The 72,089-nt window shown below is 43.6% G+C and overlaps 1 non-coding gene across 1 annotated transcript; it reads left to right on the forward strand.

The window, feature by feature from the left end:
- The first annotated feature begins 39,804 nt into the window (after window positions 1-39,804).
- On the forward strand, window positions 39,805-39,963 carry LOC120925656. The gene has a single exon (XR_005746874.1). It is a non-coding gene; the product is annotated as a U1 spliceosomal RNA (small nuclear RNA).
- The last annotated feature ends 32,126 nt before the right edge of the window (window positions 39,964-72,089 follow it).

Genomic DNA, 72,089 nt, shown 5'->3' on the forward strand with positions numbered 1-72,089 from the left:
GGGCACCAGATGTAAGGAGGGACTCCGCTGGGGACACCTGATGTAAGAAGGGACTCCTCTGGGGACACCTGATGTAAGGAGGGACTCTACTGCACTGGGGACACCAGATGTAAGGAGGGGCTCTACTGCACTGGGGACACCAGATGTAAGGAGGGACTCTACTGCACTGGGGACACCAGATGTAAGGAGGGACTCTACTGCACTGAGGACACCAGATGTAAGGAGGGACTCTACTGCACTGGGGACACCAGATGTAAGGAGGGACTCTACTGCACTGGGGACACCAGATGTAAGGAGGGACTCTACTTCACTGATGACACCAGATGTAAGGAGGGACTCCGCTGGGGACACCAGATGTAAGGAGGGACTCTACTGCACTGAGGACACCAGATGTAAGGAGGGACTATACTGCACTGGGGACACCAGATGTAAGGAGGGACTCTACTGCACTGGGGGCACCAGATGTAAGGAGGGACTCCGCTGGGGACACCTGATGTAAGAAGGGACTCCTCTGGGGACACCTGATGTAAGGAGGGACTCTACTGCACTGGGGACACCAGATGTAAATAGGGGCTGCATTTCTATTGTTTGACATTCCTATTTCAGCAGAAAAATATAAAAAATCTCTGCTGAGACATTTGCTTGTGGCAGCGAGAGCGTGTATCCCTGTCCTATGGAAAAGCGAAAGACCTCCATCAAGAGCTCAATGGTTTATGAGGATTGCAGAAATCCAACAAATGGAGAATGAAGGACCAAGACAATAGGCACCAGAAGACATGGGCTCCTTACATGACATATAGAGAAGAGACGAGAGTTGTTGAGTGAAGGAAAGTGGCGGTAGACGGCGGGGGGAGGGAGGGAGATCGGGGGCATGGTTGGAGAAGGGGGGTTTCCTTTTTTTTTGGGGTGGGAAATGGGTGGGAAAAAACGGAAAGAAGAGTTTGAAATAAGTTGAATGGTAAAAAAAATAACATGTATGGTTATATCTGTTTGAACCAATGAGGAGGAACTTATGAAAAAGGAATAAAGAATTTATAAAAAAAAAAAAAAGTAAAGAGGGACTCTACTGCACTGGGGGCACCAGATGTAAGGAGGGACTCTACTGCACTGGGGACACCAGATGTAAGGAGGGACTCTACTGCACTGGGGGCACCAGATGTAAGGAGGGACTCTACTGCACTGGGGGCACCAGATGTAAGGAGGGACTCTACTGCACTGGGGGCACCAGATGTAAGGAGGGACTCTACTGCACTGGGGGCACCAGATGTAATGAGGGACTCTACTGCACTGGGGGCACCAGATGTAAGGAGGGACTCTACTTCACTGATGACACCAGATGTAAGGAGGGACTCCGCTGGGGACACCAGATGTAAGGAGGGACTCCGCTGGGGACACCTGATGTAAGGAGGGACTCCGCTGGGGACACCTGATGTAAGGAGGGACTCCTCTGGGGATACCGGATTTAAGGAGGGACTCCTCTGGGGACACCTGATGTAAGGAGAGATTACGCTGGGGACACCAGATGTAAGGGGGGACTCTACTGCTCTGGGGACACCAATTTGTTAGTAACATACATGTCATGTCACTACTCTCTCCTGCAGTGACACCTAGCCAGAGGAAGGAACCAGGGAGAGGTGCAGGGGACCCAAAATGTGTCCTTCAAGTGTTGGTTCTCAGGGTCCTCAAGGGGATGAGAACTTGTGATGAAAGAAGTGTTCAGTGGCATAGGCACTGGAAAATGAAAGTTTTTACACTGTTCTTTTAAGGTATCAAAAGTTTTTCTTTTGTTTTTTTGTTTTTGCAAAATGGTCACTTTAAGGGTTTATTCAAAGATTTTGAAGTCAATGTCTGATGAAAAAAGAAAGTGTCAGGAGATTAGTCCAGCTGGCAGCAAAATATCAAGAACCAGTGTGCATAAACTAAACATTTGGACATAAAAGAAAATTTGTTTAAGGTGATATTGCTTATTAGGAACATAAATAAGGGAAAGATATGTTTAAAACTCTTAACTCCTCTAATATTCTAGTCTCATTTGTTTATTTATCTCTGTCAGTTGTCTTTGCCATGATCTGAATGGCCTATGACTAATGTAAACAGTTCCAGCAACAGTGTTTTTGGTAAACCTTCCACTAGGTGGTGCTATTGACCTTCCAAGCTATGTATCATTTATTTATATCATTTGTGTCCTTTGTAAATTACATTACATGCATATAAATAATAGATGTCTTATTTTTCAGAATTGTGTGAAATATGAACATATGCCACAGAAAAATGATAGTAAGAATATCTGTACCTATACACGTGAGAATAAAGTTAAAAAATACCCTTAATCTTTCAATATTGTAGAAAGAAAGTCAATTTTTTTTCGAAATAACATTTCACTGCTGGTGTAGTATACTTCATCTTAACAGCTACATTTTGCATGCTTGCTTTTGTTACCATAATAAATCAAGATATCATGAATCAGTTGTAACAGCTAAATTTAACATTCCCAAAAAATAAAACGGATGAGGCCTCGTACACACGTCCGTTTTCCTCGAGAGAATACTACCTAATTCTTTCAACAAATAAAAAAACATGGAGCTTTCCGTTTGCATGCATACATTTCTAACATAATATACATCCACGGCACCATTTTTCAAAAACAGTCAGCAGAAAGAATTTCCTTAGTCTTCACTCCCCCAGAGATCAGATTGCAATATTGTAATACCTGCTGCAATTCACAAGGTGAGACCTGTAGCACTTACACATTACTAAGGCTGGATTCACACCTATGCAGCTTTATAGACAGATTCAGAGCGAGTTACGCCGGCGTATCAGTAGATACGCCGGCGTAACTCTGAATCTGCGCCGTTGTAAATTTAAGCGTATTCTGGAAACCAGATACGCTTAAATTAGGCTAAGATACGAGCGGCGTAAGTCTCCTACGCCGTCGTATCTTAGGGTGCAATTTTTCCGCTGGCCGCTAGGTGGCGCTTCCGTTGAGTTTGGCGTAGAATATGTAAATGACTAGATACGCCGATTCACGAACGTACGTGCGCCCGTCGCAGTAAAGATACGCCGTTTCCGTAAGAGGTACGCCGTCATAAAGATAAAGCTGCCCCTAGTTGGCCTAGTCAATGTTAAGTATGGCCGTTGTTCCCGCGTCGAAATTTGAATTTTTTTTACGTCGTTTGCGTAAGTCGTCCGTGAATGGGTCTGGACGTAATTTACGTTCACGTCAAAACCAATACTTCCTTGCGGTGTACTTTGGAGCAATGCACACTGGGATATGTACACGGACGGCGCATGCGCCGTTCGTAAAAAACGTCAATCACGTCGGGTCACCAATCATTTACATAAAACACGCCCCCCTCATCCTCATTTGAATTACGCCGGCCCCATTTACGCTACACCGCTGTAAGTTAGGAGGCAAGTGCTTTGTGAATACAGCACTTGCCTCTCTGACTTACGGCGGCTTAGCGTAAATACATACGCTACGCCGCCGGAAAGATGCGCAGCCGTTCCTGAATCTAGGTATTAGTGCTTTTTGCATTTTGCAGATTTGCACTACATCCCATTTAAAGCGGATCTCCGCCGGAAAAAAATTATATTAAAAGGCAGCAGCTACAAATACAGCAGCTGCTGACTTTTAACCACCTCCATACTGGGCACTTATACACCTTCCTGCCCAGACCAATTTTCAGCTTTCAGCGCTGTTGCTCTTTGAATGACAGTCATGCTACACTGTACCCAAACTAAATTTTTATCATTTTGTTCCCACAAATAGAGATTTCTTTTGGTGGTATTTGATCACCTCTGGGATATTTATTTTCTGCAAAAAAAAAGAAAAAAGACTGAAAATTTAAAAAAACAAATGCTTTTTTTTTTGCTTCCGTTACAAAACTTTGTAAATAAGTATGTTTTCTCCTTTACTGATGGGCACTGATGGGGCTGCACTGACGGGTACCGATAAGGCGGCACTGATGGGCACCGATGAGGTGGCACCAATGAGGTGGCACTGATAAGGTGGAATTGATGGGCACTGATGATAGGCACTAATATGCAGCACTGATGGGCACAGATAGGCGGCACGGATGGGCACAGATAGGCAGCACGGATGGGCACAGATAGGCGACACGGATGGGCACAGATAGGCGCCATGGATGGGCACTGATAGGTGGCACAGATGGGCACTGATAGGTGGCATGGATGGGCATGGATGGGCACTGATAGGTTGCACAGATGTACTGTAATATATTGTACTAATGGATGCCAATCAGTGCCAAACAATGCCTGCCAATCAGTGATGCCCATTGTGGGCACTGATTGGCATCCATTGTGGGCACTGATTGGCATCCATTGTGGGCACTGATTGGCATCCATTGTGGGCACTGATTGCCATCCCTGTTGGTCTAGGGTGGCATTCCTGGTGGTGGGCATCCCTGGTGGTCTGGTGGCATCCCTGGTGGTCTGGTGACATCCCTGGTGGTCTGGTGACATCCCTGGTGGTCTAGTGTGGGCATCCTCGGGGGGGGCTGCGCTGATAATCGATCAGCACAAACCCCCCCTGTCAGAGGAGCAGCCGATCGGCTCTCCTCTACTTGCGTTTGACAGACGCGAGTGAGGAAAAGCCGATCATGGCTCTTCTTGTTTACATCGTGATCAGCCGTGATTGGACACGGCTGATCACGTGGTAAAGAGTCTCCTTCAGATCCTAGATCGGTGTTGCGGGGTATCAGACTGACACCCCGCAACAACTATCGCCGCGATAGGGTATTGAAACCACTTTGCCGCCGTCATTTTGCCACCGTCATTTTGTAACAGGGCGGGCGGCAAGTAGTTAATATTAGGGTACTTACCTGTCCTGGAGTCCAGCGCCGTTGGCAGCAGAGGATGAGCGATCGCTCGTCACTCTGCTGCCCCCACCGCCATCCTCGGTGAGGGAACCAGGGAGTGAAGCATTGCGGCTTCACTGCCCAGTTCCCTACGGCGCATGCGCGAGTCGCGCTGCGCCATGCTCACTGGTCCCCGCTGTGTTTTAGGAGCCGTGTGTTTCCCAGAACACAATGGGGGGGACGGGATCTGACGTCCTGCCCACAGACTACCCGCAGACTGTGTGGCCGGAAGTGGGTGCAAATACTTGTCTTAGACAGGTATCTGCACCCCCCCCCCGAAAGGTGTCAAATGTGACACCGGAGGGGGGAGGGTTCTGATGAGCGGAAGTTCTACTTTAGGGTGGAGCTCCGCTTTAACATTGTTTCCTATGAAACACATTCTGTAGTGCAAATCTGTAAAATGTAAACAAATGCATAGGTGTGAATTCAGCCTGGTTCACACCTATGCATTTTTTAGTGCGTTTTCAGTTTTTCAGGAACACACTACTGTCCAATTAACATGATTTTGTATGGGTCACATTCACATCCGTGCATTTTATGGAAAGGGCCAGGGATTTTTTGGGGGTTTTTGGTTCCATAGACTTCAATGGATCAAAAATGTGTATTGAAAAATGCAAAATGCACCTGAAATATGCAAACGGCAACCTGCATAGGTGTGAATCAGGCCTACATGCTTCTACTAGCAAGATATGATTTGGCCTCTGCCTTGGCTTTTGGCCACATGAAGTAACTTTGTATCTATTAAAGCAGAGTTCCACCCACTTCTGAGAGGTGGTCTTAAACGAATATCGTTTTTGGATATTTTTTTTTCTTTAGTACCTTTTTTTGAAGTACAGCCTGTACTTTTGTTCCATCCGGGCCACGGCGCAGGACGTCATGTCTTCTTGTACAGCGAGTCCCCCTCTGCTATCTTCTAGGACCTGTGTGTGTCCCAGAAGACAAGCTGACCAATCACAAAGCGCCACGCTCCACTCCCAGTTTCCCTTAGTTAGATTGGTAGAGCCTGCACCCGATTTGATGGACAGATCAGCTTTAGGGGGGCCAACATCGCGGGCCCCCTGGACAGGTAAGTCTCCTTATTAAAAGTCAGCAGCTCCAGATTAGTGTGCAGGACACTGTGCATAGTCTATAAGTGTCTATAGTGCAGGACTTAGGAGTGATGGACCGTTTTCATCAGACGAACCGATCGTGTGTGGGCCCCATCGGTTTTTATCCATCTGTGAAAAAACTAGGAACTTGTTTTACAATTATCTGATGGTTAAAAAAACGATAGAAAAAAAACGATCGTCTGTGGGCACGTCCATCGGTTAAAAATCCATGCATGCTCAGAATCAAGTCGACGCATGCTTGGAAGCATTGAACTTCATTTTTCTCAGCACGTCTTTTGTTTTACGTCACCGCGTTCTGACACAATCGTTTTTTTAACTGATGGTGTGTAGGCAAGACTGATGAAAATCAGCTTCATCGGATATCTGATGAAAAAATCCATCAGACCGTTTTCATCGGATGAAGCGATCGTGTGTACAGGGCATTAGAGTAAAAACAAACATACTCCCTCTTTCCAGTAAAAATCCCCCCCCCCCCAAATCACCCACAGGACAGATCTCCCCTAAGATCCCTGATTTCTCCTTCCCATTAATTATACACCCTTGGTACTGACCCCCACCCCCAACACAAACTCCTCAGTTCAGACTCCCCTCCCAGCACAGACCAACACCACCAACACAGGCTGACCCCTTCAGAAAACTCCTTGGAACAGGATAACCCCCCCCCCCCAGCAAAAAACCCTCAGTGCAGACTGACCCTAAAAAAAAAGAAGAAAATACATCTTGATGCAGTCATTTGGGACAGTGGGATATACCAGAATGACCTCCATACAAAAAGAACTTTGTACAATATATGGCTGACTTTAAATGTAGGGGCGTGGTTCTGCAGTTCTTAGAAATAGCTGACAACAATGTAGCTGATAACATCCCCATAGACACACTCCTAAACCTTGTGGACAGCCTTCCCAGAAGAGTTGAAGCTGTTATAGCTGCAAAGGGTGGGCCAACTCAATATTGAGCCCAACAGACTAAGACTGGGATGCCATTAACATTCATACCTAAAACCATCAAAACATGGTAACATGTGAACAATAAAGCATAACCCCTATGTACCCCATCACAAGTCCAAACACATTTCACCCGAAAGCTTCTTCAGGTGAAAGAAGGGGCAATATAATGAAAAGTTGCTTCAGATATAACAAAGCTAACTAGCCTGAGAACCACATTGCCCAAAAGAGCAAAGATGAATCCATTCAAATAATGAAAAAAAATAAGAAAATATATGTTGATGCAGTCATTGGGATATACCAAAATTACCTCCATACAAAAAGACCTTATGGTCTTGTATTACTCTATATAATGTCTCCCATATGATCTGTGATCAGATACACAGGCATCTTACTACCATAGGATGGATACACTCCTCCAATGATCTCGAAGAGGATCCCAAAAAGCCAACACAGATGTGTGGCGTGGTCCGAGCAGATAGTGTAGGGGGTATTCACCTCTCGTTGGGGGAGGTATTTTGAAATGGTTTTATTGTCTCTCGGATAAAGAGGGCTTGGTGGGGCATTGCAATTCAATGCACAGTCCACTTTAACAAGTATTTTCTTTGGCTATGGTACAATGCATACAGTGGAACCTCGGATTACGAGCATAATCCGTTCCAGGAGATCGCTCATAATCCAAAGTACTTGCATATCAAAGCGAGTTTCCCCATTGAAGTCAATGGAAACGAAAAAAAATTGTTCCGCATTGACTTCAATGGCATGCAATACTGCATGTGGCCAGAGGTGGGGGGGGGCACCAGAGAGCCTCGCCAAACCTCGGAAAGGCTCGGGAACGGAGTATTGCTGTGTCTTTCTGGGCATTTCCGAACGGCGCCGATCGGCTGGGATTGGCGCAGTTGGCCTCTGCTCGGCTACGGCGCCCCCTCACCTCAAGCCAAACGTGGTACTGCACACCGCTTTGGCCTGAATCCTGCTAGTTTTGTGAGACAACACTCGCAAACCGAGTTAGGATTTTTAGAAGCACTGTGCTCGTCTTGCGAAACGCTTGTTAACCGGGATACTCGCAATCCAAGGTACCACTGTATTTGAAATGTATTACATGTAAACAAAAAAGGCTTTCTGTCAAGCATAGGCCTTAGTCACACTTTCATTACTATATTATATTCAGTACATTATATGTAGATGCATATGATGATCAATAATTTGCAGCTCCTTCAATTTTTCAATAAAGGGGTGCCAGGGCCAGCCATCCACTGAATGAATTTCATCTGCTTCCTCAGCAACCAGCAGAAATTTGCACAATATATGGTTGACTTTATATTGTTGGACTGTATTCTAAGGCCCCTTTCACACTGAGGAACTATTTCAGGCGGTTTAGCGCTAAAAATAGCGCCTAAATACCGCCTGAAAAACTCCTGCCCTGCAGTCTCAGTGTGAAAGCCTGAAGGCTTTCACACTGAGGTGGTGCGCTAGCAGGGCTGCTCTAAAAGCTCTGCTAGCCACATCTTTGGAGGGGTGAAGGAGCGGTTTGTTTACCGCTCCTCCACCGCTCCTTCCCATTGAAAACAACGGGACACCGCGTCTACACCGCCGGCAATGCGCCTATGCCGGCGGTATTTACCCTTTTCCGGCCGCTAGCGGGGGTTAAAACGGCACTGCTAGTGGCCGAATACTGCTGCAATTCTGTGGCAATTTATACGGTGTAGCACCGCTAAAAATATCGATATTTTGGGCATCCTAATAGAACTGTGATGTTTCTTACAAATATGTTACAAGTTATATATTTCACAAGGTACACCTGTTTGTAAAGAACCTATTATGAGCAAAATGGTTGCCATTGAGTGATGAATGTGATTTAAACTATTTCTGAAAACTTGGTATATATATTTACAAATATTTGTTTAAAGTCAATAGCTTAGGATGTATTTTAAATTAGCATGACAGCCAGGCAACCAGATCAGCCATGGCAGCCTCTATGTTTCTCTCATGACAGGTATACCTTTGATTGCCAAAGGTGACCAGAACCTACTAGGCCCTGTACACGCGATCAGTCCATCCGATGAAAACAGACTGAAGGCTGAAGTCTGATGGTCTGATGGTCTGATGTGCCTACACACCATCAGTTCGAAAACCGGGTCAGAATGTGGTGACGTAAAACACACGACGTGCTGAAAAAAAACGAAGTTCAATGCTTCCAAGCATGCGCTGACTTGATTCTGAGCATGGGCGGGTTTTGAACCGATGCTTTTGTGTACTAACCATTGGTTTTGACCGACGGTCAGGCGTCCATCAGTCCGATTTTAAAGCAAGTTCTAAAACTTTGGTCTGAAGGACAAAAGTCTGATGGGGCATACACCTGGTAGGTTTGGACTGATGAAACTGGACTTCAGTCCGTTTTCATCAGTTTGGACTGATCGTGTGTACAGGGCCCTAGAGTGATCTCTGTCATGAGCTCACTTATGTTTGAAGAACCACTAATCATGCTGCTCTGTGACCCGAGAATCACTGCATAAACCTTATACCTCCTTGTGCAATATATTAAATCTACTCCACATCTTATTCCTGATAGTATTTCCTGTTATTTTATTTTGCAGACCTAAACTATAGAGCAGTAAAAAAAGGAGAGCCTGCTGTTTCTTTATGGTTTAGGCCAAGGCCTACAGGGCTGTGGAAAAAAGCAAGCTCCATCCATTTGATATAAATATAGCATATAAATATTCTATAATATTTAGTTACCATCCTAAAGTTATGCCTCTAACTATTTACGTTGGCCAAAAAATCAACAAGACTGACAACTACCAAAGTCCATCCTTGAGTCCACCTGCTACAATTGCTTTGGTAACTTACAATTAGATCCGGTTCACAATGGGGCAGCACGATTTACCGAGCGACTCGGCAAGGCGATCTGCACAAGACTTCAGAGGCGACTTGCAAAATGACTTCTGTATTGTAGTCAATGCAAGTCGCCCTGAAGTCGTCCCAAAGTCGTACAGGGACCTTTTTCTAAGTCGGAGCGACTTGAGTCGCTCCTATTACAATGGTTCCATAGTACAGAACGGAGCGCAACTTGTCAGGCGGCTAAGTCGCCTGACGAGTCGCCCCTGTGTGAACTGGCTCTCAGAGTTGAAAAATAACTGTCTCTAATTGTTACAAATAGTTTCTGGTGCTTATTATTAACTCCAATTCAATTCCTGCATGTCCCAATCAACAACCCCTGGTTTTATTACCTCTAAATATTAACCACTTCAATACTGGTCACTTTCACCCCCCTCCTTCCCAGACCAATTTTCAGATTTCAGCGCTGTCACACTTTGAATGAGAGTGTGCGGTCATGCAACACTGTACCCAAATTAAATTTTTATCATTTTTTTTCCCACACAAATAGAGTTTTTTTTTTTTTGGTGGTATTAATCACAGCTGGGGGTTTTATTAATTTTACGCTACAAATAAAGAAAGACTGATTAAAAAAAAAGTGCCCTTTTCTTAGTTTCTGTTATAAAATTTTGCAAATAAGTAATTTCTCTTGATCATTTTTGACCAAAAATTATGCTGCTACATTTGTTTGGTAAAAATAACCCAAATCAGTGTTTATTTGGTGTTGGCAGTGATGGGGGACAGCAGAGGTTTTATGGGGACACTGAAATGTGTATAGGGACAGTGGTATCAGTGGTGCTTGGTGTACTATTTGTGGGGTGATTTGTAACAGCTCTCTGTGTAACACAGAGAGCTGTCATTGATCATCAGATTCCCCCCTTCCCCAGGACTGAGCTCTCACTGAGCTCAGCGGGGAGAACTGTCACAGAGATATGCGTCTCCATTTACATTGTGGCGACTGTGACTGGACACAGCCGTCACGTGATCGGGAGGGCCAATCACAGCGCCCATATACCAATCTATGCTGGATTCTGTGATCATAATGATCACAGGATCGAGTCGCAGTGCGCCTCATGGCGAGCAATCATTCTGAAGGACGTTCCTGAACGTCCACTCAGAACAAGGAAAGAACCACCCCGGCCGTTTATGTGCAGTGGCCAGGTGGGAAGTGGTTAATATATCCCTGGTTTTATTACCTCTAAATATTAAAATCCAGCTACTGTATATTATGTGCATTTAGGAATGAATCCAGGCCATTTTTTTTTTAACAATCTCCTGAGCTGGCCAGAACCACTTAGGGAGTCTTTTCCACATTTACATAGCTCTTACCCCGAAGAAGCCTTTCCAGATGTGGAGGTTACATTTCTTTACCTCCAGATGTAAAGAGTGCCCCCTAGTCCTTTGTAATCCTCTTATGCCCTGTACACACGATCGGTCCATCCGATGAAAACGGTCTGATGGATTTTTCCATCAGTTATCCGATGAAGCTGACTGATGATCAGTCGTGCCTACACACCATCAGTTAAAAACCCCATCGCGTCAGAATGCGGTAACGTAAAACACGACGTGCTGAAAAAAATGAAGTTCAATGCTTCCAAGCATGCGTCGACTTCTGAGCATGGATTTTTAACCAATGGACGTGCCTACAGACGATCGTTTTTTATCTATCGGTTAGGTATCCATCAGATAATTTTGAAGCAGTCCTCCTTCACTTACCTCATCCTTTGATTTTGCTTTTAAATGTCCTTATTTCTTCTGAGAAATCCTCACTTCCTGTTCTTTTGTCTGTAACTTCACACAGTAATGCAAGGCTTTCTTCGTGGTGTGGAGTGTCGTGCTCGTCCCCTCCCCTGCACTACAGGAGAGTCAGGACGCTCTCTACGTTGCAGATAGAGAAAGAAGCTGTGTGTTTGTGGGCGTCCTGACTCTCCTGTAGTCCAAGGGAGGGGGCGAGCATGACACTCCACACCAAGGAGAAAGCCTCGCATTACTGTGTGGAGTTACAGACAGAAGAAAAGGAAGTAAGGATTTCTCAGAAGAAATAAGGACATTTAAAAGCAAAATCGAAGGATGAGGTAATTGAAGGAGGATTGCACTAAGGTAAAGGAAGCTATTTAGGGAAAAAAAATGTATCTTTACAACCCCTTTAAGTCAATGCAAGTCGCCCTGAAGTCATCCCAAAGTCGTACAGGAACCTTTTTCTAAGTCGGAGCGTCTTGAGTCGCTCCTATTAGAACGGTTCCATAGTACAGAGCGGAGCGTGACTTGTCAGGCAGCTAAGTCGCCTGACGAGTCGCCCCTGTGTGAACAGACTCTTAAGGTGAATAACTCTCTCTCTATACATGGTGATAATATCCCCCCTAATCTCCTCTTCTCAAGAGAGAATATATTCAGTTCATCTAATCTTTCCTCATGGCTGAGCGCTTCTTTGCCTCTTATAAATTGTGTTGCCCTTCTCTACACTTTCTCCAGTTTTCTGATATCCTTTTTGTGAAATGGTGCCCAAAGCTGAACTGTATATTGCAGATATGGTCTTACCAACAATTTGTACAGGGGTCACTGATTTAGTAAAGATTTATACCATGTATAGCTACTGTAAACTGGAAATATGGGGTCTGGCATTTTCAGTATGCAAATCAGCAGTGTTGCAGAAAAAGAAAATGTCCTCATCTACACTCTTGTTCTTGAGTATTTAACCATGAGGGTCAACACACTAATTATGGCCGTCAGACACCTAACATTTTGGGAGAGGTCAACAATGTTTCTCTCTTGACAGGTTATCTTCAAATTAGTATGATCTGAATGTTGATTGCCCTTCTGAACTTCTAGACTACAGGAAACAGTTGAACCAAGACCAGGAAATATGTGGTCAATGTGCCAAAAGGATTCATCCCAACCGTTTAATAGGTAAACAGATAGTAAGTCAGGTGAGGATCACAGTTTATAATCCTTCACAATGTGTAGTCTTGAATTAAAACTAAATTTTTTGGAGTTTGGCTCTTTTGTCAGTTTTTTTTGCTTTCCCTTCAGTTCCTGACCCACTGGAAACCAGCACGTTGCTTTCATTCAAACCTCCTGTTTTCCTTTTCTTGAATTAAAATGCAGAATCTACTTTGGATCTGTGACATTCTAATGTTGAGATTGGTTTCAACAGACCCCCTGGTGTATTCCTCAAAGCATCATCCTGTCATTATTGTGTCGCCAGCTCCCTAATGGCTTATTTACAGGAATATAAACAGTACATTCTTCTGGGAGAGAGGAAACAGGTAATTCAGCTTACACAACACCCTGGTTGTCATTGGAATAGGGGGTAAGCGGCATAGACAGCAACCCTTACTGTATTCAAAACTAAAGAAAAAATGAGTTGGATGGAGTTCCAGTTTAAACGGTATCATATGGCATGACAAACTCAGGAGCTGAATCGTAGTCAGTCATCACCTAGCAGAAACAAAATAATCATTATTCCATACTTTCATTTCAAAGAGTACCGCAATACATGCAGTATAGAAGGTAAGGCATCTGAGAGGATATAAGACCCAGAAGCATATGGTAAAATTGTGGAATCTCAAGAGCCATATGTGCAGACATACAAACCGCCGCGATGTTACACACTGCAGATAATATCCATGATAAATTATTCACTTAACCAAAATCTGTATATCAAACCTCAACAGCTGCTAAAAACTGGCTTTCTGCCCAGCACATTAAGGAAGTTTGCTTCCCCAAAGCTCTATTGTTCTTCTGGGGATTTAATTATGCATGTTACCATGAAAGCTAATGCTGTACATATGCATTCTGCGTTATTATTAACCTCATCAGGCAGAGTAGGGGGGTAAAGTGAAAGCAGCTGTTTTGAAAGTATTGTCTGAAGAATGCAGAAGCGTTTGGCAAAGGACACAACAAGATGACCAGATGGCTCAATATTTTAGTTTGTCTGCTACTTTACCAAAACATTTTGGGAATTGGGATAGGCCCTGTGATCAGGAAAATGTGATTGCATGTTCTAGAAGAGATGTTGACATCTCATTAAATCTCTGCAAACTAGAAAAGTAGAGAACTAAATATTGCAGACTTTAAATCGCTGTTAAAATGTTCAGGCATTCATGGAGCGCAAGATGTAACGTAAAAAAAGAAAGCGCTGGCAAATCAAATACAGAGACTGCTGCACCTGAGAATCCCTGAACACCGGGAGAAATGTCAATAAAGTGCGCTGTCCCAGTATATGACACTAACATACTATACAAAATATAAGGATGAGCTCTGGCGTGTTCGCATGGTACACGTGCAGAGCCTGCCAGGAAGTGTGCACGGCGCTGTGCTAATCAGAGCCAGGGAGACATTGTCCCGATGCTTGGCTGCAGAGATCGGGAAATGTCTCCCTGGCTCCCTATCACAAAATGATAAGAAAAAATTAGAAAAAAATTAAATATAAAGCGATTTGCACCTACATATGGAATACAACCATTAAATGTAGCATATCACAAAGTGTTACAAAAATAAAGTCAATTGTGAACACCACCTTGCTGAAACATATGTGACAAAATAACAATGATTCACACCTGTAGCAATCAGGTGTGCAATAAACAACAGCCAATAATAATAATACATAAAACACTTAAATGCACAGTCCCAAAAGTGAAAAATATAAGTGAGTAAAATGAAAAGATAAATAAAAAAAAAACAGTCCCAAAAAACAATGAATTTGTGCTGATATTATAGGATTCAGTAGCCTTCAAAGTGTTGCATGCATCACCACCGTGCACAAGTAATGAAATACAAGCACTCAAAGGTCAATGAGCATATACGCTGATCACGGTTTAGGCAGCATCAATCTGCATTACAGACTCTCTAGGACTCCAGATCATCATAGACTCCCAGCTTCATAATACCTTTGTAAGGAATGGAAGGAAGGTATTATGAAGCTGAGAGTCGGTGATGATCTGGGGTCCTACAGGGGCGGTAATCCAGATCGATGTTGCCTAAGCTGTGATCAGCATATATGCTCATTGAATTTTTAGGTGTGGTAATCGGCCATTTCATTACTTGTGCAGTGGTGACGCATGCAGCACTTTGAAGGCTACCAAATGCAATAATATCAGTACGAATTTGTTGTTTTTTTGGAAATGTTTTTATTTTTTTATTTTTTTTATTTTACTCACTTATATTTTTCACTTTTGGGACTGTGCGCTCAAGTGTTTTATTTATTATTGGCTGTTTATTGTACAACTGATTGCTACAGGTGCGAATTATTGTTATTTTGTCACATATGTTTCAGTAAGGTAGTGTGTGTTTTTGTAACACTTTGTGATATGCTACATTTAGGCTGGATTTACACTTGTGCGGTGCGAATTTCAGCTCTCGTATCTCTGCAGAGAGATAAGAGAGCTGTTCAGCAGATCATCTCTGTTTTTGCTGCGAATTTGGAGACCTGGGAGAGGGGAGGGGTCGGGGGGGGAAGTGTATTGAGGTGAATAAGAGAAATCCTGAATAGAAATGAACACATCTGCGAATCAGATGCGTACCCATAGGAGATAATGGGCCTGAATTCGCACCTGAGCCGCACTGCAATGTCTAGAAAACGCACACATTTTTTCGGCAATGAGCAATGCGAATGAATCGCACATATGTGAAAACTAAAAGGCGGGGAAAGGAGAGCATTAATCAGAGAATCAGTCAAGAGGCCTGTGTGAACTCTGCTGCAGAGATCCCAGATCAGGTGGAAAAAGCTGTCCGTAGGACAACTATTAGTCGTGCACTCCACAAATCTGGCCTTGGAAGAGTGGCAAGAAGAAAGCTATTGTTGAAAGAAAGACATAAGTAGTCCCATTTGCAGTTTGTAAGAAGCCATGTGGGGCACACCGCAAACATGTGGAAGAAGGTGGTCTGGTCAGATGAGACCAAAATTCTACTTTTTGGTCTAAAAGCAAAACGCTATGTGTGGCAGAAAACTAACAGTGCACATCACCCTGAACACACCATCCCCACCGTGAAACATGGTGGTGGCAGCATCATGTTGCGGGCATGCTTTTCTTCAGCAGGGACAGGGAAACTGGTCAGAGTTGATGGGAAGATGGATGGAGCCAAATAAAGGGCAATCTAAGAAGAAACCCTGTTAGGCCCCGTACACACGGCCGAGGAACTCGACGTGCCAAACACATCGAGTTCCTCGGCGAGTTCAGCCCTGAAGCCGCCGAGGAGCTCGGCGGGCCGAGTTCTCCCATAGAACAACGAGAAAATAGAGAACATGTTCTCTATTTTCTCGACGAGTTCCTCGGCGGCTCCATCGGGCCGAAAGTGTACACACGACAGAGTTTCTCGGCAGAATCCGGCTCTGACCGAGTTTCTCGCTGAATTCTGCCGAGAAACTCTGTCGTGTGTACGGGGCCTTAGAGTCTGCAAAAGACTTGAGACTGGGGCGGAGGTTCACATTGCAGCAGGACAATGACCCTAAACATACAACCAGAGCTACAATGGAATGGTTTAGATCAAAGCATATTCATGTGTTAGAATGACCCAGTGAAAAGCCAATCCTAAATCCAAATGAGAATCTGTGGCAGGACATGAAACTTGTTGTTCACAGATGCAGGGTGGCGTGATTGATGATGTACATCCCCGGACACTTCTTTTTTAATAAAGAAATTGGCAAAAACTGTCTGTAGTCGTTTTTACTTTTTGGTGTGGAGTGTCATGCTCGGCCCCTCCCTTGGACTACGGGAGAGTCAGGACGCCCACTAACACATAGCTCCTTTCTCTATCTGCAACGTAGAGAGCGTCCTGACTCTCCTGTAATCCAAGGGAGGGGGCAAGCACGACACTCCACACCAGGGAGAAAGCCTTGCATTTCTGCGTGGAGTTCCAGACAGAAGAACAGGAAGTGAGGATTTCTCAGAAGAAATAAGGACATTTAAAAGCAAAATTGAAGGACGAGGTAAGTGAAGGAGGACTGCACTAAGGTAAAGGAAGCTATTTAGGAAAATAAAATTGTACCTTTACAACCCCTTTAACCCCCCTGGCGGTATTTCCGAGTCTGGCTCGGGGTAAGATTTTTATACCAAGAGCGGTATCCCCGAGCCAGACTCGGGCTCGCTGCAGCCAGAGACAAAGTTACTTACCTTGTCCCTGGATCCGTCGTTGCCGCCGCGCTGTGTGAGCGAGCAGGTCCTCGCTCGATTCACACAGTGTCCCCGTGTGCCGCAGATCTCCGTTCCCTGCGACGTTACGACGCACAGGGGCGGAGAACGGCGCCAAATTCAAAAAAGTAAACAAACACATTACATACAGTATACTGTAATCTTATAGATTACAGTACTGTATGTAAAAAATACACCCCCCCCTTGTCCCTAGTGGTCTGCCCAGTGCCCTACATGTTCTTTTATATAATAAAAACTGTTCTTTCTGCCTGCAAACTGTAGATTGTCCATAGCAACCAAAAGTGTCCCTTTATGTCAAAAGGGGTTTTAGAGCAGCTAGAAAACAGCGATAATAAATTATAATCACTTGCAGAATTGTGCGATAGCGATTTGTGGGGAAATTCGTCATAAAAAAATAAAAGTAATGACAGCGACAATTCTGCAACTGAGTAAATTTCAGTGATTTTGAGTTGATTACAATATTGAATCATTTTTATTATAATTATATTATTATTTGTTATAATTATTTATTATATTTTAATTTATAATTTTTTTTCAAACTTTTTCATACCCGGGATGCCTACTAGACTCTTGTTTGGTCAGATTTAAATGAGTTATTCCTAAGAATTACAGGCCTACAGTATAAAACGCCAAATTTCCTTGCAAAATAATGGTACCGCTTTCAGCACCTAAAATCTGAAATAATCATACCGCCAGGAAGGTTAACAGGATGTGGGGGGAGGGGGGATATGGAGTCCAATATACAATGTATACAATATATGCTGGCATTTTCTTGTGAGAGTTATAATATTAAAATTATTGGAAATATTACATTTGGTATGATTTTAAAAATTGTACTTGGTTATGGTCATATAGCGGTGCTTATATAATAAATAGCATGTTGGTACCTAGGTGACAGGAAATATTACACCCATATAAATTACTGACAATTTTAAATAAAACTACACAAACTACTCAGTATAATAAAGGTATCATTTGCAAAAAATTACATAACTGTACTTGCCTGTCAGTAATAGAACAGAGGTGTTTTGAAAAGCAAGGAAAATAGGACCATTGCCATGGTAATAAATCAGGGAGATTTATCAAGATTAATTCACAGCGGATCTGGGTATAAACCTTTAGTGGGATAAAAGGATTAGATGGTAATTTCTGTTGTACACAGGAGAGGATTATTATGCAGCTGTATCATAAAGACAGGTGTAGATAATAAGTTTATGTTTTGGAATGAAATTATCGTTTCAGCAGATCTGTGTTTGTAATGCCCTTTACCCTTTTCTTAACCCATATTTTATTCCCTGTGATCCGCTGCAGCATCAATTATTTATATGCTTGATCATTTATATTGCTGTACTAGATACGTCTTCTCTATTGGCCTTTTCTACTCTCTTTATCACATAAAAGTACAAGTTCACGTTCATAACATTGTTTTACCTATAACGTATTTTATGTATGTACCTTTATTGTCTAATTATATTTAATTATGTTTCTTTTGCCTTTATTCCAGTTCCTCACTTTGTTGTGCCCACTTTTTTTATTTTTCTGGTTGCTTTAGGCGATTCCCTATGTGATCAAACAAAATGGCTGTTGGAATTACTCTAATTTTATTGTAGCTTTCAGTTATGCATAGAATCCTATAATACAAGCCAAATAAACTTCAAATGGTCAGTTATAAAGACAAAAAAACTTGCAGTGATAGCAGAGATGCCAGAAGCAGTTATATCTCTGCAAGTGAGCAAAAAGTGATATTGCTATATGCCAAACCAATGAGTATTACTAATAATTGTTTGAAGGTTGCATTTATGTAATTTTTTTACAGCACCAATGTCTCTTTAACACACAGTATTACCCCTGCATGTTAGACAAAAAGTTCAACCTACCCATTTGCTAGAGATACCAACACTAGTCTCCCATTGTTAGAAATGATAACACCTTCTGGTGTCACTCTATTCCATGGACCAGTTTTAGTGTCCAGGTCATGCACCCTGAACCTGCTCCAGAAGTCCAGCATCCTGACTGATTACACTGATTCACAACCTGCTACCCAGCCTGACTTTGCTGATTTTCTGCCTGATATCCAGGCCAATGTCGCTGTCTGTCCGCTGCTTCCCAGCCTGATTCCTGATTGTGAAGGTTTGAATATTTAAAAAAAACATGTCATCTTACCTCCACTGTGCAGCTTGTTTTGCACAGAGTGGCCCCAATTCTCATCTTCTGGGGTCCCTCGGCTCCTCCCTGCCTCAAATAACCCCCTCTGTGAAGCGCTTTCCCAAGGGGGGTACCTTGAGGGCACACTCCTGAGTCCTGCATTTGCGTCCATTGACATGAATGCCGGACTCTGCCCCGCTCCCAGCGCCCGTGTCATTGGATTTGATTGACAGCAGCGGGAGCCAATGGCTGCACTGCTATCAATCTATCAAATGAAGAGCTGAGAAGACCAGGCAGAGATCCAGCGCGTTCTCGGCTCAACAAACAGGAAGGTTTACAACCCCTTTAATGTTAAGCTTCCATCAGCTGACTGGTCTGGCACTTCCAAGTTTGCATTCTTGTCACATGCCTACTGTGAGTTGTTGCGTTTAGATTTTTTCAGAGGCCAACTTGAGTTCCTTTTGCCATCTGTTGCACTAAAGTCTGGTGATCCAGACACTGACTGGTAGTTGTGTGCACAAAGGTTCTAGCAATAGTGATACTCTGGGATATGGAAGGGTTCCATTTGAGCTTTTCTGTTACCCATATTGAATCTCTATGACTCCGGGTGTGTCGGGGACCAGGCTATGGGAACTACTGCCTTGAAAAGGCCTAAATGACTGTTAACACCCAGAGCAGGTTCTATTAATCAAGCAGTCTACCTGGGGTTTCTGTGTGGCTGATAGATCTCATTGACAATTCTTCAATTTTCGCATCTGCAACAAAAAGGATCATTGTCTCGGACTAGAGAAATGCCTTTCTTTGATAGAAAATTGGATGACAAAGAGTTACCTTAAACTCAATGGCTCAAAAACAGAACTTCTTCTATTTCAGGCCAATCGGAAGATTCATCCCGCAACAACATGGATGCCCCCGCCCATTCTGGGCCAATCCCTCACCCCCAGCACCAAAGTCAAAAGTCTCGGAGTCATCTTCGACACCTACATGACAATGGATGCACAAATAGGGTCAGTAGTCAGCGGATCGCACAATCTGCTGCGCCTTCTACGCAGACTCACTCCCTTTATCCCAAAAAAAGACATAGCAGTCGTGGTGGGGACACTTATCAACTCCAGACTTGACTATGCAAATGCCCTCTATCTTGCCCTCTATCTCGTTCAAAATACGGCCGCTCGACTTGTGACTGGGAAAAAAACATGGGAATCAATCTCACCTTCGTTGAGATCCCTTCATTGGTTGCCCGTAAAAGAATCTTTCAAAGCACTCTGTCTAACGCATAAGTGTATTCTGGGAAATGCCCCCCAATATCTATGCGAGAAACTAAAATCTCACAACACCAATCGCATTCTGCGATCCACCAACCAAAATCTACTCCAGATACCCAAAGCCAGATACAAGTCCAAAGGAGAACGAAGATTTTCGGTCCAAGGACCCAGACTATGGAATGCTCTACCAACCACCATCCGATTGGAGGTAAACCACCTGGCCTTCAGGAGAAAGATCAAGACCCATCTCTTCTGAGGGCCCAGGGAATGGATACCAAGCGCCCAGAGGCGATTCAGGTCGCATGTGTTGCGCTATATAAGTTTCTCACTCACTCACTCACTCACTCTAATGACTCATGGTACCTCAGTGTTCAGACATCCAGTCTGTCACCAAATATCAGCAGTAGGGGATTTAGACTTTCAACGCACCTTAAAGAAGGACACTTAGCCTGTTACCAGACCCCAGTGCCTGTTACCAGACCCTGGAAGTAAAGTACCTAGACTGTAACCCAACCCTGGCAGCATGGCATATTGCCTGTTTGCAGGCCCTGGCAGGGCACCTAACCTAAAACCAAAGGCAGCAAAGCACCTTGTCTAATTCAGAATCTGTGGCAGGGTTCCCTCTTGGCAAACATATTCAAGAACCCAGATGTCTCTGAAACTCCTACTATTACGTAAATACGGACTCCTCAAGTACTACATGGAAATGGACTATGAATTTGCTTTATGCAAATAAGTTCCAAAAGGCAGATTTTGTTTTGTAGATGTTGCTGTGCAGTAATGCCAGGGAGCCAATTTGGACTTTCTTAGTCAGGGCTTTTTGGTGCATCCTGAGGCCACATCTTAAAGAGAGGAGCACTGTTAGGAGCTAGAACACCTGCTGGTGGTACTGTGGTCCATGGACCTGATGGGTGCATATTCAATGTCCACCAGTGAACATCTCCCAGTAGTCAGCAGGTCCCAGGAATATGTCTTCAGATGATGCTGGCTGCTGGGAGGGTAAATAGCTAAATAGCTAAATAGGCTAAATAGCTCCTGCTCTGAAGTCTTACACTGCCTCAGTGTTTTACCTGTGTGCTTGTTTTCACTGATTGACTTCTCTTAAATTCTGCTTGTTCAGGAGATCAATTAAATGCCAGATATTCAACCAGTTTGGTGGGAGCCGAACATCATACATCATGGAGGGGTTTCCTCCAACTACTATATGACAGCTGTCAGTGATTGTTAATGAAATGGCAGGTGCCTGCAGTGTCTGCAGTGCAATGTCAGCAGTCAGCAGCTTTTTTATTTCAAGGGGTGTCGTGTTGTGGTTGACATGAATCTGCATTGCTAGATGACATGATTGACAATGGATGTACACTGCAAGACTTATTTGCTTTTTTTGCAACTTAAAGGATTTGTTACTTTTTTGTGAATGAGATGGGTTACTATGGTACTCCTTACTCATTCAAATGCCGGGGTGGTATCTAGGTGCGCTTTTATTTTTAATTGGGGCTTTCAAATTGCCCCACCCACAGACTCCCACAACCTCCGGGGCCAGGGTTTTGGGGAAGAGGACCTTGTCTTCATCAACATGGAGACATAGTGCTATTACAGGGGGGTCCCTCTGGGCAAAGTACACACCAAGTTGAGGGCAAGGGGCAATCCCCCAGGTCTGTTAATAAATGGAATATTGAATTTTAATGGTTTGCTTTGTAACATGTTCACCGGAGCAGTACCCCATCCTCATGCCATTTGTTTGACAATCCCTTTCCTATTAGCCTCGAAAAAGGCCATTACTACTGTTAAACATTCAGCTTCCAATTATTTCAAAGGGGTACAAATTCTGCACCCAAACTTTAGCAATGTTTGCTGAACCTGCACCGAACTGAACTCAGGTATGTAAGGCCTTTCACTAATCATGATTAATCAGCTGTAGCTTACAGGTGCTAACAATACTGATGCAATATGCAATTGAATGAAAACAAGAGACAAAGCAGGATGAACAGGTAATTATTAGGAAACAGCAAAAGCTAGGACATATAAGATAAGAATAGGGATGTTTTCTTGTCATTCCAAAACCATGCTATGCATAAAAGGAATGAAATATGGTAAACAAAAGTATAAAAAAAAAAGCTTGAACATAAATAATATTAAACTGACACCAATTTGTTCTATGTGAGCAACAACTACACATAAAAAACAGTGGGATACACCACGATATTGCAATATTATAAATCATAAAGTGCAGTATTATTGATCTCAAATGTAGTGGAGCCCAGAAAAGTAATAATATTAATAGCAGCAATAATTCAGTGATGCAGAATTTGTCACTCTCACAGCATCAGCAAAAGGCTGTTCTTTAGCTCGGTTCTAGCCCTAATGCTGCTTATACACACGATCGGTTCGTCTGATGAAAACGGACCGATGGATTTTTTCATCAGATATCCAATGAAGCTGACTTTCATCAGTCTTGCCTACACACCATCGGTTAAAAATCCGATCATGTCCAACGCGGTGACGTAAAACACAACGACGTGCTGAGAAAAATTAAGTTCAATGCTTCTGAACATGTGTCGACTTGATTCTGAGCATGCATGGATTTTTGACCGATGGATTTCCCCACAGGCGATCGTTTTTTTAATCATAAGAAAAATTGAAAACAGGTTCTATTTTTTAATAAGAAAATATTGTGTTGCGCTGATAATCAAGTAAAAAATTGCATACATATATATATACCATATACATAAATAAGAACCCCCTACACCTCAAATCAGGGAGGTATATGTGCAAAAGATAAACAAAAACCACTCAAAAACTATAATGTGAAAAAATTCAAATAGAACCAGCAAAAATAGTTCATGGAAAAAAACACAGTTCAGTACATAGGCTAATAGGAGACAGGTGTGAGATCCACAGTCCTCTGGTGTGCAGCTGTCATTATAGCAAAAAAAAAAAAAAAAAAAAACCTTTTCCTTCTGGACTCCCCGATTAACACAGGATATCAGCCGCTCATAAGGAGAAAAGAAAGATATATGGTGCAAATAACGTAATAAAATGGGAAATGAACCCTGCAATACAATGATTGCACTCACGGAACCTCGATGGTAAAAAGGCTCAACTGCAATCAGTCATTGAACGCCGCTCAGTGCTACGATCTCCTCAGAAGGACGGATTCGACCGTCGATCGCGTCACTCGGCTTCTCCCCCACGCGTATCGTCAATAGCCACTTGACTTATTGAATAAGTCAAGTAGCTATTGACGATACGCGTGGGGGAGAAGCCGAGTGACGCGATCGACGGTCGAATCCGTCCTTCTGAGGAGATCGTAGCACTGAGCGGCGTTCAATGACTGATTGCAGTTGAGCCTTTTTACCATCGAGGTTCCGTGAGTGCAATCATTGTATTGCAGGGTTCATTTCCCATTTTATTACGTTATTTGCACCATATATCTTTCTTTTCTCCTTATGAGCGGCTGATATCCTGTGTTAATCGGGGAGTCCAGAAGGAAAAGGTTTTTTTTTTTTTTTTTTGCTATAATGACAGCTGCACACCAGAGGACTGTGGATCTCACACCTGTCTCCTATTAGCCTATGTACTGAACTGTGTTTTTTTCCATGAACTATTTTTGCTGGTTCTATTTGAATTTTTTCACATTATAGTTTTTGAGTGGTTTTTGTTTATCTTTTGCACATATACCTCCCTGATTTGAGGTGTAGGGGGTTCTTATTTATGTATATGGTATATATATATGTATGCAATGTTTTACTTGATTATCAGCGCAACACAATATTTTCTTATTTATTCACTTTGATTTTGTGCACCTCACGTGTCTGCAGCTTATCTTTAGTATTTTATATGGTTTTAGTAATAGCGCTGTAGTACCTTTTTACATATTATTAGGTTCTATTTTTTTTCACCGATGGGAAAAAAAACGATGGGGCCCACACACGATCGGTTCGTCCGATGAAAATGGTCCATCGGTCTGTTTTCATCAGAGATACATTTTCATATTTTTTTTATACATTTTGCTATACATATACAATGCCTGTTTTTACAAATAAACATTTTATGCATCCCAAACGATTTCCAGAGCCCTATCAGTTATCTACAGAGGCAGCACAGCAGTAACAGCCATACAACCCTTGCTGGCTTTGTCTGAAGGAAGTTTCAGGCTGTGTGTAAATATCAGCCTGAACTACTGTGCTCTGTAAACAAGAGTATTTTTACAACAGAATGCCAAGCAGCCCCTGCAACAGATGTTAAAAGCAGCCTAGAGCTCCCTCTTTGGGCTAAAAAATGCAAAATGTTAAAGCCCAACTGGACCTTCTTAATATATTATTGCAATAAACTCAGCCTGCATATACAGTAATAAATATCTCACACACAAGCTCTACTGTAGTCTGGCACTCTACTGTAGTTTGACAGGCTCCACTGAACACTGGTCTAAACAGCATCACTTTGTAACAGCACTGGTGAACGGAGTGAACCACAACTGGGGTTAGCAAGGAATTCAATGCAATTCTCTATGCGACAACTCAGTATTGGGCCCCAGGCATCACTCCTCGCAACAGAAGTTTGGGGGATATATACATCATCTCTGTGTCACATAAAGAAAGGCGTTGAGCTACTAAGCATGGACGCATTACAACATGCGACCAAAGCTTAGCGTTTAAAATTATAGTTCAAGATCAATATTCAAATACACCTCAATATGCAAGTGATTATCAGTAAGGGACCTCAGGCGTCACTCCTCATAAACAGGAGTTTGGGAGTTCTCTACATCATATCACTTTAAGCATATAGGAATGTATTAGGCCACTAAGGGAGATGCTATAAAATAGCATCAAACCCTAGCATAGAAAAGTTAGAGCGAACATGTTCAGACTAATAGTTGCGTAGGAAAGACAATATAGCATAAGTACTTTGAGAGTACACGTAGTAGTGGCAACTAATAGTTACATATGGGAGGCAGTATAGCTCAGGTACTTTGAGAGTACATATAGTAATACAAAGGTTGTAGTGGCAACTAATAGTTACATATGAGAGGTGAATAAAGCTCAGGGTTTTTGAGTGTAGATGTCCCTTTAAGATATTCCTTATGAGACAGTCCTTTAGCACAACAGTATATCCTAAATGTGTTGATAGTTAGAAGACATGATAAACAATAGCAATTGTTTAGCTGGCACATTAGTAGCAGATCTTGCTATAGCACTACAAGTAATAGAATAGCTACTTATCCATTTTGCAGGCTTCAGTATAGGCAATAGGGATTCTGTGGTAAAGGATGTTCAGCAAGGAAGTCTCTAAAGGTTGTCCCCAGCAATGGCTCCCAGTTGCAATAACTGCAGATGGCACTAAAGGAGTAGTTGAGGCTGGAGCGATCTTCCGGCATGGGGAGTGATGACACCTTTCTCTGTAGCGTGGCCAAGCTACGGCTGACAATAATAGAACGAGGCTTGTGTCTAAGCTGAGTGGCTTTATAGGCCAGTAACCAGCTGTAGTGCTTCGCACTTAGTTTGAAAGAAGCGCCGTTCGCCGGCGCACTTCCGCGTTGCAAGGTGGAACGCATGAGGCGCCGCGCAATGATGTCATTGTGCGGACGCCGTAATGCGTTCCAGGCCTGTTACACACTTTTGCTCACAAAGCTGTTTATAAGAGTTTTTTTTTTTGGTGTGTGGGGGGGGGGGTAATCAGAGAGCTTGGTAGCTGTGACTTTCATAATGCTACCAGCACAGAGTTTTTACACCTACAATGTAATACTATAACCTACTAACCTAGGGGAGGAGGGGGAGATGGATCTCCTATTACAATTTGTATTAGCGGCAAAGGTGGGAAGTGTCATCATAATGGGGGATTTTAAATATTCAGACATAGACTGGGCAGAAGGAACCATGCATGCAACGGGAAACCTGCATTGCATCAGAGGGGGGCTGGGTCACCTGTACACGTCACTGGGTAACCCCGACGATTCCCCTTGTGCCTCTGGCCCGCCCTCAGCTATATAAGAGCTGTCCAGCTGGCGGCACGTCATTCGTCGGGTGCCTCCGGTGGAAGAAGGATCGTGTGCGTCGTATCCTCGCTGATGATCATCGCTGGAGATCAAAAATTGATTTTTTTTTTTTTTTAATAAAGGACTTGTCTCAAGCCGTCTCCTGTCGTTTTTAAAATGTTGACACTTTTTTTGTAAAATGGTAGGGGTACAATGTACCCCTTACCAATTCACATAGGGGGGGGGCGGGATCTGGGGGTCCCCTTTGTTAAAGGGGGCTTCCAGGTTCTGAAATGCCCCCCACCCGCAGACCCCCACAACCACGGGGCAAGGGTTGTAGGGATGAGGCCCTTGTCCCCATCAACATGGGGACATCCTCCCCATGTTGAGGGCATGTGGTATGGTACGGTTCAGGAGGGGGGTGCTCTCTCGTTCCCCCCTCTTTTCCTGCGGCCTGCAAGGTCGCGTGCTCGGATAAGGGTCTGGTATGGATTTTTGGGGGGACCCCACGCCATTTTCTTTAATTTTGGTGTGGAGTTCCCCTTAAAATCCATACCAGACCTGAAGGGTCTGGTATGGATTTTTGGGGGCAACCCCACACCGTTTTTTTTTTAATTTGGCGCAGGGTTCCCCCTAATATCCATACCAGACCTGAAGGGCCTGGTAATGGAATTTGGGGGAACCCCCACGCATTTTTATTTTTCAATGACTTTCAATTACTTTTATCTGTATTGCTGGGACCCGACAATTCATTATAGCCACGAGTAGTTTTAAGTTGGCCAGTTGGCCCAACATCAATTGTATGCAAGCTCTTGAACGGAGTGATAAGGGACTATATACAAGATTTTAGTAATGAAAACTGTATCATTAGCAGTAATCAGCATGGATTCATGAGGAATCATTCTTGCCAAACCAATCTATTAACCTTCTATGGTGAGCTGCCATTTAGATAAAGGAAGACCCATAGATGTGGGGTATCTGGATTTTGCAAAAGCCTTTGACACAGTTCGCCATAAACGTCTACAGTTCGCCCCCTCCTGCCACTCTCCCGCGCCCTCCGCCGCCTTTCCGGAGCCGTCTGCATCGGCTGAGACGATCGGGTCCTTCTTCCTGCTTGTAATGGATACGGATGAGGGCAAGATGGCCCCCACACGTCTCCATAGCATAGCAGGGCGGAAGCGGTGTCAAAACGTCACTTCCGCCCATATGTCTTAAAGGGCCAATTTGATTTTGTTATTTTTTCAAATGACAATTTTCTTTTTATTATTATTGCATTTTAGCCCAAATATGAGATCTGAGGTCTTTTTGAGCCCAGATCTCATATTTAAGAGGACCTGTCATTACTTTTTCTATTACAAGGGATGTTTACATTCCTTGTAATAGGAATAAAAGTGATCCAAATTGTATTTATTTTTTCAAAACAGTGTAAAATAAATAAAATCAAGTAAAATAAATAAGAAAAACATTTTTTAAGTGCCCCTGTCCCAACGAGCTTGCGCGCAGAATGCATACGTGAGTAGCGCCCACATATGAAAACCCTAGACCTCCTCTGTAACTTAAAACATGCAACCTGTAGAATTTTTACTTTCACAATATAAGTCTTATTTTTCATTAAAAAAGGTGATTTTTTTCCAAAAAAGTGCGCTTGTAAGACTGCTGCACAAATACGGTGTGACAAAAAGTATTGCAATGACCGCCATTTTATTCTCTAGGGTGTTAGAAAAAAATGTATAATATTTGGGGGTTTTAAGTAATTTTCTAACAATTTTTTTTTTTTTAAACTTGTAAATGCCAAGTCTTAAAAACAGGCAAGGTCCTTAAAGTGGTTAAAAAGAGGATTAACTCAATAGATAAAGCGATAATTCTCCCACTCTACAAGACACCTGGAGTATGCTGTCCAGTTCTGGGCACCAGTCCTCAGGAAGGATGTGCTGGAAATGGAGCGAGTACAGAGAAGTGCAACAAAACAAATAAAGGGACTGGAGGACAGTAGTTATGCGGAAAGGTTTCGAGCACTGAATTTATTCTCTCTGGAGAAGAGATGCTTAAAAGGGGATATGATTTCAATTCCCAAATACCATACTGGTGACCCCACAATAGGAATAACTTTTCCGTGGAAGGGAGTTGAATAAGACATGTGGCCACTCATTAAGATTAGAAGAAAATAAGTTTAACCTTAAACTGTGTAGAGGGTTCTTTATTGTAAAAGCGGCAAGGATGTGGAATTCCCTTCCACAGGCGGTGGTTTCAGCAGGGATCATTGATAGTTTCAAAAAACTATTAGATAAGCACCTGAACGACCACAACATACAGGGTTATACAATGTAATACTGACACACACAGGTTGGACTTGATGGACTTGTGTCTTTTTTTAACCTCACCTACTATGTAAATATGTAAGATAATAATGTAAAAATGAGGCAAGATTATTACTATATAAAGAAAACTGACTGACAAAGGATTCAAGGGGGCTTTGATATGCAATATTTCCATAGCTAAAAAAAAATTATTTGTATATTTTTTTTATTTTTTCACACTCTACTAGTTCTGATCACACATCTGATTTAGAAAACGAAGGAAAACTGTGTTTTGAGTACAAGATGGCATTTTGGCATTTAAAAAATCTTTTGATTGCCGCTCTACAGTTTTCTCGCCTGTCTCTAATTTGTAGACAGGCCATGCTCATTTTTTTCACTTTTTTTTCAGGACTCCCATTCATCAAATCAGGACACATTCAGCATTGGTGTTAATTAGCTGCTTGCGTTCTTCATGCGCAGCAGCTTGTGATACAGGGAGTGTCATTAGGAAGACTTCAGGAGGATTTATCTGCAGCATGCATAATAATCGCTTTCAACATTGCATCTGTGACTTTTCCCTATCTTTTTTTCCTGCAAAACATCTGCCAGGTCTGAGGTGACATACAATACATTTTTGGCAGCCAGTCTGTGCCAGATGTCGGAGACCTGATTAAGTAGAATCAGGCATTGCATGTGATTTTATAAAGAAGTCATACATGTTTACTGACTTTAAAAAAAATGTACCAATAGGATTTCATCATTATACATGCTATTTTGCTAAGGCCACAATTATTATTTCAGTTATGCATTGCTCCTGATATTTATTCAGAAAATACAGCTTTATACAGCTGCAAGGCATTTGCAGTTTGCTTGACTACAGCTTTCAAATGAAGTGCCTAATTAATTGGAATGTAAAATGAAGGATATAGTTTATGTCCCTGAATGCAGAAAACTGAAGTAATGTTATCACAAAAGAAGCAAAGTTATTTCACGGTCTATAAAAGTCTTTAAAGGAAGCCATTGCCTAAATTTTAAACATAATTACATGATAGGAAGTAGTAAAAATGTAAATACCTAAGCCTCAAGAACAGATTGATGCAAGAAAACCATATTTACTGAGGATCCATGCACTAAACTATACTTTACATATTCTGTAGAATTTCTGACTAAAGTTACTGACTGACATTAGATCAGTCTAAAGTAACTGACTAAATTCTTGAGGCTTATTAATGACTCGAATAATTAAATAAAATTTTTAAAGCAGAAGTATAGCCAAAGCTCATTTGACTTTACTTCTGTGGATCACATGAGTTCAGTTTGTTCTTCACTCCTGTGACCCCTTTTCAGCAGACAGTGGGCTGAAGCCCGCTGTCGGCTGATAGCACAGAGCCAGTCCAGGCTGAGGAAAGATCACAACAATATGGGCGGGATCCAACCAGAATCCTGGACTGGCACCTGGAGCAGCCTCTCAGTGTAGCACTGACAGCCTGAGCCGGCAGCTCATGCTCCTCCACTGCTCAGCACTCCAGTAAACGCAGGGGAGGCAGAGCAGACAGCGGTGACTAAAGGCTCGTACACACGATAGGTTAAACCGATGAAAACGGTCTGATGGACCGTTTTCATCAGTCCAAACCGATCGTGTGTGGGCGCCATAGGTTATTTAACCTTCGGTTAAAAAAAAATCAGACTTGCTTTAAAATTTAACCGATGGATTGCTAACCGATAGGTCAAAACCGATCGTTAGTATGCAAAACCATTGGTTAAAAACCCGCTCATGCTCAGAATCAAGTCGACGCATGCTTGGAAGCATTGAACTTTTTTTTCAGCACATCGTTGTGTTTTATGTCACCGCGTTCTGACACAATTGTTTTTTTAACTGATGGTGTGTAGGCACGACGGACCATCAGTCGGCTTCATCGGTTAACCTAAGACAACTGCCCTTCAGACCGTTTTCATCGGATGGACTGATCGCGTGTACGAGGCTTGACAGACACTAGCTCTCTGCTCAAGGAGTTCTGAAAGCAAAGCAATCATCAGTGTTTGATCGCTCGGTTCTCAGTGTTAGAGCCAGCGGGGGACAGATGCACCATCAAACCTTGGTAAGTATGATTCTTGAAAAAAAAATCCTACTGATCTCTTTAAAATTTGGCAATTACAGTGAACCTGTGACCTGACCATAGACACTAAAACAATTACATATTCTTAACTGTGACTGGTCTATAGTCATTCAAAAATGTACACATACTTAACTGCATAAACTTTAAGAAAAAAACAGAGGATGACATTAGAAGCTGTACACACTGAAGAAAAGCATCAAGGCATCAAGAGAAAGAATAAAATTGTCTAAGTTATTTTTCTCTCTACCTTGCTCCTTTGCTGCTCTGCTGTGCTTAGATTAGAGATAAGAAAGCTAACAGGCTGCTAAATCACTGCTGGGGGGGGGGGGGGGGGGGGAATTATCTACTGTAAGAAAACAAATTGTGAATGTGAAGAGTCAGACCTTGGTCCCTAGTGTTGGAGTATTTTGGCTGTCCATGCTCTTGGATGGACCCATTTTGGGCTGTGGTTAAGATGTCTTAACTGCCCTCTTGATCTCTGCATTTACAGTTGTAACTTTTTCCTTTTTTGGGACCGTTTCACAATGGGGTTATTGTTTTTAACCTTCACCTATCTGTTTATTTCCAACCACTAAACTCTCTATGAGTTTGTATTTTATTCCCATGACGAATAGTGATACTTAAGAAGCATTGCGAAGCTCCTTCATCAAGACTGTTACACATAAAGCTATGGGAGTTATATATGAGGTTCTGTATTTTGCAGATTCAAACTGAAAGCTCAGTTTTTTAATATATGCATATGGGATGAGCTTTTATTACCAGGCTCCCAGTATGCTACAACTACCAGTACCTTCAGGCTCATGCAGGTAGATGTAAAGTCAAAATGTGGGGCTATTTTCTCACCCATGAGCCACAGATGCTGCATACAGCCACCCAATGGACATCAATGTCTGTATGTGGCTATACACCAGTACTTGCACTCTGAATTATAGTCTGGGCAGAATTAGTAGAGTTATGTTAACTCCTAGAGCAGAAGTCTCCAAACTTTCTAAACAAAGGGCCAGTTCACTGTCCTTCAGAGCTTAGGGGGGCCAGTGGGAGTAGAAAGTGCCCCAGGGTCAGATGCCCCATCATTGGGTTCAGTGGGAGCAATAGTGGTTCATTGTTGGTATCAGTGGAAAAAATAGTGTCATATTGTTGGTATCAGTGGGAGGAATAGTGCCCAGTCATTGGTGTCTGTGGAGGAAATGGTGCCCCATAATTGGCATCAGAGGAAGAAATGGTGCCCTATTATTAGTGTCAGCTGTGGATGGAATAGTGCTCCAAGGGCCGGAGAGAGGCAAGCAAATGGCCACATCCAGCCCCAGGGCCACAGTTTGGAGACCACTGCCCTAGAGGAATGGAAATCAGCTGAGGAATTTGTAGGAAGGAACTATTAAATGAAAAGAGTTAGCATGAAAAAGAAAAGAGTACATCAGTCACCAAAAAGTATGGCATGATAAACTATAAAAGCTTTCTTTACAAAGGGTCATATGACTTAAGGCTGAACTCAGGGAAACCTTAAAATTCTCCCTTGCAGTGGGGCTGCCCCTACAATGGTTAAATGCAAGGGTTAAATGCTTGTTTAGGTCTAGGGTATATGAAAGCAATTTAACTTACCCAATACTCTGCTCCCCCGACACACTGCGCTCCCCCATGTTCTGGAGGTAGACTGTTGAGTCCTCACTTCCAGTGGAGGGCTATGGACCCTGCCTAGATGATGTCAAAGGACCTAGACAGTAGGAGGATGGGAGAGAGGAGGCTTCTGGGACCAGTCCAGAAGCCTCCTGGAGTGGAGGTTTGGGTATGTAAATCTATTTTTCCAGGCCCCTGGACCAAAACAAGCAGTTAACATTTATATTGTGGGCACAGCCCCACTGCAGCCGAGAATTTTCAAGTTTCCTGGAGTTCTGCTTTAATGCATATAGTATGCACTAATTATAAATAACTGCTTATTACAGACAAGTAAAGAGTGCAGGAAACTTGCATGGGACCCAGTAGCATTATTCTCTCTAGTGAGCACAAACCTCTCTGCTCATCCATGAAAGGAACACTGATAAAAAGCAATCTGCCTGCTCTTCAGAACACTGCGATGCAATGCTTCCTCCATTCTGTGACTTATCAGGTTCATCTGCCCAAGTGTAATATTGACCTGCACTTCACCCCTGTAAATCTGGAAGACTGACTGAAAGCAATAGTTAATATCTCCAGAACATGACCGGGACCATTGAACTACAAGTGACCTCCTCCCATTATCCAGTGCCGGCAAATCAAATAGAACCTGTGTAATGTTGTTATCCTACTGCAAGGGAAACAGCTGTGGAACATTTGTTAATATGTGGTGTATTAAAACGTGCACTCAGCGGTGCTGACAATGCAATACTAAAAATATCATATCTGGAGGAAGAAGAATAATGCTTTGTATCTTCAATTTATATTAATTAATGAAAAATTTGCGAGATACAGGTGAAATTTGACACAGTTCATCATGGTATAGTAAGGTATAATATTTGGTAGTACATTTATACATTTTCCATCCAGTACTTCAATTCAAGCAAATAACAGGTATCATGTTTTCACCACTTTAATTCTGCATCAGGATTCATAAATAATTCAGGCACAACAAGCTGCAATGCAAGTGTTTGATCAACCGTTCTTTAAACTTTTAAAGGAAAAGTTCTTGGCAATCGTATTGTCACAGACCTCTACATGAAGCCCAACAATTCCTACCATTCTCAAGTAATCCTCAAGCACTGTCAGATAAATTTATGCTACATTTGTGTGTGCAGAGTCAGTAGGCCTAATGCTTCAAATTTATTGGTATTTCTGATGTAATTATTACTTTACCTTTACATGTTTACAGATCAGTAAATGAAAAAAAAGTATGAGATAAGAGTTATAGAGTTAAAGAGTTTACCTTCATTTTAAAGTTTAATGGTGGCCATACACGCTCCAATATATGATTGATTTTGCTTCCAAATGGTCACGTCTTACTGGAATAATCAATCTCTAGTAGACAATCCATTTGATCAATATGCCACACAGAGAAGTGGATTTTGATTTGTAGTTAAGATATAATCGTGACTTATGATTGTAAGTTATGAATTGTATCTCAGTTTCCACCATGTAATCTCATAATCTGATTGTTCGTATACACCAAAATTATGAAGCATTTGTGTCAATGTTCTAGTTTGAAAACAGCTCTAAAACATACAACATTATGAGAGTGATGTAAATACTATAGAGATAAGGGGTGCACAGTGCCAATTAGCAATGATCAGCACTGCACCAAGGGGGGGAGAGGGAGATGCGCATGAACTGCCAGGAGAGGGCAGCAATGCAGGAAGGAGAAAATGTATGATGATGTCAGTGAAAGATGATTTCAGATTTGGGCCAAAAGCACATTCAAATCTGGTGCACCCCCACCACCGTGACACAAATAGACAAATTTGTGTGTGTCATCTATAATAATTTGTTAAAGGAAGATATAGAAATTTGCAATTTTTTAGTGTGCTGCAATCTTTGTTAATCCACCCAGGATTTTTTTTTCCTACTACTACTACTTTTACGTTATACTTTTTTTCACACTAACAGAAACATTTATTTCAGTGCTGGATGAAAGGTTAAGCATAGTTAAAACACATTTGAGAGTAAAAAAAAAAAATCTGAATGAATTATTTTTCATCACAAAAACAGGTACCTTCTGAAGACAACCCACTGAGGGGAATAACCATATAACGTTATGACTAGCAAGGTAAAAAATCTGCCACTGACTTGAAAGTCTTTAACTAATGCAACACCCGACCAAAGCCAACTTGCTTTCAAATGAGGAAAGGAGGCCAAAGTTAAAGATGCAAACCACCTGATCTCCCAGATTACACACAAATTTAAAAACCCTGGAATTTACCAACATCCTAACGCATTGTAGGAGGGAGCCTGGGACACAGTTTACTCAAACCGTGCGAGGGACAAATTAAGATCAGACTATAATGACCTTATTACAAAGTGCAACAGTGCTCAATGTCTTTCCTAATCGTATAAATCAGATTGCCAACACAACACCATCTGAGGTCATTACTTCCATTGTAGATAACTAATATCATATTACCTGAAGCAAATCTACCCAAAAGAGAACATTTGGAAAAAACATGAGACAAGTGCATTCCACTGGTACTTCATCAGCAGATCCTGGTTACCTCAACTGGTATGCTTAGACTACTTCTATAGTATCTACATTCGGCGCAAATATAGGTCTAGTGATTACAATTATTTCTGACAATTCCCATTGTCCCAAACAGCATAGTTCATCTTAATTAAAACCCATATTAGATGCATCAGCGGTCGCACCTATGCATAATTAATACATGCAGATGTTAGCTACTGGACAATCCAGTGAAGTTAGGCATAAAATGAAAACTCTAGACAATTGATTTGTTCACCTCACAGTTCTACAGCCATGATGATGGGAAACATTTCCAATGATGTAAAGTTATGTAGAAAAATCTGCTTTGGTCCAGTAGGCCAGCCTAGATTCCACAGATCATTCATCTTTGAAATAATCAAATCTCATATCCACAAAATCCCTCAGCATCAGGGTAAAGTTCAAACACAGAGCTGGGTACTGCCTCAACCTGCTTATATGTTTGACCATTCTAAAGCCGCATACACACGACCGTTTTTCATGACGTGAAAAATTACATTTTTTTAAATGGTCATTAAAAATGACCGTGTGTAGCCTCCAGAGTATTTTTCATGATGTGAAAAATGGGCATTAAAAATTTTGAACATGCTCTATTTTTTTCGTGTCGTTTTTCACGTTGTCGTTTTTCACGTCATGAAAAACAGTCGTGTGTAGGCTTTAACGACGTGAAAAAAACATGCATGCTCAGAAACAAGTTATGAGACGGGAGCGCTCGTTCTGGTAAAACTAGCGTTCGTAATGGAGATAGCACATTCGTCACGCTGTAACAGACTGAAAAGCAGGAAGACTGAAAAGCAGGAAGACTGAAAAGCGTGAATCGTCTCTCACCAAATTTTTACTAACACAAATTCAGCAAAAGCAGCCCCAAGGGTGGCGCTATCCGAACGGTACTTCCCCTTTATAGTGCCGTCGTACGCGTCGTGTGTAGGCAAGGCAGGCTTGATAAGAATCACGTCAAATTTTTTTTTTTTTTTTTAGACCATTAACAACAATCATGTGTATGCAGTATAATTCTCCAATAAAGATAAATAAACTGAAAAACTTTCCAGCATAGACAGTGATTCTGATGTAAATGTGATATGACCCCTTTAGTTGATCAACAAAATGCCTACAAAATACTCTTTCCGTATGAACAATCCCACAGGCAAAGGTCAAATGACCCAGTAAGTATTGGATGTGGTGTTTAAGTTTTTTATTTTTATTTATTTATTTCGATTTTAGCTCTCCAAGCAAGAATTGTGGGTTGTTCTTGAGATAGACGGATATGTGTCAGTTTCAATAACCAAAAAGAGAATTTCAGTGGATATTCTGCTTTGTCTGCCAGGGGAACTGAGAACTAATCACAAATCAACCCAATATATAATAGATGTTGACAAAGTACATTATCCTAAAGATCAAAATAATAATTAGTTGAGATATTCAAACACTAACCACAACATAAAGAGCAATTCACAACATTGCACCCAGCTACATCACCAACCTCATCTGCAGATATCTCCCAAATTGCTCTCTAGCTCCCTTGTTACCTCCGCCCATGCTTGCTTTCAGTTTAACTTCTCCAGAGCCGTCCCCATCCTCTGGAACTTCCTGCACCAGTATGTCCAGTCAGCTCCTACCCTGTCAGCCTATAGGCAATCCTTGAAAACTCATCAAATCAGTGAAGCCTACCCCACCTACACCTAAGAACTGTACTTGATTAACCTCCATCAGATCATCCCTTGCAGCTATTACCTTTTATACCACCCCCCCCCCCTCTCTTTAGATTGTTAGCTCCATGAGCAGGGTCCTCCTATTCCTTCTGTATTGAACTGTATTGTAATTGTACTTTCCCCCTTTATTTTGTAAAGAGCTGTGTAAACTGATGGCGCTATTTAAATCCTGTATAATAATAAAAAGTAATAATCGCGCAGAAGAGATTCTAATATGGGTTCTCCTTGTACTACCCTTTCTAAAAAACTACTGAACATTTTGAAATAGTAAAAAGATGTTAAGCATTCCATGAAGAGGCACACATCATCATATACAGTACAAATCCTGACATTCTGGGTGGACCAGGAGAAGATGAAAGGCCGATTTGATATCAGCCTTGCCATGAGGGCATCTGGTCCATAAGCTCTGACCAAGTTTTGTCAAAGATGCATATTGACTAATGAACTACTGGGGTTGGAAAGATGATGGTTTAGACCAAATTTTCTTTATCTTCTTCTCGTTTATTATTTTGGGATAATACCTAATGGGGAAATTCTTAAATTAATGTTAAGAGTAGAAGAAAATGTTCTTGCAGTATGGCCATATTCCAGCTTCTTTCTTTTTTTCAGTGAACCCCTATAGATGGAGTTTTCATGTTAAAATTTACATGTACTACCTAAAATGTACATGTACCACCTTGATACCTCTTTTAGGTAGTGCCGCCACTTGAGTCCAGCAGAAGCATTGGCTCTGAACTGAAAGCGGGAAGGTCTATGTGGACACATAATAGTGACTGCAAGCTTCCATCCTGAAAATTGAATCATAGCTCCTTTTGTAACAACATTTTTTGTCTGAACTTTATGTTATAGTTGTACCAGCACTGACCACTGTACACTTTGTAAGCACCCACATTAAATTTAGATAGCAAAATAGAGATGCACTCAAATCTGCAAACAGAATGCTAGCGTATGGACAAAAACCCTGCAGCCAGTTGCCAAATTTTCTTGGAGGCTGATTGCTTTTTTCAGTTATGGTTGCATGTCAATACACCTGGACTTATCAATAGCATTTATTTAGCGAAAGCAAGTCAACAATTTCATGTTTCCATATTTTATTGTTAATTTCCGATGAGATATGGAATCCCAAAAGAGTAATGAGCCTGTGTGTCAGGCTACCCTGTAATAACTGACGGATCCACATTATCAGTGGTCGAATGGGAATTGTGCAAAGCAGTTAACCTGAGAGTGGAGGGGTCTTTCCTCAGGCTTCTGGAGCATATTTCTCTGTGTCCAGACCGGCCTGATGGGGCATCTGACAAGGCAGGGAAGGATTCCAACATTTTATTACGGAATCCATTAATTTTCTTGTTTGATAGATTGCTCTGCCTTTTAACACATAGCTAAGAACCTCCTGACCTCCTGACTCTGATAGTCACTGCTCTCCTTTGCTGTAGACTGAGAGATGAGAAATCAGTGGTCATGTGACAGTTTAGTTCTTAATTTTAAGCTGGCCACAAAATTCAGCTGGTTTTGCAAGGACCAGACATATTTCGACCCATTTATGGCCGAATTCGTTCAAGTGGAGTTGATCTAATAATTGAATAGTACAGTTGTTATATTTTCACAGAGCGAATAAGTGTATTTTGCTGTCAACATACTATAGCACAGAGGGGAGGAATCCCCAATCCACTTTACATGTGTAGATGGGAAAATATGTTTATTTTTTATTTTTTTAACAGCCCACTGGCTGATTGAAAAAATCGATTCATCTATGGCCAACTCTCAAGCCAGCAGGGGACAGTTGCAGTGTCACACATAGGTGAGTATGCATGTTTTTCTGTACCCCAATCTTTTCTTTTAATGCAGGCTTTACACTTAAAACACAGTACATTTTCTAAATCACAGCAAAATATGTCAGCATTCTAAAATTAAAAGTAAGAAAACAAAAATCTTCACAATCATTTCAATTTCTTCTGCAAATATTTCTCTGTGTTTCACGAAATATGTCTAAGTAGGGCAATTTCTTTAGTTAAGGTGCTCAGACACCCCCTCCCTTTTCCTGTATATTAAACTCCCAACGTAGCTAGTGGCACATCACAGGTTCTCTAAGTTCTAGGCAGATAACTGAATATATCTAGCAAAGAAGAATGGTGAAACTTTCTATGCCACACACACACACATCTGTTAAAACTAGGACAAGCATTGTCAAACTAAAAACATAAAAAATATCTCTTTTATTATGCGTGCACAGAGAAATACTGTGGGTTCAATCGAGCTTTGTGATACTTTACATTCAGTACAATCGAGTGTAAATTATAAAGAATCAGGCCTCGTACACACGACAGAGTTTCTCGGCAGAATTCAGCGAGAAAGTCGGTCAGAGCCGGATTCTGCCGAGAAACTCTGTCATGTGTACACTTTCGGCCCGATGGAGCCGCCGAGGAACTCGTCGAGAAAATAGAGAACATGTTCTCTATTTTCTCGTTGTTCTATGGGAGAACTCGGCCCGCCAAGCTCCTCGGCGGCTTCAGGGCTGAACTCGCCGAGGAACTCGACGTGTTTGGCACGTCGAGTTCCTCGGCCGTGTGTACGAGGCCTCAGTGGTTCTTGGTTTTTCTTTGGCACAAAGGTCAGGTGGTTTTGGCTCCAATCTCAGACCAATATGGACCAGTAGTCAGCAGTGAGGGCAACTGTGGTTATAATGGCCCATGACCCAGACTGTTGACATTAAAGTATTCACAAGCAGTAAAAGAGTGTAGTTTAAGGAAAAGTGCACCGTTAATCCTGCAATCGTAATATTAAATTGAGCAGGCAAGAATCATCTAAATAATAACACACTGCTAGTTTCCCTCAGAAGCAAATAAATTGGATTGCTTGGAATGAATGGATAGGACCTTTACGATGTCTGCCGAGCAAACCCCTCAAAATGGGTGGGTGGAGCTGCATTAAGCTTAAAATGGAGCAGATCCAAGATGGAGTTCCTCTTTCAATAATGAGTCTATCAGTGGTAATGGTGATGATGGAGATGGGATAATGTGCCTCTGGAGATGAATTATATATCCCTCCCTCTCACTAAGATCTCTTATTTATCCTCCTAAAAACTATTTACATTGGGGATCCTCTCAGAGAGTGTAGTTAGCAATATTTACTCACTATTGATTGAAGGGCAATAATATCGATTCAATACTTACCTGGCAGGGGAGACACCATGATCATGAAGGTGGTTCTCCCAGGGCGAGGCACGGCTATTGCACACTCTAGGCTGTGCTGATCGTGGTTGTCTTCCCTGCCGCTTCTCGGCCTTTTGGCTAGGACTGGGTGTGGTATCTGTCCTTATCAGTTGTCAGCGGAGCGCTGAAGCACCTCCTACATGGGGAGGGTGGATGCAGTCCAATGACGTCATTGTACCTGGAAGGATGGTTTCAGCAGGGACTACGCTGTGCTGCCCGACAGATACTGGGGGCCGGCCCATGGTTGAGTCTGAGCCATCTGGAAGGGTGCTCCTGGTGAGGATGGGTGCTGCGCTTGGTCTTGGTCTTTTTGCCGAATTCTAGTCTGGCCTTCTGGCTGGCTGGTGTAAGTGCTATCTCTGTCAGCGATCTGGTTGGAGGAGCTGGTAATGCCCTGTATGGTGGAACGGGGTAGAACCATGCAAATCCGCCGGGTTGGCTGGCAGGGGTGGAGGGCTGCACTGGCCGGTCGGGGGGTCGGATATGGAACGAAAAGCCTATGGTGCATGTGCCCCTGGAGTGGCAGTCCAGGGGTATCTGAAGATCACTGTGTGTGAGGGACACATTGATTTAAGATACCACGGTCACTGCACCAGATACATGCTTTTTTTACCACCTGCCTCCTGGGCCGGGCCTTTTGGCTAGGACCGGAGGAATTTTTTATTCCTGGCCGGAGGGCCTGGTCATTGTTTAACCACAATGGCCACTTCTTTCACTCTCCTCTCCACTATCCCTTCCCCCACTTTATTTTATTTAAGCCTGTGTTTGTCACTTTTTTGTCTTTTTTTGTTGTGCACGTTTTGTGTCACTGTGTGATTAGTAGGGTGCGGGTCCTCGGGCCAGCCCTGAACGTCTTGGGAGTAGGTGGACATGGCCTTCTGGCTTAGTTCGCCTGCTCTCATGGGGTCTCCCTTCGGGGGAGCCCCACCTAGTACTGGGAGGGTTCTGTTTCGGCAGTCCCTCCGAGGAAGTTGGGTCCGTGTCGGCTTCGGTTGCTCGGACCACAGTACCTCAGTCCCCGTCTGGAGCCTAACGCCCCGGGGGATCAGGGTTTGGGTCCCTCTTCACAGGAGGACCACTTGACGTTGCACCCATCTGCACGTTTTTGTGAACACTCTTTATGTGTGTGCACATTTTTTCTGCACCGGGTGGAGTTTTTGCGTGTGTTCACACGCCATAGGCTTTTCAAAAAAAGAAATAAAATAATATCGATTCAATAATTGCATAATCCATTACTTAACATGACCACAAATTGGCACTCTAAAGCCCTGTACACACGATCGGTTTGTCCAATGAAAACAGGCCGTTGGACTGTTTTCATCGGACAAACCGATCCTGTGTGGACCCCATCGGTTTGTTTTCCATCGGTGAAAAAAAATAGAACATGTTTTAAATTTTTCCTATGGATAAAAAAACGATAGAAAAAAACTATCGTCTGTGTGGAAGTCCATCGGTCAAAAATGCTCAGAATCAAGTTGACGCATGCTCGGAAGCATTGAACTCAATTTTTCTCAGCATATCGTAGTGTTTTATGTCACCACGTTTGGACACGGTCGGATTTTTGACCGATGGTGTGTAGGCAAGACTGATGAAAGTCAGCTTCATCGGATACAGTGTTGCCAACCGTCCGCATTTTTACGGACAGTTCGTAAAAACTGGCACTTTTTCCCCCCGTCCGTTTGGCTTGGAACTGCGCATAGAGATTGGAGGCAGGGGGTGATTGGAGGCAGGGGGTGATGGTGGCTGTGGTGGCACCGCAGAGGGGGATAGAGGCAGAGGGCAATGGAGGCGGCGGAGATTGGAGGCAGGGGGAGATTGGAGGCAGGGGGAGATTGGAGGCAGGGGGTGTTAGTGGCACCGCAGAGGGGGGTGGTGGCACCGCAGAGGGTGGGAAATGGAGACAGGGGTTGTTGGTGGCACCGCAGAGGGGGATGGAGGCAGGGGGTGATTGGAGGCAGGGGGCCTGGGGGAGATTGGAGGCAGATGGAGATTGGAGGCAGAGGGAGATTGTGGCACCGCAGAGGGGGGTGAAGGTAGGGGGTGTTGGTGGCAGAGAGGGGTGGAGCAGGGGGTGATGTGACTAAATAATTTGCCCTTATTATATTGAAAATAACAAAAATATTTTTTTTTTTACCTTAATCTCTACCTTAAATTGCATTGCTATTTGCCTAGCGTACTTGTTTGTAGGCTAAATACTGAAATTTGAACATAAAAATTTAATTTAGTAACTTTTGTGAAATGCCAGTAAAAACGTGGCTGCGCCAGTAAATTTCGGGGGTCGTGCCAGTAAATTTCAATCTGGTAGGTTGGCAACACTGATCGGATATCCGACGAAAAAATTCATCGGATTAGATTCCATCAGATATCCGATCGTGTGTACAGGGCTTAAGACTATAGATGCTTATAGTTTTAGAGTGCCAATTTGTTTTTGGTATTAAAGGTAGATTTCTTTGATTCAGTATTTATATGATAAACTAATGTTATCCTTAGATTGCTTTAAATGTAATTTTATTTATATATATATATATATATATATATATATATATATATATATATATATATATATATATATATATATATATATGTATATATATTTATATATTACATAGTTACATAGTAGGTGAGGTTGAAAAAAGACACAAGTTCATCAAGTCCAACCTATATGTGTGATTATACTGTATGTCAGTATTACATTGTATATCCCTGTATGCTGTGGTCGTTCATGTGTTTATTTAATAGTTTTTTTAAAACCATCGATGGTCACCACTGAGATAATATATATATATATTATGATTTTTAATTGTTGGTATATTACATCTAAACATGAAACCTTGGCTAAAAGGATGCATTTTTTTATATAGTGATCCCTGTTAAAATATTATATTACATCATATCTACTGATACGCCGGCGTACTTTCAAGTTTCCAGCGTCGTATCTTTGTTTTGAATTCTCAAAACAAGATACGACGGCATCTGGGTTAGATCCGACAGGCGTACGTCTTCTTAGATGCAATTCTTCGGCGTCCGCTGGGTGGCGTTCCTGTCGTTTTCCGCTGCGAATATGCAAATTAGCTATTTCCGAAGATTCACGAATGTACGAGCGGCTGTCGCATTCTTTTACGTCGTCTCTAGTTGGCTTTTTTCGGCGTATAGTTAAAGCTGCTATCTGGTGGCGTACGCATTGTTCCCGCGTATAATTTTAATTTTTTTATTTTGTTTGCGTAAGTCGTCCGTGAATCGGGCTGGACGTAATTTTTTATGTCCACGTCAAAACAATGACGTCCTTGCGACGTCATTTAGCGCAATGCACGGCGGGAAATTTAGGGACGGCGCATGCGCAGTTCGTTTGGCGTGGGGACGCGCTTCATTTAAATGAAACACGCCCCCTACTCGCCGCATTTGAATTGCGCGCCATTACGCCGCGAGAGATACACTATGCCGTAACTTACGGCGCAAATTCTTTGTGGTTTCGAAGCTGGGAAAAGTAAGTTACAGCGGCGTAGCGTATCTCACATATGCTGCGCCCATGCAATTGTTTGTGAATCTGCCCCTGTATCTTCCTAATAGTAACAATTGTAAGTTCTGAAGGAACATACACATGGAACAGTTTCAGTTAAAAAAAATTGTTTAGTTCTTTCTGGGTCCAGGTGTTTTCTGTTTGTGTACCAATACATGCCATTGTTCTGAAGCTCACACAACCTTTCAGACTCAGCGATTCTAAGAATCATTTAGTTTTCTATGTTTAAAAGATTCATCCAGAGGTTGTTCAGAATAATTCATTGAGAAGTGACACATGAGGAAATTTAAGTCAATAAAGTTGCCCCGGCATAAGCCCAATTTCTGGCCTAGTAGCCCGGGGCACATGACACATGTCCACCCAGACAGCTGTCCAGATGGCACAGAACAGAGATAACCTGGCTCCACTCGAATATATAGGTTCTCCCAGCAGGCCAAGGGATTCAAGAAAAACCCAGCCCATTGACTGAGATACCCCACATACCCATAACTTGACCTTGGGTTGCCGTTCTCATGTCTAGTACCACCAAGTTGCCAGACACCTGGTAGAAGAGAAAAGTGCAACAAGGCCAAACTTAGGGAGAAATCAATAGATCTCTATCAATCAACCAGGATTACTACTTCTGACAAGTAAATTTGTGAGGAGCTCCCTGCCTAAAGTACAGGGTGCTACATCCTCCCCCTGCCCAAGAAAGTACATCTCAGAGTTTGCAGAAAAATAATTTGAGCTCCCAAGCCTGGGAGCGAATGTTCTGGCAAAAGCTGGGATGGGTGGGGAAGCAGGGAAAAAGTTAACAATATAACAATATAAAATAAACATATGTGTGGCGTACCACATGAATAATGTTGATATCACATGAAAATAGTTAGACACATATGACGTTCAAATACCAAAAATAGTCATGTACATTTCTGAAGGCGAGTAAAGCAATAGTATTGCCAACTCAACTATCTATCAAATATATACAGTGGTAACAAATATATAGAGGATTAGTGTTGTTATCCGGCTAGATCCCTGTCTCTCCTTAGCCAAAGAAGACGCACCGAAACAGCAACACCTGAAAGAGATAAATCAATTAATGCAAATGCATCCTATACTATAAGAACATAGTGCAGTATATACACAGTGATTTGAACTGATCCTTAGCCGAGGACAGCATGAAAGTGTAAATACTTCCTATACATGTCTACACTATTTACATCATGAAAGAAGGCCCCATTCTTGGTGAGAATCTCACCCCCTTTCCTAATTAGCAAAGAATTTCAGCAATGGTTTGATCAGCAACAGTCCTGATATATTTATATGAGTCCATTATTTGAAGAAATAGGCAATTATAACTCTATCACAGCCTCTAGAACATGTTATCGTCCGTTAACTTTACTTCAAATGCACTACATTTCCCAGCAGTTCCTTTTCTTCTTCCAAAGGCAACTCCGGGCACAAAGGGCATGACTGCATCTCAAGCAACAAGCAGTCAAGCCTGGATGCAAGGGACCACACTTCAGGATACAGGCCCCCTTGCAAAAGTATCTTCAATCTGTCCACACGACAGCCGAAGACAAAGAGACTTTCTTCATCATTTGCAACCAACAATCTGCTGAAGTCCACCGATCGCTTTTCAGGGTGGAACACCCCAACAACTTTAGTTTTTGGCCAACATGACTCAGATGATCACTTTTTGTAACTGCCGGAAGCATTCAGTCCAGCACACTCCGGGCAATACAGCTTTCTGGGGTATCCCACAAGGTAATGGTATCACTTTGATGATACTTCACCCATAATATCTGGGATCTGGCAGTGTTACATTTCTCCCTTGGCATTTACAGTGACAACATAATAATTAACATCTTTCTTGTCTGGCCTGCGGAGGATCATGCTATCCATATTCATTTTATGGCCGTAGCCCCAGATATTTAACACTGAGAGGTATTTCCCATTTATAAGAACTTTGTACAAAGAACTGGAATAACTTCAGTAGAACACCCTTTAACTCTACAAGTGCACATATATAATCCACAAGAGAGAGCTTCACTACAACTGCCTCTTAGGCCTCGTACAGACGAGCGGACCTGTCCGATGAAAACGGTCCATTTTCATTGGACATGTCTGCTAGCAGATTTTGGTCTGATGGTTGTACACACCATCAAACCAAAATCCCCGCGGACAGAATACGCGGTGAAGTGGCGGAGACGATGACGCGGCGACGTGCGCGAACCCAGTTCAATGCTTCCACGCATGCGTCGAATCACTTCGACGTCATGCGCGGGTTCTCGGGCGAGCGGACATGTCCGATGAGTCGTACTGACCATTGGACATGTCTGGCGGACAGGTTTCCAGCGGACATGTTTCTTAGCATGCTAAGAAACATTTGTCCGCTGGAAACCTGTCCGGTCGGCCGGAAAATTGTCCGGTCGGCCCTACACACGACCGAACATGTCTGCTGAAACTGGTCCGACGGACCAGTTTCAGCGGACATGTTCCGTCATGTGTACGAGGCCTTATAGTTCTTCAACACCGAGCTCCCAGTCTCTCAGTAGACCCTCTGATTCACAGACTCTGAATCCCTTGAGAGCCTCCAATCTTTGCGGTGGTATCTTCCTCAAGCATCACCCCTGCTTCCTCGCTGGGTCCCTAGCTTGGCACAGAACATAGATCACCTGACTCCATCCGATATTGTAGGTTCTCCCAGCAGGCCAATGGATTCAAGAAAACCCCTGCCCATTGGCTGAGATACTGCACATACCCATAACTTGACCTTGGGTTGTCCTTCTCATGTCTAGTACCACCAAGTACCCGGCCACCTAGTGGTAGAAGAGAAAGGTACAACAAGGTCAAACTTAGAGAGACATCAATACATCTCCTTCAATCAACCAGGATAACTACTCCTGGCAAGTAAATTGTGAGGAGCTTCTGGCCTAAACTACAGGGTGCTACAGACCCATCCGCACACTTGATATGGATGGGGAATCCTTACTGCTGAGTTATTGTATTTTGACAACTGGGACCCTTCCCTGCATCAGAATATATTGATCAGTGCTGCTGGCTATAGCCAAAGGCGCTGATCAGTCGGAAGAATCCTGACAGACTGCTTGTACAGAAGTTAATTGGTATAAGATTCCCACTATAAAATGTATTTTCAAGACACACCTATAGCGGGTCAAGTTATTACACAGACACTGGCAAGTGCAGATAGAAAATGGTTGTTCATTTTCAGCTTGGAAACAAAAGTAATAGTGTCTATTGCCACAAGATGACATAAGATGACAGTCTAACAATCTTGCTCTTTTTCAGGACTGTGCAACAATCTAGTGACTACAGGGCAGTGCACAGCATCCACAAATCTTGCCTTAAAAAACATCCACAGAGCTATTGTTTTCTATGGTGTAAGGATCAGTCTGTCTGTTCCCGCTTCTTCCTTTATTGACTTAAATTTCCTCATGTTACTGTGGAGCCCCTGCTTCAATATATAACCAGTCCTCACAAGAGAATACTTACCTTTTTTTTACCAGCCAAAATAATTGGCATTATGTTTAGCCAATCTTGCAACCTAGACACCCCTTCCAGACAGCATAGGTAGGTATTTGACCTTGCTTTTTTTCTATAAGCCAGAGTATCTATGAATTAAACTTTATAACGTACAGTATATGTTCCACCCTGAAAAGCGATCGGTGGACTTCAGCAGATTGTTGGTTGCAAATGATGAAGAAAGTCTCTTTGTCTTCGGCTGTCGTGTGGACAGATTGAAGATACTTTTGCAAGGGGGCCTGTATCCTGAAGTGTGGTCCCTTGCATCCAGGCTTGACTGCTTGTTGCTTGAGATGCAGTCATGCCCTTTGTGCCCGGAGTTGCCTTTGGAAGAAGAAAAGGAACTGCTGGGAAATGTAGTGCATTTGAAGTAAAGTTAACGGACGATAACATGTTATGGACACTGGGCGTGTAGCTATTTAGAATAGGCTGTGATAGAGTTATAATTGCCTATTTCTTCAAATAATGGACTCATATAAATATATCAGGACTGTTGCTGATCAAACCATTGCTGAAATTCTATGCTAATTAGGAAAGGGGGTGAGATTCTCACCAAGAATGGGGCCTTCTTTCATGATGTAAATAATGTAGACATGTATAGGAAGTATTTACACTTTCATGCTGTCCTCGGCTAAGGATCAGTTCAAATCACTGTGTATATACTGCACTATGGGCCATATCCTCAAAAGGGATACGCCGGCGTAAGCCGTCGTATCCCTGGTTCTAACTTTGGAACTGATCCACAGAATCAGTTTTCCAAAGTTAGGCAGAAGATCCGACATCTGTAAGGGACTTACACTGCCGGATCTTAGGATGCAGTACCGCATCCGCCGCTGGGGGCATTTCGGACGAAATGCCGCTTCTGGTATGCAAATTAGCACTTAGGGCGATCCACAAAGCTTTTCAGCTTCGTTTTTTCGCCGTAAGTTTTAGTTTGCAAGTGTAAAATTAGGGCTGCTTTTACATGGTGTAAAGTTAGTAACACCATGTAAAAGCACATTCAAGCGACGGCATTTGGTATGCATTCCTGAGGGAGAACTCCACAGCAATTTGTAAAATCAAAACCGACATGGGTTCCCCCCCAGGAGCATACCAGGCCCTTAGGTCTGGTATGGGTTGTAAGGAGACCCCCCAACGCCGAAAAATCGACGTAGGGGGTCCCCCTACAATCCATACCAGACCCGTATCCAAAGCACGCTACCCGGCCGGTAAGGAATGGGAGTGGGGACGAGCGAGCGCCCCCCCCTCCTGAGCCGTGCCAGGCCGCATGCCCTCAACATGGGGGGGTTGGGTGCTCTGGGGCAGGGGGGCACACTGCGGGCCCCCCCACCCCAGAGCACCCTGTCCCCATGTTGATGAGGACAGGACCTCTTCCCGACAACCCTTGCCATTGGTTGTCAGGGTCTGCGGGCGGGGGGCTTATCGGAATCTGGGAGTCCCCTCAAATAAGGGGGCCCCCAGATACTGGCCCCCCACCTTAAGTGAATGGATATGGGGTACATCGTACCCCTACCCATTCACCTGGAGGCAAAAAGTTAAAGTTATTAAACACACAACACAAGGGCCCAGATTCAGGTAGATCCGTGCAATATTTGCGTGGGCACAGGGCAACGAGTTTTGCTCTGCGCCCACGCAAATATTTTGAAATGCCCGCGATTCACGGAGCAGTAGCTCCGTAAATTGCGCGGGCGATATGCTAAACAGCCGGGCGTAAGGCTGCCTAATGTAAATGATCCCGCCGGGGGCGGGAATCATTTAAATTAGGCGCGCTCCCGCGCCGAGCGAACAGCGCATACTCCGTCGGGAAACTTTCCCGACGTGCATTGCGGCAAATGACGTCGCAAGGACGTCATTTGCTTCTAAGTGAACGTGAATGGCGTCCAGCGCCATTCACGAATCACTTACGTAAACGACGTGAAATTTAAATTTCACGAGCGGGAAGGGCGGCTATACTTTAGCATAGGTTGCCCCTGCTATAGCAGGAGCAACCTTGCGCTAAAGTCGCCGTACGGAAACTCCGTACCTTGCGTGCGCAGGGCCCGCGCAACTTTTGTGAATCGTTTTGTGAGAGCAGAGAGAGCATTGTGTTTAGCAGGGAGCTATTGGTCTTTCCTGGCTGTGTTCATTATGAATCCAGTCATCAAGTTTGATTAAATACTTCTGCAGAGTTCATCACTACTGCACTCATCTCTTGATGTCTCACTGATCAAAATCGGGATACTTTGCCAACATGTATGTATATGGAGCTGCAGAATCAGTTCGACAAATTCTTCAACTTCAGAAGGATGTCTGTTGGCACTTTTGACGATCTTCTGCAGAGGCTATGACCCTGTCTAACTCACATGGACACCCATATGAGGATGAGCAAGTCACCTGAGAAACATCTCTTGGTGACACTCAAGAATGTAATTATGTAAATGCAGGGCTTTTTTTCTCAAGTAATAGGTGCTGAAACCTAACCACGGCAGCACAAACCCCCTCCCCCTACACTTCACGAAAACAGTAGGAGAGTCTTAAAGGGGCATTAAATACCAGGATTGCATTACATAAAGAGTGCAGAGCTGTCACTTGTAAACACAGAAACCAGACTTCTATGTTTACAAGTAATTTTGGTGAGCAGGCACCAAAGCAGAAACCAGACTTCTGTGTTTACAAGTGATTGTGGTGAGCAGGCACCAAAGGGTCTGATAATATAAAAAAAGGCCCTAAGGCCCCTTTCACATGGGGCGGATCAGTAATGATCCGCCCCATGAACCTCCGCTTGCTCAGCGGGGATCGCTCCGTTGATGCCCGCTAAGCCGGCGTATGACAGGGTGGTCCCCGCACACTGTGCAGGGGCCGCCCTGTCTTTTCTCCGCTCTCGCCTAAGGGGGATCGTATGAACACTGACCACCTGTCCGTGTTCACCCGATCCGATCCGTCAGACGGATGGAAAAGTAGGTTTTTCCTCCGTCACACTTTGGCGGATCGGAGCGGGTCGGATGTCAGCGGGTATGTCACCGCTGACATCTGCGGCTCCATAGAGGAGCACGGAGCGCCCGTTCAGGTCCGCCTAAAAAACTGGCAGGCGGGCCCGTGTGAAAGAGCCCTAAGGCTAATGTAGCGCTAATAAATAATAAAAATGTATGTAATTGTGTGTCATAAATAATGAATAAAAAAGTGAATAAAAAGTAAATGAATAAAAATTGAGAATAAGATATGAATGAAGCAGCTAGCACTAAAGTTCAGTACAAAAAACTCAAATACAATATATAATTCATTAAGGTGCAGCGCTACAATATTAAACTCATATTATAATAAGTTAATAGAGTGGGAAGTGAATAAATAAAGTGGAGTATAAATTGATAAAACCCCCAAAAGAATGAATCCCAAGAAAAATTCACGTGTGAAATCAAAACAGGAAAAAAACTTTGTGCAAAGTCCAATCCAAATAATAATGAAGAAAGTCCATATGAAGGTTATCTTCCAAAGTATTACAAAGGAGAGTCCACAGGGTAAAAGCGTGTCACCAGTCTTCCCAAACAAATCGTGTTTTTAAAAAAACACCCAGAGATGTGGTATTTTTTTAAAACACAATATTTTTTAAAAACACGATTTGTTTGGTGACACTCTTTTACCCCGTGGAGTCTCCTTTGTAATACTTTGGAAGATAACCTTCATATGGACTTTCTTCATTATTATTTGGATTGGACTTTGCACAAAGTTTTTTTCCTGTTTTGATTTCACAAATGAATTTTTCTTGGAATACATTTTTTGGGGGTTTTATCAATTTATACTCTACTTTATTTATTCACTTCCCACTCTATTAACTTATTATCATATGAGTTTAATATTGTAGCGCTGCACACACGATAGGTTAACCAGAGAACAACGGTCTGAAGGACGGTTTTCATCGGTCAAAACCGATCGTGTGTGGGCCCCATAGGTTATTTAACATTCGGTTAAAAAAAGACAACTTTGTTTAAAATTTAACCGATGGATTGCTAACCGATAGGTCAAAACCGATCGCTAGTATGCAAAACCATCGGTTAAAAATCCACGCATGCTCAGAATCAAGTCGACGCATGCTTGGAAGCATTGAACTTCGTTTTTTTCAGCGCGTCGTTGTGTTTTATGTCACCGCGTTCTGACACGATCGGTTATTTAACCTATGGTGTGTAGGCGTGACGGACCATCAGTCAGCTTCATCGGTTAACCTAAGACACCGGTCCTTCAGACCGTTGTCCTCTGGTTAACCTATCGTGTGTACGAGGCTTTACATTAATCTTGCTATGCCTCATCGAGTGGATAAGATGTAGTAAGAGGTTGTTGATACGTTTTTAGAGAACTCTGTTTTCCAATTGCATAGGAGCCGTGAACACGTTCAGGTAAAAATGCCACCCAAGTCTGGTTCAAGGTATTTAAATTCTAAGAAATATTTTTCCATTGTACTCTTGGAATTCATAGATGCTCATCTGTGAGCTTACAGGGGGATGCGATGGCGCGCCGGCTACATGAAGGAGATCTTGGGATTCCCACAAGGAAGCCTCTTCTGTGCACAATGGAGCCTAGTCTTCCGCTTGTGAATATAGCCAATGCAGCTTTTGGACTTTCAGAAAACCTAATGCGCTCCTATAGTGCACATGGACTTAGTCATAAACAAAAAATATTCAACTATATACTAAGCAGTGCTCAACGAGTTGTGGAGTGAGCATTTGGAGCATGTACTGCAAATAGGCGCGCACAGGAACTTGCGCTCCATTTCTCAGGCGGGTCAATTGGTCTAGTTTGTTTTATTTTACAGTAATACTACAGTAGTTACCTTTTGAATAAAGCTATTCAAATAATCTTTTTTAATCTTTTTGTGGTTTTCTTCTCTCAAAACAAGGTTGTGTATTTTTCATCCGCGTGAGTTAAAGCAGCAATTTACCATTAAGAATGGAAGCATTACCCGACGTGCATGAAAATGTGAGATATGGTTTTCATCCGTGTGAGGTAAAGTGGCCATTCACAATTAAAGAATTATGAAATTATGCGATGTAATGTGTAACTAAAAAAAGAAATAGACAACAAAAGGCCTCTGAAAACCCCTTTGTTTATTTATTGTGAAAGGGGCAAAAAAAATGTATACAAAATTGCATTTATATAAATTGTGGGCACAACATTTGGTAAATACAAAAAAGGCCAGAACAGTTGGCCAAAAAGTAGAAAAAAAGATGTCATAAAAAATATATTATTATAAGTAGGGTATGAAGATGGAGTAGGGGGGATCCATGGTAGGATAGGGTAGATATAAAGCCGTTTAGGTTGTCAGGTGTGGATGAGGTGCAGCTTGGTGAAAGGACGAAGGGAACATGCCACAGTTGAAGATTGGCGCATGTGTGGATCAGGAGGAGCAGTGCCTTGAAAGCTTCCACCAGAAGCAGCTGGAAAGAGTGGAGGTGGCAGACCTCTCATTTTTTTTCTGTGCTGGAGGATAAAACAAAGGCAAAGATGCTTTTCTATGCATTGCCTCTCCTGAGCCAAATCAAGCTCTCCAAGAAGCATATATAAGCAGTGACAGAATTTCACTTGGGGATTATTCAGGTCAAGGAAACATCATTGTTTTCTTTCCTGCCTGAGATTCCCAAGTAGTTCAATTATTCTCTCCAAAGCCTGTGCGCTCATCTCTTGCCCCTGCTTACGCTGACAATGTGTATGTCCACGACCTCTGGGAGATGTTGTTCATAAACAAGTAGGCTATGAGGAAAGAAAGCAGGATAGATAGATAGATAGATAGATAGATAGATAGATAGATAGATAGATAGATAGATAGATAGATAGATAGATAGAGCCAAAGAATAAAACATATTCATATGTTATAACAGAGTTCTAATTCTAACAGATTTTATGTCAACAACACTCACTAGCTACAGACCACATAGCTCCCAACTATACTTATCTTAGCCCCCCTCTTCTCTGTTGAGTACAGTGGTGTCATCATCAAGTTCCTGGGAACATTATGAGCTAGATTCACAGAACACTTACGCTGGCTTATCTACAAATACGCGGCGTAAGTGAACAGATGCGCCGTCGTATCTATGCGCCCTATTCTCTATACTAGATACGCCTGAATTCTGGCCTCATCCGACCGACGTAAGTCTCCTACGCCGTCGGATCTTGGGTGCATATTTACGCTGGCGGCAAGGGGCGCTTCCGTAGATTTACGCGTCGAATATGCAAATGACCTAGATACGCCGATTCACGAACGTACCTGCGCCCGTCGCATTAAGCTACGCCGTTAACGTAAGGCGTACGTCCGGCGTAAAGTTACCCCTGCTATATGAGGCGCAGGTAATGCAAAGGTATGGACGTCGGAACAAGCGTCAAATTTTACGTCGTTTACGTAAGTCGTACGTGAATGGGGCTGGGCGTAGGCTACGTTCACGTCGAAAGCATTGAGCCGACGTATCTCAGGGAGTATATGCGACGTGATTCTGAGCATGCGTGCGCATGCGCCGTTCGATCGGCCCTTCATTTACATGGGGTCACGGTTAATTTAAATGAAGCACGCCCACTACCTGCCTACTTTGAATTAGGCGGACTTACGCCGACCATATTACGATACGCCTCGGCAACGTACGGGCGAGTGCTTTGTGAATACTGCTCTGGGCTCTGTGCGCGTCGTCGGCATAGCGTATATTCGATACGCTACGCCGGCAAAACTATGCGCCGAGCTACCTGAATCTAGCTCCAAGTATTCAGAATCTCACAAGAAGTTGCTCCACCACGGTGCAGGACTCAGGAGCATCTTCTTGTGATTTAGGGTCCGCATTTGCAGAATCTCACCAGAACGACATCCTCGCCTAGACACCACAGAAGGAAGCTCGGAATATATTTTCTAACTTTTCCCACAGGTGTTTTTTTCATAGCTTTAATACAATTTGTAAAAGGGGGATAAACAGTTTTGGAGACCTAAATTGATCAGTGAAATTTGCGTTTTCACCAAATTCATAACCATAATTATAACTGGTGTGGTTATTGAGCTTGTCAAACTATTCTTAATTGCCATATTCTAAATGAATGAGGTAATTTAATGCAAATCTAAAATTAAAATCATATATTATTTTCCAATTCGTTTTTTGTTATTTCTAGCTTATTCCTATTAATCTCCTATCAATCTTGAAGTTTGTAAATCTAATTTGTGAAGATCCCCACACAGGGCAGCCATCACAAATTTTGGGGCCCCTTGCATAGCTTTAGGCAGGGCCCCCCTGGAGCAGAGAACCGATGGTGGGGGTGCTGATGGAAAAAAAACAAGTGTAATCTCTTCTCTCCTGACACAAGATAATTAGGGGGGGGGTCTGTAAGGGGCCCTGGGGACCATTGGGCCTCTTCCAGGTGTAATTGAAAAAAAAAAAAGACAGGGGTGGGGGCAGCCGAGCCTGTAAGGGGCCCTGGGGACAATCGGGACCCTAACAGGTGTAATGCAAAAAAATATTAAAATAAAAAATGTTAATAAAAAAAAACGGGAGGGGGGCCAGCCAGGCCCGTAAGGGGCCCTGGGGACCATCGGATCCCTTACATGTGTAATGCCTGTACCCCCCTGATGGCGGCCCTGTCCCCACATAATTACTTCCCCAAATTCTGTGACACATAATGATTATACCCTGTGAGTAGGCACTGCTGTGTCACACATTCCACAGAGCCTGCCTTCTAAACCAGCGGTCCCCAACCTTTTTGGCACTGGGGATCGGCGATGCGGTTTTTCGCAGGCAATTTGTTGGGGCAATGGCTGGTGTTGGTGTTTCAATCATCACAGCACCGTGGTTGAGATGGTGTCAGGAAGACTAAAACGCATTATTTCTATTATTACATTGTAATATAAAATGAAATCGTTCAACTAACCATAATGCAGAATCAGTGGGAGCCCTGAGTGTGTCACTTGCCGCTGTTGTCTATCACCAGATGCAGCTTGTCACTTCACGTGCCTTCAGATGCAGTTTATCACTTTCCACATTACCAGCCACCAAATGCAGCTTGTCACTTACCATGTCTCCTGCCACCACATGCTGCTTGTCACTTTTCACGTCACCTGCCACCAGATGCAGCTTGTCACATTGCCTGCCACCAGATGCAGCTTGTCACTTGCCACGTCACCTGCCACCAGATGCAGCTTATCACTTGCCACGTCACCTGCCACCAGATACAGCTTGTCACTGGTCACATTATTTGGCTTCAGATGCAGTTTGTCACTTGCCGCATCACCTGCTACCAGATGCAGCTTGTCATGTGCCACGTCACCTGCCACAAGATGCAGCTTGCCATGTCACCTGCCACCAGATGCAGCTTGCTATGTCACCTGCCTTCAAATGCAGCTTGTCACTTGCCACATGGCCTGCCAACAGATGCAGCTTGTCACTTGCCATGTTGCCTGCCACCAGATGCAGCTTGTCACTTGCTGTGTTACCTGCCACCGGATGCAGCTTGTCACTTGCTATGTCACCCGCCACCAGATGCAGCTTGTCACTTGCCATGTCGCCCGCCACCAGATGCGGGTTGTCACTTGCCACCAAATGCGACTTGTCACGTCACCTGCCACCAGATGCGGATTGTCACTTGCCACATTAGCTGCCACCAGATGTGTATTGTCACTATCCTGCCACCAGCTGAAGCTTCCCACTGTTGCCTGCCACTAAAAAATACCAGATGCAGCTTGTCACTTTTTAAATATAAAGGCAATTTGGTGGCCGGTAACAGTGCCAGCATGGAGAGAGGCTTCTCTACCCAGATATTTATCACATATGCATTTGCTGGTTCCCAGAATGAGGGTGGTCAGTGAAAGAGGATGTAATCTCTCTGCTGCCTGTGGCTGCACAGTGAAGGTAGAACTGCGGTGATGCAGGGCGGGCCGTGAGAGATGAGAGAAAGGTATCCTGTGATATGTAGTCCTTAATGATTGAAAGTAAACAGCAGAGGAAAAGCTGCAAAGCATGCAGGGAATCTAAGAATTTGTGGAAAGAGATGGCCGGTAGACAGGCAAAACTCACATGAAGGGAGATTTTTCAACTAAGCCTATATTGGATTGTCAAAAATAACTATTGTTTGTATTGATATTTCAATACTGATGTTATAAAATTAAAGTGTATACTTTGACCACAGAACTCCTTTAACTGCCTCCTGACCACCTGCCACAGTTGTACTGAAGCAAGGCGGCAGGATATCGCAAATCGCCATCATTGTACTTTGGCTCGTTTAAGTGATCTAGCGGGCGATGTCCGCCAGCAGCCTGTGGTGTACAGAGGCAGAACAGTGATCTCTGTCATGTCCCTGGCAGCCCATTCCCCCTACAGTTAGAACACGCTGAGGGAACACAGTTAACCCCTTGATCGCCCCCTATTGTTAACCCCTTCCCTACCAGTGTCATTTATACAATGATCAGTGCATTTATATAGCACTGATCAATGTAATAATGTCACTGGTCACCAAAAAAAGTGTAATTTGGGGTCAGATTTGTCCGCCGCAATGTCACAGTCCCACTAAAAATCATTGATGGCCGCCATTACCAGTAAAAATAATATAAAAAAAATCTATCCTATACATTGTAGACACAATGGCCCAGATTCTCGTATATCGGTGCATCCTTATGCGGGCGTAGCGCATCCAAGATGCGCTACGCCGTCCTAACTTAGAGAGGTAAGCTCCGTATTCCCGAAGCACCGGCGTTCAAATTTGCGCCGGCGTAGTGCAAATTCGTGGGCGGATGTGGGCGTAAATGAAAGTAGGAAGGAAGTGGGCGTGATACATTTAAATGAACCGTGACCTTATGCAAATGATGGTCTGAACGGACGGCGCATGCGCCGTCACGTGACCGGGTGTCCCCGCCCCTATGCGCATGCGCACAACGCGATTGGCGAGTTGCTCCAACCAAGTGCATAAATACGCCCAGACATGCGCCCATCGTGTGCAAAAGTACACCTGTTAGTTTACTGTTGGTGGTGAGCTTACTTTTGCAGTGCTTTGCCATGTCTGCTGAGCGTACAAGGAGAAGGAAAAAGAATTTCTCTCATGATGAGAGGGCCATCATTCTCGCAGGCATGGAGAGGCACTAGGACCGCCTCCATGGGTCCAGGAGTAAAACTACAAGCAAGGGGCGAAGGGATGAGATCCTGCAGAGGATAACGGATCAAGTGAATGCTGTGGGCAATGAGGCGAGGAGGCCCCATCATATAGGCAAAAAAATAAATGATCTTAGGAGGAGGGTCAAGGACAAGATGGCCCTCATGGCGAGGCATGCCAGGGGCACTGGTGGGGGACCTGCCTCAAGGATCCGTCTGACACCAGATGAGGAGGTAGTTGCCCGTTGCCTTACCAGGGTGCAAGTTGAGGGAATGCCGGGCTATGATTCTGTTCATCCGCCCTTGAGGACAGGTAAGTGTTTATTTCAACTATCTGGTGTGTAGCATGTGTGTGGGCGGAGGAAGGGAATATGTGACAAGTTTGTGGGTCCACCAACATGTGAATATTTTGTGTCATCCACAGGTGTCCAGGATGAAGCTGGCCTGTCTCGTGCCCCTGCCCGTCCCACACCATCCCCTGATGCTGATGTCCCTGCCCGTCCCACACCATCCCCTGATGCTGATGTCCCTGCCCGTCCCACACCATCCCCTGATGCTGATGTCCCTGCCCGTCCCACACCATCTTCATCTGATGAAGATGCCCCTGACCCCCAGGGAAGGCAAGCGGCATTGGTGGAGGAGAGTGGTGGCCACGCCTCCATTGAGGAGGTTCTGCAGGATGCGGAGCATTTGGGGGAGGAGGTGTCACTGTCCCTTTTCATGGAGGATTTGGGAAGCTTGGCTGGTCCATCCCGGACCTCAAGCCCACGATCCTCCATATCCTCGGACTCCATCTCCAACCCAGCCACTCCCTCTGTCTCCATCCCCAACCCACCCCCTCCATCTAATCCCTCCCCCTATGCCAGGCCTGAAGCCTCTCGTGGACCAAGGAGGTCAACGCCGAGAACCAGGGGGGTACCCGAGTTGCTGTCTGTGACCCTGACCACTGCGCAGGAAGACCAGACCCGCCTTATGGGTGCGATGGGCCAGGACTTCACTAGAGTGGCTGACAGCCTTGGGGAGAGGGGACATGTCACCGATGTGATTCAGGACATTGCAGGCAACACCACTGCAATTATCACCTGTTTGCGGGATCTCGAAACCACCACAGCAAGCCTGGTGAAAGAGGTGCAGACCCTAAATGAGTCCGTCCAGGGGCACACAGCTGCCATTGTTGGTGTTCAAACCGAGACCAATAACCTCCTGAGGAGGATAGCGGTGGCATTAGAGGGCAGGCCTCCTGCCCCGGTGGATGCTCCTCTGCCTGATGCAACCCCCCCCCCCCCTCAACCAGGCAGTTGAGGAGCCGGGGCCGGGGCCGTGGCCGAAGGCAGGCCAATTAGTTATTTTTTCGTGATGATTATTGCTTGGGTAAAGAGTTTTTTTCTTTCTTTTTCTAAGTATTGCTCTGGTAAAGAGTATTTTAAGTTATTGTTGACAAATGCACACGGTGAGGCGTGCAGAATAGTGTGACTGGTGTGAGAATGGGGGGGGGGGTTGAAACTCCTGCCAGCAAAGGGGTGTCACCCTCTGCCGTGTAAAAGGTGTATGAATGTACAGTAACATAATTGGAGCCTTGGCGCGGCGTTACTGCTCCCTAAAACAATGTGGTTTGATTGGGTCTAATCCAATTCGATGTGCATGTGGGGGGTGTGTGCTAGGGACCACAGTGGTGTGCACGCGTGCATTCACATTGTGCCATTTTTAATGTGTGTGTTTAACGTTCAAAGAGACGTTCAACGAGGCATCTCCTGATTGCTGATCCCTCAGCAGACGGGGTACCCTCAGGCAGGGGGGGATTCTCGGGTTGGGGGCTCAGGTCATCACGTAGTTCAATCTCCAGGCCCTTTCTCACTGCGAAGTTGTGCAGAATGCAACATGCCCCGATGATCTGGCACACAAAGTCTGGGGAATACAACAGGGTCCCCCCAGACTTATCCAGGCATCTGAAACGGGACTTCATTTGGCCAAAGGTTCGTTCCACAACTGCACGGGTACTTATGTGTGCAGCATTGTAGTTTTCCTCTCCTGGGGTTTGTGGGTCCTGGAATGGGGTCATTAGATGAGGTCCAAGTGCATATGCAGAGTCACCTGGAAGGGAAAAGACAGGAGGATGTTAGTCATGCATGTGCCCCTCGTAATGTCTGCGTCATGGGGGGGACAGTCATACCTTACTCCCATGTCACTCACCAACCAGCCAGCTGTCCCCATACACGTTCTGGTCAAACTCCATTGGGATGTCGCTTTGGCGGTAGATGAAGCTGTCATGACAGGATCCGGGGTGTTTGGCACGGACGTGCCATATGAGGCCATGGGCATCCACGATCACCTGGACATTGATAGAATGCCAGAGCTTCCTATTGCGGAATAGGTGCTCTGTGTCACAGGGGGGCTGTAGTGCCACATGGGTGCAATCAATGGCCCCGATGGTGCGTGGGAATCCTGCAATTCTGACAAAATCTGCCCTTGCCTTATTCCGCTGGACCTCCTGGGTGGGTCTGACGATTTGGTTGGACATGTGTCTGAGGATTGCGGGGACAACCTGGTGCACACATCTGCTCATGCTGGTTTGTGACATCCCAGCCACACCTCCACTTGTGCGCTGAAAAGATCCAGTGGCCAGGAAGTGGAGTGTTGCCAGGACCTTGATCAGTGGCTGCACTGCATGTGAGCGGTGTGTTGGGCTGGTAAGGTCATCCTGCAGGATTGTGGTTATTTCCTGGATGGCTTGAGTATTAAATCTGAAGAGGCGATACACCTCTGCTTCCCCGATGGCCAAGACGTCTAATGGCGTTCGGTAAAAACGCTGCCGTGCCCTCCTCCTTCTCCTTCTAAGCGCCTGGGCGCACACTAGTTGTGCTATGACAATGCCTGCCCCTGGCATGTTGGCATACAGAAGTCTTGTCCTGCAAGTGTGGTTGCTCAGCTCGTCCGTAAGGGTGCTGCTAAAGCTGCTCTCCAGCTGACCTGCACACGTCTGGTGCAAAGTTGCCCCTGCTTTTATGAGGGGCAAGTTTACACCGGGCGAACAGCTTACGCGCACCGCTCGTAGCCTGCGTCGGGCGGTCGTACGTTCGGGAATCTCCGTATATCCCTCATTTGCATATTTGATTATGAAATCAATGGGAGCGCTGGGCGTTCTCGGCGTAAATGTGCGCCTACGCTACGCCGGCGTACAAACGTTGCGCCGATCGAAACAAGACTAATTTCTGGCGGACCTGGTTCTGTGGGTAAGGCGCACCGATACGACGGCGCATCTGTTCAATTGCGCCGCGCATATCAAGGTGCCCCGGCGTAACGCCTTTGAGAATCTGGGCCAATAACTTTTGCGCAAACCAATCAATATATGCCATTGGGATTTGTTTTTGCCAAAAATATGTAGAAGAATATATGTCGGCCTAAACTGATGAATAAATGTGTTTTTTTATATGTTTTTGTTTTGCATATATAATATAGCAGAAAGTAAAAAAAAAAATGTTTATTTTTTTTTAAACTGTCACTCTTTTGTTATTTATAGCGCAAAAAATGAATACCGCAGAGGTGATCAAATACCACTAAAATAAAGCTCAGTTTATGGGGGAAAAAAAGGTGTAAATTTTGTTTGGGTACAGCTTTGCACTACCGCACAATTGTCAGTTAAAGTGAAACAGTGCCATATCGCAAAACATGGCCTGGTCAGGAAGTGGGTAAATCCTTTCGGTAAGTACATAATGGGGGTTATTTACTGAAGGCAAATCCACTTTGCACTACAAGTGCACTGAAGGTGCACTTGGAAGTGCAGTCGCTGTAGCTCCGAGGGGGACATGCAAGCAAAATAGAAAACAGCATTTTAGCTTGCACATGATTGGATGATAAAATCGGCAGAGCTTCTCCTCATTTCAGATCTAGCCCTCAGATTAACAGCGACTGCACTTCCAAGTGCACTTGTAGTGCAAAGTGGATTCGCCTTTCAGAAATAACCCCCAGGGGGTAATTTACTAAAGGAAAATCCACTTTGCACTACAAGTGCATTTTTAAGTGCAGTCGCTGTAGATCGGAGGGGGACATGCAAGGGAAATAAAAAACAGCATTTTAGCTTGCACATGATTGGATAATAAAATCAGCAGAGCTTCCCCTCGTTTCAGATCTAGCCCTCAGATTTACAGCGATTGCACTTCCAAGTGCACTTTCAGTGCAAAGTGGATTTGCCTTTTCGTAAATAACCCCCCCAATGTTTTCATTGTTTAACATACAATTCAAACTGTGTAATGCTATAATTGTTTCAAAACCAGCAGGGGGAGCTGTGTATTTATGAATACATTTCCGATAACCTATAATGATATGTTCTTTACATCTCACAACTATTCCTTTGCCAGAGAACATTAAACATGTTTATGAAATTAAAACGTAGTTTAATTAAGGTAGCTTTTTTTTTTTCTAGATCTCTGATCAAACAAGCTCCAAAGCAGGGCAAGTAATGTCACTAAACGCAATAAATACAATTGTGTATTTAATTCTTACATAACGCATTCTTGGCAATGTGTTTTTGTTGAAGGCTAGAATAAACTGGTGGTACCTAAAGCATGTTTTTTTTTTTTGTGCTATAAACAAAAAATGACGGACAATTTTGAAAAAAAAAAGTTAATTTCTTAATCAATTTAGGCCAATATGCCTTCTGCTACATATTTTTGGTAACAAAAATCCCAATAAGCGTATATTGATTAGTTTGTGCAAAAGTTATAGCATCTACAAACTGGGATATATTTATGGGATTTGTATTTATTTATTTTTACTAGTAATGACGGCGATTAGCGACTTATAGCAGGACTGCGATATTGCGGCGGACAAATCAGACACTGACACTTTTGACACTTTTTTGGGAACCAGTGACACTAATACAGTGATTAGTGCTAAAAAAATGCACTTTCACTGTACTAATGATACTGGCTGGGAGGGGTTTAACATCAGAGGGTTAACTGTGCCTAGCTGTGTGTTAGTGTAGTGTGGGAGGTGTTTTACTAAAGGAAGGCATTGATCTGTGTCCCTGCTTTGCAGGATCACATATACATACATGATCCTGCACAACGTGGCCGTCCCATAGGAGTAAAACTACTATAGGGCGGTCAGCAAGTGGTTAATATAAGGACACTTACCTGTCCAGAGATCCAGCGATGTTGTCACCCGAGCCAATTCTTCTTTCAGCTTCAAAACTGGTTTCTTACTGCGCATGCACGAGTTGTGCTGTGCTTTCTGAATGGTCATGCAGTCTTCTGGGACCTGTGTGTGTCCCAGAAGGCTTTAGGGGGGGAGTAGAAGGGGCCAGACATCATTGTAGATTGTCAATACCAGGTACCCGCTCCCTCCCAAAAAGTGCTGGGGGGAGGGTTCAAACAAGCGGAGCTTCCCTTTTTAGGTGGAGCTCCTCTTTAAAGCAGAACTGGGTCCCGAAGAGACATCTGCTTGTTTTAACCGCCCCTTTGAAAAAGGTTGTCTGCAGGTTAGGGTTTGAAGCAAAATGTCAAAATTCTGAAAGAGTCTTATAGACTATATTAATTGGCTTTATAGGCAAAGCCTACCAACATGTAAGCTATATTACCTGTGAACCTTCTGGATAAATATGGTTACTGGATGCCAGTTGGCATCAGGCAAAGTAGCTGTGGTCATTACCAAGTAGGGTAGTGAGACTTTAAGGAGTTGTAAAGGAAAACATTGTTTTGCCTAAAATTAATGTCTGCAAGGTAGACAGACAGAATAGTGTAATGATTCTGTTATAAAACAAGTAAATACCTATTAAATCCCTTCATCTATATCACCTCCGGCGTTCTAGTTTCTGTTCTCTCATTCACTTCCTGGTTTGCATCGCTCGTTCATGTAAGAACTACATCTCCCAGTATGAATTGCGTCACAGCCAGTAATTCACACCTCCTTGAAGTCTCTAACACGTTGAGAGCGTCCTGCCACACAGATGTAGTTCCCAGGAGGGGGTGAGCACGTCACTGACCACCGCAGTAAAGCCTCCCTTCACGGTGGTCAGTAAAATCAGACAAGCAGGACGTGAACAGAACAGAGAAGAAATAGAGCAACTTCTGAGAAAAAACGAACAATGAGGAAGTGAAAAGAGGAATGTCTGCAGGTAAAGGATGCTTATTATGAAAAAAAAAAATCCTTTATAACCCCTTTAAGTAAAACAATTGCATGGGGAATGTAATATCTTATTTCTATTATCTCTACTAAAACCTTGTGAATTGGAAAGTTCTTCTGGCTAAATAAAGCAGATGACAGTATACTAATCAAAAGGTGACATTCCTTTTGTAGATGCCTGTGTCACTGAGATATGTCTTTCTTGATTGTTCTCAATTAAAGAAGAACTCCAAGAATGTATGGACTTTTAAAGATGTGCTGGTTTTTAGGGGTTCAAATGCAACAAGGCCACAGATAAAACACTTTAACATTTTTTGCACTATGGGGTTGATTTACTAATGGAAAATAGTATGTGCATTTTGCAAAGTGCAATTGCGCTCTGCAAGAGCAGTTGCTCAAGAGCTTAGTAAATGAGCATAAGCCCTGCTTACTTTCATCTTCCAATCGTGTGAAAGCAACATTTTTTATTTTTGCATATGATTGGGTACTCGTTACAAATTGAAGCTTTACCTCATTTACCAAGCTCTGGAGAAACAGCAATCAACTCCTATATGCCTTTAAATCTGAGACCAATCAACAGCCCATGCGTGTAATCCAAATTGAAAGATCTTCTGCAGCTATCTCTAGACTCATCATGTACAAGGGAAAGCACTAAACTTGAAAATAATAGAACATTTCAATAAAACAGGCAAGCGCATAATCACATGCAATTAATCACTTATTGAATCGAATAAAACAAAATTATATTGCACTCACATCTGTCAGTTGAAAGGATGAGCATTGTGCAAAGTTTAAACATTCAAAGGCAGTCACAACTGAAAGCGCTGATCGGGACAGTCTTGTATGGACAAATTCTCAGAAGAAATCAATAAGATAAAATCATGTGTCAATTTATTGATAACATGTAGTGAATGAATGAACAATAAAATCTCCTTGCATGGATAGAACGACTGTAAAACTTACTACCTTGTAAAAGCGGTCAGAAGTGGGCTGGCTTGGTGAAGCAATGCTGCAGGTGGGAGGTGCAATGCCTCAACCGAAGCCTGGTAGTGGATGGCAAGGTGTCAAGACTTGAAGAAAGGTCATGCCATGAAACGTGTTGTCAAGACAACAGCCATTCTCCTCCACTCTCCTCGGCTTGCTCTCCACCATCCTGTGTTTCAAGCCTCGTTCTGAATATGTGTTCCCTAAGTGTATGACGTCATGCTCTGGTGTTTTTTGCCTGCTGGTTCCTATCAGCGGAAAAAACGCTTTTCCCCTTCTCATTGGATGTTTCTGGGGACATAAGAGTTCTACCACTGCAGCATCGCTTCATTAAGCCAGCCCACTTCTGATCGCTTCTACAAGGTATTGTCACAGCGGGGAGCAAGTTTTACAGTTGTTCCATTCATGCAACGAGATTTTAATTGTTCATTAATTCACTACATGTTATCAACAAATTGACACGTGATTTTATCTCATTGATTTCTTCTGAGAATTTGTCCATACAAGACTGTCCCGATCAGCACTTTCAGTTGTGGCTCTCTCTAGGCTCATGTTACTTCCTTCCCCATCATGGGAACCAACATCGGAGCATTCAAATTGCTGCGCATCCTCCAGCAGCATGTAACTGACACTATGATCAAATAATTCAGGTGACCCCTGCATTAAAGTTGGGGCTACAGAAGGAGTAGCTGTGCAGCGGTGGTGGAAAGCAAACTAGTATGAGCCTGGGTGACAGAGGATGAGGACGGCTTACTGTAGTTATCCACTCCACCAACTCTTCTGCATGTTGTGGCTCAATGACCCGGTCAGCAGCAGAAATAAAGGACACTGCCTTGCCTGCAGAGGATGCACCATGTCTCCGACCTCCACTTTTCACTGTAGAGGTGATTTCCCTCTTTTAGTGGCCTGTGGGTGTCTGCCTCTCCTTGTTGGCCTTTCGGACATGATGGGGATTTTTTGGGGGGGGATATTTATTACTTTTTATTATAGAGTGTGGGAAGGGAATATGGTGCTTGGGTGCAATACTTTAGTGCTTGGTGCACTATAACCCATTTTATTATAGTTTTTTTTTTAATAAAGAAAATAACGGTGCAGAAATTGTGGAGAATTTTTTTTTCACTGCTGCTGCAAAAAAAATAATAAAATAAATGTAAAAAAAAATTAAGAAAGGAAAAAAAACTGTGGTGACGCAGCAGGAAGACCACCTGCGACTCAGAAGAAGGAACAGAAATTATAGAGGATTTTGTTTTTGCAGCTGCTGAAAAAAAAGCCCCAAATAAGGAAGAGGATAGCAATTTTGCCCTAAATATTCTTAGTGCTGCTGGGCTTCTGAAAAAAAAAAAAAAAAGTATACCACTTCTGCATTGACACAGAAGGAAACACACCTGCGTCACAGAAAAGGGAGTACTAATAATGCAGCAACAGAACCTGATGCTGCAAGAAAAAAATAATTATTAATGAAAAAAATGGGATCAGTGTTACACACCAACACTTCAGTAGCACCACCACACTGTGTTATTCACACTACACTGTATTATATACACTGCACTGAACTGTGTTATTCACACTGCATTACACTGTATTGTATATTCTGCACTGCACTGTACTATATATTCTACACTACACTGTGTTATTCACACCGCACTACACTGTATTATTAACTCTGAACTGCACTAGTCAGGCCTCGCACACACGACCGAGTTTCTCGGCAAAAACCAGCAAGAAACTTGCTGGGAGATATTTTTTTGCAGAGAAAACTGGTCGTGTGTACATTTTCGCAGAGGAAACTGTTGAGAAACTCGACGAGCCAAAAAGAAAGCATGTTCTCTATTTCCTTGACGGGAATGGAGAAAATTGGCTTGTCGAGTTTCTCGACGGCTTCACAAGGAACTCGACGAGCAAAACGATGTGTTTCGCCCGTCGAGTTTCTCGGTCGTGTGTACGAGTCCATACTCTGCACTGTATTATATACTCTGCACTGCACTATATACTTTGCACTGCACTGCATTATATACGCTGCACTGCACTGTATTATATACTCTGCACTGCACTATATACATTACACTGACTGTACTGTACTATATATTATACACTGACTGCACTGTATTATATAGTGTGGGACGTGGTCTTAGCCCCTGAGTCATGATTGCCAAAAAGGCACTGTGCCTTTGGGCAAACATGGCTCTCACAGCACGTTGCGCTGTAATTGGAAAAAGCATACAGGTCTTCCTCAACTCCTCCCACTAGATCTAGAATGTTCTCCATCTTTCCAGATACCATGATGATTCATCCAGCCCTAGCCTCTAATAACCCCTACCAGTGGTGGCTGGTGCTCCACTGGTTGGGGGGGGCAGCAGAAGGACATGACCATGGACCCCCCCCCAGTCCGCACCATGCACCGTACCCCACCTGTGCTGACAGGTGGAGACGGCGGCAGGTTCCCCTCTCAGACTCCTTTGTGTCCCGGGCTTCCCATGGAGGCGGCGGCTTCCCCCCTCAGAATCTCAGTGTCCCGTGCTTCCCATGCGTCTCCTTGGCCATACGTCTCCTCCTCCTTCCTCCTCATAAGATAATAGGATGGCTTCTCCTTTTGGCCAATCGGAAAACGGGTCTCACGAATCAGGGTAATAATAGCGAATATTCATTGTCACACAACTAGGTAGGCTCAGGTCACCTTGCTCTGAGACTCAAGCCCACCCTTTCTTGAAGCCAATAAGAGCCTCAGGCTCTAATCACATGCCACGTGACGCTGACCCAGATTCAGTGACTCGGGTTTATCCCAGAGCCAGAAAATGCTTTTACCTGTACTACACTTCTAGTAGCACACACTAGATGGTGCTACAAATGTATTTTCAAATTTTAAAACACAGGCTCTGCTTTTTTTTTCCATGAGATCAGATTCTTAGCATCCTGCCAGCCCCCTAATGCAAACAACCAACAGGAGTTTCTAAAGGTGCACTCACAATGGGCACCATTAAACTGAACAGTGCGCCAGAACACTGCGGGTAGAAGACACTTGCATTTCCACACAGAATCATGTCCAGCACAATGTGAACTCCAAGAGCACTGGTATATTATTGTGCCTGCGACAGCACAAGTGATAGATGAGATTTCTGGGCAGTTGGCCCAGCCCTGGTCAGGATTAGTGAGCCTATTAGCTGCTGATGGCTTTCCATTACAATATCGGTTTGAAAGAGCACTAAACAAGAAAGCTGTGTTTTTATATTCACATTTAATTACCTCCATCAGGACCATAAATGAGATCATTAGTTGAAGTGGCAGTAATTTGTACAGACAATAGTACATTATTGCAGCTAGAACACAGTGGTTCAAATATTTTTCCTAATGATTGGGTCACAAAATCAGTGGAAACTGTTGTAGAATTAGGTTTTTTAAGTTCTCTTAAAATACACATTCCAAGGCAATCAATAATGTCTTTCAAACCTCAGAAACGTGGGCTATTTTGGGGATTTAGTAAGGATTTTGTAAGCCAATATTAAAGTGAAGCAGTACTCAAAAAAAAAATATTTAAACCAACCAGATCAATTAAAACGGAACTCCAGGCTAACAGCTAAATGTGAGCTATCGTACATTTCAAAGGATATGTATTTCTGTCCATCCAGTCCTGAGATTTTCACAGCCCTTCAAGACTGTATAACTAGCCTAGTGATCTGACTTTTTCCTTCTGCAGTTATGCCACACAATTTGGTCACCATCACACCCCCTGCCTGTGATTAGACAGTGAAGGCTCAGTAATAGCTTTAGGTAATCATCTCTCCTCCTGTCATGTTCCTTGTCAGCCCAGGCATGGGCGTCCACTGAAATTTTTTCAGGGGGGGGGGGGGGCAATTCTCAATAGCTCTTGAGATAATTAAGCTTCACTCCATGCCCATATAAATATAGCCTAGAGAATGTACAGACCCCCCCTTCAGCACAGCCCCCCCATTCAACACAGATGGACACCCCATTCAGCACAGATCCCCCCATTCTGCACAGACCCCTCCCTTCAGCACAGATGGACCTCCCCTTCAGCACAGACCCCCCTTCAGCACAGATGGACCCCCTTTAAGCACAGACCCCCCTTCAGCACAGATGGACCCCCCTTCAGCACAAACCCCCCCTTTCAGCACAGACACACCCTCCCTCCCCATCCCATTCAGTACCTCAGATCAGCCATCAGCGCAGTACAGCATGTTCCCTCCACCTGTGTACACATAAACACTGGAGGGGGAGGCGGCTTCACTCTGCTCGCTGTGCCTGTGTCACATGCGGCCCGGACTGCTCAGACAGCCCGCGACCGCAAGAGAAGGGGTTGGTTGGTTGGTCAGGTGCAGTGGTGTCACCCCTTACCAGACCACCCCGCCCCCCCCCCCCCGCAATGCCACGGCCAGCAGCTTTCCTCTATCTCCCTGTTCTAACCTGTCTGTCACCGTGGCGCTCTTCACTCTTCAACACCTTCTTGATTTTCCAGGGGCGGGGTTCAATTGCCCCCCCTGCCCTATGGAGCGGACACCCATGAGCCCAGGTGAATCCATGTGTAGCAAGGTCCCGGGCCTCCATAAGCCTAATGGTGACCTCGAAGGTTAGGGAGAGCTGACATCCTTCCTTGTAGAGTGGGTAACCAGGTATGGTGGGTGTGATGCAAGAAGAAAAGATGGGCGCCAGTCACTTTTGAATGCGAACAGGAGATTTATTGTCTCTTAACAGATCTGGGGGAGAGAGGGTTAGAGCCAGGACACCCTTGAGTAGATGCAATGGTAATTGGCAGACTCCAAGACTTCTATAGGTAGACAGCTATACAGTGGAAGGCCTCCAGCCGGATAACACTTCTGTATAGGTAGGACAGCTATCTCCTATGGCAACTAATCTTGTAACATTCACTAGCGGTAGATGTACTTAACTCTTGGTAACACAGAACAGTCCTTTACTTATCTCACAGTATCCCACTGTAGATCTTCACTCACTGAGCTCCCAGTCTCTCACTAGATGTCCATATCCCACTGGATCCCCTGAGCTCTTCCACAGCAATCCCGCTGTATAATCCTCAAGTGTCACCCCACTATCCTGCTGGGGCCTTGGCTTGGCACTGGCTGATGCTTTCCCAATTCTTCACCATCCCCGGCTGGTGAGAAGACTGCTCAGGTACTTGCTTCAGCTTACTCACAGTAGTCTCCGATAACAAGGTGGATGGTCTCTTAGTGGCGACAGTTTCCCCTCTACCTCAAACCACAACTGGTTCCCCTGTCCGGCTGAACCTTCTCAACTCGGTTGGACTCCAATCCTGCAGTCCCAACCCTACGCTGCTTCTCCTGCTCCTGGATAGACTTCAGGCAGCCTAGTAGCCAGGTATCCCTGGGATAGGCCTCAGGCTTCTGGCTTATCAGCCCAGGGCGATATAACACATGTCCACCCAGACAGCCGTCCAGGTGGCACAGAATGCCGTTCACCTGACTCCACCCGAATAAATAGGCTCTCCCAGCAGGCCAAGAAGCTTAAAGAAAGCCTTGCCCATTGGCTGAGACACCACATCCATTTATAATATGTCCTTGCTATGCCCTTGTCTTATCTAATGTCACCAGCTACAATGCCACCCAGTGACAGAAGCGAGAAGTGCAGCAATTCCAGAATTAGGGGAAAATCTGTGGATCACCTAACAATTGGCCAGGACAATTACCACCTGGCAAACTAAATTTGTTAGCAACTCTGCCTAAACACCAGGGTGCTACAAATGATACCTGATTGCTGTTGTACAGGGGAATAACAGAAGCTCAAATCATGACAAATTTAGGTTTTTACACTAGTTCCATTTAAATGCATGTAATGATTCTTTAAATAAAGACATAACTTTAAAGATACAATACCCCAGATCAATAACCTAAACACCTCAACACCCTTACCTATAAGATGTCCTCTTATCTTATTTATCAAGTTCCCTATCAAGGCTTCCCTTCCCGCAAGACATGCAATAGGCTGCCCCAGCTGCTGATCCAGCAGAGTCAGAGGGGTTGATTTACTAAAGGCAAATAAACTGTGCACTTTGCAAAGTGCAGTTGCACCAGAGCTATCATGTGCAAGCAAAAATGCTGTTTTTTCTATCTTCCTTGCACATGATTGGGTATTCTTTGGAAAGTGAATCTTTACTTTTCTGTATATACTAAGCTCTGGAGCAACTGCACAGTCTATTTACCTTTAGTAAAAGTGTTAATTCAGTGGGGTTGATTTACTAAAGGCAAATAGACTGTGCAATTTGTAAAGTGCAGTTGCGCCAAAGCTTAGTAAATGAGCAGAAGCTCTGCTGACTTCCATCATCCAATCATGTGCAAGCAAAAATTCTGTTTTTTTATTTTCCTTGTGAAAGAAAAAACCTTGCACCAAACAATAAATATACTAATACCTTTGGTACAAAGCTGCTCCCCAAAAAACAGTGAACCTGTTACTGTGCAAGTGAAACAAGATTAGGTGATAGGGGGCGCTAAGTGATTATTCGTTATATATTAATACCATGAACTAAAGTGAATATATTATGCATAAAGTGAAATATTTCCTTATATCAAACAGATATTCATGAACTGAAAATATAAAGTGTAATGAAAAAAACATACATAAATTGATAGTGAAATTTTTTTTTGGACAAATCATGATTTCATAGGTCCATATTTGGTGTGTCTTGATTAGTAGACCCACACCGAAAGTAAAAGGGAATTCCTTCACCATATGAATATAAATCCACCCAATGTGCTCTGAATTGAAAGCTCACCAGATGCATGTGACCTGTTTTTTTTTAAAAAAAGGTCTAATGTGCTTTTGGGAAATCCTGGATTGGATAACCCTAGGTTACCAGATGACTCCTCTGTAATGTGACCTCCTCTCCACCAAAATATCCCATATAGAAGAAACAAAGGGACACTACATAGCGGAATACTGTTGGTTATTTTAAATCATACATAAAACATGAAGGTTCTCAACTTACATTTAGGTGTGCCTTAGCCTGGCACTGAGGATGGCCTGCAGAGATTGTAATATGGAGCCACTTGCCTCTGGGCTCACGTCCAGAGCTGATGTGTGTTCCACTCGAGCATGGGAGAAATCGGAAGCTGGTATCCGGAAGTGACATGACCGGACCCCTCTTCCTGCTACTGACATTTAACAATGGGGCACATTTCTCCCATTAATGTCAGCTATAGGGCACTAATCCTCATACTGACATCAACGACGGGGCACTATTTCTCCCATTGACTCCAACAATGGGGTACTATTCCTCCAATTGACACCAGCGATAGGGAGCTATTCCCCCCCTAATACCAAAGATGTATTGTTTACTCCCACTGACGCCAGGACAATTTCTACTCCCAATGGCCACAGACCCATCCCCTAAAGTCTGGATGACAGTATATTGGCCCTTTGTTTAGAAAGCATTAATTTTGTGTAAAGTGAAATATACCTGGTTTATCCAGCTGTTCCTCTTATCTTCTCCCCCCACTGTCTCCACTGCAGGCTGAGATTGTATAGACCAACTGGTGTCCTCTACTGAGCATGCTCATATTTCAGGTCTCTTCTAAGCTCTTCATTTTGTATTGTTTTTTCTCACCTGTGCAGCCCACATGACTATAGAGTCACACATGTGGGCATATACGCAAAAGTAGATCACATTCCTCCTATTGCTAAACACTATGGGGACAGGATATAGTATGCTGATTGATTTAATTTACTAAGAAACTCACAGAAAAGTTTTAATATAAATTAGTATCAAACTTATCAAAGTTAATTTATAATACCTGTAAAGTAAAAAAAAATGGGCCTTGGATGCAGATGTCGTTGAAACGAAATTAAAGTTTTTTTGTTTGTGCAGTTGCTGTGGATCTGAGGGAAAGATCTGAAATGAGGGGAAACTCTGCTGATTTTATCATCCAATCACGTACAACAGGGCTCAAAATTTCAAGCCCTGAGCTACTAGCCAGGCCTCAAGAGTTACTCGCCACCAGTTGCCCCACCTAATTCATACACTGCTCCACGCCT

This window comes from Rana temporaria, chromosome 1, assembly GCF_905171775.1.
Source record: "Rana temporaria chromosome 1, aRanTem1.1, whole genome shotgun sequence".
Taxonomy (NCBI): Eukaryota; Metazoa; Chordata; class Amphibia; order Anura; family Ranidae; genus Rana; species Rana temporaria.